The 71,034-nt window shown below is 41.1% G+C and overlaps 3 protein-coding genes across 6 annotated transcripts; 1 reads left to right on the top strand and 2 right to left on the bottom strand.

Moving 5' to 3' along the window:
* Nucleotides 1–15,261: 15,261 nt before the first annotated feature.
* On the bottom strand, nt 15,262–27,074 carry IMPA1 (inositol monophosphatase 1). 2 transcript variants are annotated; one of them, XM_074897661.1, is made up of 9 exons: nt 26,046–26,100; nt 25,146–25,227; nt 23,844–23,977; nt 21,808–21,912; nt 20,493–20,538; nt 20,243–20,351; nt 19,422–19,530; nt 17,753–17,904; nt 15,262–17,330 (listed from the first exon to the last, which is right to left on the bottom strand). In XM_074897661.1, exons 2-9 carry the CDS (start codon nt 25,206–25,208, stop codon nt 17,212–17,214), a joined length of 837 nt encoding a protein of 278 aa, XP_074753762.1. In that variant the 5' UTR covers nt 25,209–25,227; nt 26,046–26,100; the 3' UTR covers nt 15,262–17,211. The 2 variants fall into 2 exon arrangements, with proteins under 2 accessions (XP_074753762.1, XP_074753761.1); XM_074897660.1 differs by lacking the exon at nt 26,046–26,100 and adding an exon at nt 26,991–27,074 and having other exon boundaries at nt 15,263–17,330.
* A 14,604-nt stretch (nt 27,075–41,678) lies between these two features.
* Nucleotides 41,679–50,639, bottom strand: ZFAND1 (zinc finger AN1-type containing 1). 2 transcript variants are annotated; one of them, XM_074897659.1, is made up of 8 exons: nt 50,534–50,639; nt 49,692–49,734; nt 47,670–47,709; nt 47,184–47,311; nt 47,006–47,097; nt 46,079–46,207; nt 42,105–42,238; nt 41,679–41,951 (listed from the first exon to the last, which is right to left on the bottom strand). In XM_074897659.1, the coding sequence occupies exons 1-8, from the start codon at nt 50,586–50,588 to the stop codon at nt 41,781–41,783; spliced, it is 792 nt and encodes a 263-aa protein (XP_074753760.1). In that variant the 5' UTR covers nt 50,589–50,639; the 3' UTR covers nt 41,679–41,780. The 2 variants fall into 2 exon arrangements, with proteins under 2 accessions (XP_074753760.1, XP_074753759.1); XM_074897658.1 differs by having other exon boundaries at nt 41,690–41,951; nt 42,105–42,260; nt 46,083–46,207; nt 50,534–50,631.
* An 852-nt stretch (nt 50,640–51,491) lies between these two features.
* Nucleotides 51,492–68,449, top strand: CHMP4C (charged multivesicular body protein 4C). Of its 2 annotated transcripts, none has more exons than XM_074897656.1 (5): nt 51,492–51,765; nt 58,432–58,609; nt 59,551–59,665; nt 62,942–63,050; nt 65,278–68,449. In XM_074897656.1, the coding sequence occupies exons 1-5, from the start codon at nt 51,570–51,572 to the stop codon at nt 65,340–65,342; spliced, it is 663 nt and encodes a 220-aa protein (XP_074753757.1). In that variant the 5' UTR covers nt 51,492–51,569; the 3' UTR covers nt 65,343–68,449. The 2 variants fall into 2 exon arrangements, with proteins under 2 accessions (XP_074753757.1, XP_074753758.1); XM_074897657.1 differs by having other exon boundaries at nt 62,942–63,057; nt 65,288–68,449.
* The last annotated feature ends 2,585 nt before the right edge of the window (nt 68,450–71,034 follow it).

The raw sequence follows: 71,034 nt of genomic DNA, 5'->3' as shown, positions 1-71,034 counted from the left end.
GATAATAAGCAGCCTACTATTACCTGTTACTGTAAATATTTATGTATCTTCCAGCTCTGCAGCAAGCCCAGAAGTAGTGAAAGCAGATTCTGTTTCCACCTTCTAAGTGTCTTTACACTTATCATTTAAGCAAAAGTTTTAGTTTCTGCTTCTATGTTCGTCTGCTTTTTATATTCATACACTGCCCCAGGGACCTTCCAGTCTCCTGAGGCAGAGCAACAAAGGAGAGCAACCTTCTAAAGTTTTAAATTAGTTGGATTTTCTTCCAGTTGCTAACATCTCCTATCATATTTGCATCTATTTTGTATCTTATCATAGAAGTGCAGACAGTATGGGTGGAAATGACCTTGAGAGGTCATGGTCCTTGAAGGGATGATCACTGACACCTCATTTCTGAGGGGTATCTGCATAACCTGTTCTTGACAACTTGCAAGTAGATATTTCCCAATCTCTCTGAGATATTATTCTGAAGAGAATTAATATTTCTTGCTGCAGTTTAGGTCTATTATTTCTTGTTCTGTCGCCACTGAATGTTTATTCCTTTACTTTTTTCAGCAGCTAGCTGTCTGAGCATTTTAGGTAATACTAAGCATCCCCTCAGTTTTCTTATCTCTGTTTAACAATCTTCCTTCTTCAACCACCAAGTCTTCCAGGTGCTTGAGCCTTCCTGTTGCCTTCTTCTGAACTCCCACTGACAAACACCATAAAATGGGCTTCTCTACCTTGCTGCTTCTTCATTACTGTAAATGCTTAGCATGCTATTCAGTAATGACCAGCAAAAAATTCAGTATGTCTTTGTGGCTGGTCCTTTTGCAGAAACCAGTTTAAAAATATACTTTTATTCAGAGATGTATGAAACGGGCTTATGAGGATAGTCACAGTCTTTGGCTTTGTTTTCTTAGTCATCCTTCTGGCAGAAATAGAACACTTGTGTGCATAAGCAGTTCCAAAAGTCTTCCATATACAGACCTGCAAGTAGGAGGAAAGGTAAATAACGACCCATTTATGTGTAGAAGGAGAATTGGGTTGTGAGGGGATTGAAGGATTTGGAGACGTGAGTTTGGAAATGAGTCATTAATGGTCCTAACCAGAGAGATTTGGTCCTAACCAGAGAGATTTGGGGGTTGCAGCACATAGGCATGCAAGCTGCTGCTTTGAAGCTGTATGAACAGACAAGTACTGGATGCTCAGTGTAACCTCAGCTGGTTAGAAATGCTGAAATACTACCTGGAACATTTTTTGTGACACTAGAATATTTCCTTTTGTCACCAGAAAAAGAAGCAGAGGCTTCTTCTGGCTCCGCGCCTGTGCTCCTGACACATGCAACACGCTTGGTGATGGTTGAGGCAGATTAAGCCCTTAACCAAGTCAATCACCTGGGAGAAATGTTAAGAGTATTCCCAGGTTTTGTGTCATGGTGTCTCTTCCCTATAAACATCTGCTTCTCACCTGCATTCCTCTGCCTATGCTGACAGCTTTTACTGCTGAGAACTCAGCAGATATGTGCACCTTTTGCTGTGTGCCTTATCTGCTGCCTGGACACAGGGCTGACATCCTTGAGTTGCAGAGGTTTTAAATGCTGTTTTCACTAAATAAACTTTTATGAAGTGTGAAGCTGCAAGTGACATAATAGGTTTGGATCTAGCACTGTTATCAAGATCAAGAGGCTATTATGCACACACAGTATGAAGCAATCTTTACAGTCAGAGGTGTCTGAATCATAGAAAATTATGGCTGGAAAGGGCTTCCATAGATCAGTCATTCTACCTCCCACCCAAGCACCACATAAACTCCACCTACAACCTCCCTGGCAGATATTTGTCTTATGTATCGTTAAAAGTCTCCCATGATGAAGCTTTTCACAGATTTCCTCAGGCAATTTATTCCAGTGCTTGACTATACTCACTCATTTTCCTAATGTATAATTTAGACAGAAATAATGTGTAACTTATTTTTAGACAAGAAAGCAGTATGATCAGAGAAAGGTAGTATTTCTATCTGTCTCTAGTACAACTGTAGTAAGAGGGTAACACACTTAAATATCTTGAAAGAGCTAACCCAGAGAGACTAGTGTAAATATATATGTGGATCTGAGCATGGCAGCAGCAAACTTGTCAGGGAGCTATGTAAATTAAGCGGCTGGAAGTGCTGAGGTCTGATATTTTTCTTAAGTTTCTCCCTCTCTGGGCTGTAGGTATCTTAGTCAGTGCTATGAAGTGGTGCTTCCCTCCACACAGGTTTCACACTCTGAGCCTTCACCCAGAGCCTATCCTTTGGCAGCAGAGATAGAGCTCCCCTCCTTTCTTCAACATAGATTGGCAGGAGGAACAAACTCTCTTTACAAATTACTCAGCTGTGGAGCACTCATGCGAGATGAGGAAAATTGTGTTCAATGTCCTCTTTTGCTTAATGAGTCCAGACTCATAACTTGCACAAAGATGCGTTGCCCACAGCTTGCTTGCAGTTTTCCTCTGTTACAATGCCCTGCTTGACATGAAAAAGTTTCATTGTGCTGGAAAGCAAGACTGTGATTTTTAACCTTGCAATTAGATGCTTGCATTGAAGCTTAAAACAGTGGGTTTGAGCCTGACCACAAGGATTGCATCAATATTTTATGCAATATTTGTCTCCGTGCAAAATGAATACACAAACTTTTGCTGAAAGAGCAGGCATCACTCTCCACCCTCAACGGCTTTTCTCAGGAATTGTGCTCACTTTCCGTGACTCACTGAACATTTCACTTTTCCACACAGTGGAACAAGTTCAACAGGTGAAGCAGAGCCTACCCTGCCCTCAGTTACACGCCCTTTGTAAGGTGAGCAATGGTGGCTTGAATCCTTTCCCACAAAGAGAATGAACCCTGTAGTCCACTTCTTGGTGGCTGCTGCAGAGCATTCAACATTTTCCATTCAGCTGGATTTTGAAAGAGAGCTGCAGCTTCTACTGGACTTCATGCAGATCAAAATTTGGGAGCTCAGAGTGACCTTGCCTGCCCACAAGGCAGGCAGGGGAGTGTCTGGATGTATTTAGACAAGTGAGGGCAGGGGCTGAGCTTCATGCTGCTGTCCCAAAGGGCCCAGAAATATAGCTGCTGCTGCAAGTGAGGAGGTCATGCCAGAAATCCCCCTCCCTTTATGGTAAAGTACAAACAAAGATCTTGAGGGCCATTCAAGATTGAATTTAAATTTAAATTGACTTCCCAAGAACTCACAAGAAAACTACAGATCTGAAAACTTCCCATGTCCTGGTACAGTGAGCTAGCTCCAGAATGAAACAGTCCTATTATACCAATAATGTGTTAAGGGATATTGACTGCTTTTAAAATTGTTATCCTGCATCTTAGAGAACAGGGCACCCATTAATTACCATAACCTTCTTGCTACTATTCATCAAAGAATTTTTATCTAATTATAGTAGTTTACTACAAACTTTTCCCCAGGGAGTTTCAGACTGTGGTATTACTAGGTGTGCTGAATAAATTAAGGATGTACATTTCTAATTCAGCCATTCAGGAGTATTTTAGTGCCTAATTCCCACAGAGTTTCTTATCTCTTTTGTTTTAATTTCAGATGTGGTTAAATTAATTCTGGAAAATTAATTGACAACTGGTAGGGACAATCTGAGTTTGAAAGCAGCTTGCATGAATGTGGCCAAAACAAAGAACATTCACAATTAAAATATGAAGAAAAAAGGAGACTAACAAAACAAAACAATGGTCCTCAAGAAGGTAGATTTGGCTAAATTCAGGTAGTGCATCACTAAAATTTGATGGGATGACAATGAGAGGGAAGGCTAAGCTAAGGAGAATGGCTGTCACTCAGAAAGGAACAATATGAAGGACAGGTACAGATAAATTCAGACAGGACATAGAGGAAGCTTGTCTTTTTTGTCAGTTCATCACTGTCTTCAAATGCAAGAGAAAAAAAAATGAAAAGGAGATCTTATTAATAGTTACAGGAAAAGAAGAATGAGCACGAGCAATTAATTAGGGACAGGATCCAAAAGACCAAGGCATAAGAGAAGATGTAACTTGTAAAAAGATGGTAAATAAAAAGAAATTCAGCTATAAGCAGCCTTAGTAAGGGAAGAGCCAGGCAAGAGGAAGGCCTCTGCTTCACTTGCTGAACAGCTCAATGTGGAGAAAGGTGAATCATTCAGTTCTTTCTTTCGTTCAGCTTTCCATAAAAAGTTCAACAATGAGCAAATCTGTAATTAATATCAGCTGAAAAAGTGTAAGATTTCAGTCTGGAATAGGTGAAGGCTGGGTAGGGAGATCTTGGAACGTAAAATTCTTAGATGTTTGATCTTTCAGCATGGCTGATAATTTGTCTGGTATGATATTTAAAGACAGGCTGGAGCAACCTCAGTGGAGAACCCTCTCTTACAAGGGTATTAAGGAGGCACAAGTAGGATGAAATCAGTAGAAAAGTACAAGCAAGACTATTTCTCTGTGATGTGTTGTCAAAATAGAAGGACTATGGTTTCTGTAAGGCCCTTACTTAGGTTCAACTCTATACTTGATATAAGAATAATTTTTGTTTTACATGTTCACACAGGATGGAACAAGAAATAATGAGCATAAGTTTTAGCAAGATCACTTTAGACATTAGTAAAAACATTTCTGACTGTATTGTGGCACAAGGAGAAGGAAACAACTGCAGTGTCCATCACTGGAGGTCTCTAAAAACAGCTTAAACAAACATCTGTCAGGGGTGGGCAATTGCAGTTGACCCTGACTCTTCTCTCCTGCCTTTTTGCTATGATTAAAGACATTCAAATAAAAAAAATGCAAAGAAAAAAAAATTTTCCTGACTTTAAAAAGCAAATAACCCTCCCATTGGTTTGTGGAGTCAGACACTTACATAGCTTTGAGTATCAAAGCCTCTATCACATCAAATGTTACTGATGTTTGTGAAGATCACTATTTATCTGTATCTTTTATCTTTGTTTCTAACAGCTGTAATCATAATTAAATTCCAACATTGCTGTTGTGGTTCATGTTAAAGCTTCTTGCTTTGCAGTCGCATAGCTGAGACACGGATCAGTCTCTGGAGCTGTTAATTAAAGGATGAACATTCATGGCAGAGAACTATAAAAAAAATGTGTTTGTTGTGGGAGACTAAGTGCTAAATGGCAATACAGGCATTTATCAAGAGAAGCAGTAGCAACACGAAGAAAATCCTTCCAATGAGTGAACATGACAAAAGAGAGCTTCAGCAAACGCAGTTATTAAAAAGAAGTGTCACTGTTGCCTCCTCAGGCTCTGCATGTGCACTGGTGCCTGTTGGGGGGACTCTGCTCAGCAAAACCCTGAAAACTTTGCATGTCCTGATGTGAACAGCCTTAAAGGTGGCCTGCTTGGAAGGGTGAAAATTACTGAGCAAAGGAAAATGTTCTGTTGAAAAATATTGACAGACTGCCAGCCTGGAACCACGAGCCAGAGGACAGGCCTGGGAACTAGAAACACCCTTGAGAAGTGCATCTGACATCTTTGAAGTACAGCTGGGTACTTAGAAACCAGAGACATCCTGAGATACTATCAGTAAGCCCCAAAACAAGAAACTATAACAACAGCTAATCATCTGAAAAAGTGGAAACAGTCTGGGGAAATAAAATGTTTCTCTGTTGGTTGTTACAGGTGAAAAATTGACATTAGCAGCATCAATTGGCTGCTCGAAGTGATGATGTTCCACACCCTCTTTTGCCTTTATGATCTAAGTGGAACTTAATTTTTATCCAAAATGAATCCTCTCTGAAAACTTCCCATATGTGCTTTTCCTTTTCGAAACAGCTTGAATTCTGCACAAACTTTGTACAAGCACTTGGCTGCTCACTGGTGACGCCTGGCTGACTCCAGGCTCAGTGATGCAGATCATCTCCAAAGTGAGACTATTTATCTTTTGGGGCTCCCTTTGGGCCCAGTTTTGGGGGTTTGTCCTCCTACCTCTGGGATGGTTGGGTCCCCCTCTGGGATCCGTTTGTCCTCTCCTCTGGGACGGTTTGGCCCCTTCTGAAATCTGTCTAATTCACTTGATACCGGCCAGTATTGTATACCTGTATATGTAATCGACCATAAGTGTGTCTGTTGCTATACTGTTAATTGCTTCGCTAATAATGTTTGTAATCTGTAATAGCATATACCTACTTGGCTGTTGCTATACAATTGGTTGCTGCTATAATTAACTGCTGCCATACTAATGTTTGATACTATATTATTGATTGCTGTTCGTCATTTGTAATAGTTTGATATGTGTATATAATCACTTTATTAATCATAGGTATACTTGATATTAGTGATCTTTGTGCTATTTGTGCTAATCTGTACTAAGGCAGAGAAATTTAGAGGATAAAAACCTCCATGTCCTTGTGTATTATGGAGTCCTACAAACTACGGTCACAATCTCTACCCACCCACAAGCCAGGTAGCCCTTTAGGTCGTGACATATTCCCAGGCATGTGCTTAGTTTCCCTATGTGTGCTCCATGATGCCACTGGGAATAAAAGTGAACATAAAGGTAAACATGTGACAAAATGTTTTACTGGATGTAGATGAAGCTGTAAAAACCAATAGCATCCCACCAACAGACAGGATCATGTAGGAGGTACAAGGAAGGGAAAATACATTTGCATTAATCAAATCACTTATCATCCACTAAAGAGCTTTGATAATAGACAGCTCTCTTTATTCAGAGCTGTGGCCTAGCGGGGTTGGGCTACTGAGCATGCAGCTACTCACAAGGCCAGCTGCAGCTGAAGAAGCAGCCGGTGTTCTGAACACTTGTCCCCCCAGAAGCTGGGGAAAAAGGGACTGTTCAGCAGTGCTGCCTGCTCCTCTCCAACATGGTGATGGTTTGTCATTGCAAAAAGTGCAGGCTCAGCGATGTAGAGGTGGTGTTGAGCAGAAAATATTTGGCACCAGGTCTCCTAGCCTAGTCAGGAAAAGAGCAAACTGGTGGATACAAGTTAAATTAGCATTTAACAAGTTAAAGTTTAAAAACTTAGATTTCATCATACATTAATTTATACATGAATTTTAGCTTCTCCAAACCAGTTTTCTTTTGATGCCTGTGGACACTGGCTAGGTAATAAATATGTATAATATAGATGTATATGGATTTTGGCAGAGCAACATAACATTTTCTCATGATGCTACCAGGAGTCATTTCTGTGGCTCATGAATACATGACTTACAGTTCCAGCATGAAATCAATGGAATTACACATAGAACTACCTTGCCCTTCTAGGTTTCCTTCCTTACTTTCAGTCACATAATTAGCTCAAATTGCATCAGCTACAGGCTGGTTTAATATGACGAAGTACCTGCTGTATGTCTCTTTAGGCCCACCTACGTACCTCCTGTGGATGTGTCTGCTTTAAAAAGGCAGTCAACTAAGAGCCAAAATGAAAACAAACCAAGCACACTCTGGTGCATGAAGCTTCAGTTTACTCAAACATCTTCCCTCTAGTGGAAAGCTATTGCAAAATGTCGTTTCTACCATTAGTTTGCAAGATCTCTGCCACCATAAGGCAGCCCTCCCTTACATGCCCTTTTCAAAAATAAACACATCCTGTCTTTAATGGTATTTCAGTCTGAGTTCATTAAGTTCATGTTGTCTCTGAAGCTGCTGACAGAAGACATTACAACAGGCAGGGTGGGAGTGGATCCACAGTTACTGTACTGCATTTGGAAATGCTAGGGACAAATTTTCACAGACTGTAATGTAAGAGTCACAGATCTGAGACACTGCCTCCGTGTGTCAGCTTGCATCTGTTGGAAGATATGAAGCAAGTGGAGGAAAAAAAAGCTTTCAAATGAAACAAATCTTTAAGGAGTATGCTCAGGTAAAGATGAATACAGCAGAAAATTTGATATGTGATCGATACAATAAAATTTCCTCTCCAAGACAACTTAGGCTGGAAGAAAGACTATTATTAATCTGACCACAGTATTAACTAGTCACTGAGTCTTGTTTCCATAATCCAAATAATGTTATTAATGCATTTGCAAATCTCACTTCTTTCATTTTATTTGGTGCTTAGATTATCTCAACAGCTGTAATTTGATTTGGGAGTTTTTTATTGTAACTGATGCCACTTTTAGAAAATCATAATCATAGAATCATTGAATCATAGAATGGTTTGGGTTGGAAGGCACCTTAAAGATCGTCTAGTTCCAATCATTATCATTAGTCTCTTTATAGGTTAAAACCATAACTGAGTCTTTCCTGCTTTCTTATCTTCTGTTCCATCTTCTGTGCAGATGGTGCCTTATTTTGTGAAGGTTAAGTAAATGTAATAGTTTTAAATATTTGCGGAAAAACTTACCAATTACTTTTTTCCTAGCTGTTCTGCTAAAATAAAACTATTCTTTGAATAGATGCAAATGTCTCTTTTCCAGAGAGCGCTCTCTACAAGCTTTGTTCTGGATTGTGTCAGAACCACAGGCGTCCACATAGGTGTAGACGCTTCTGGAGCAGTCTCATGTGTGGAGTGGGAGATAACTGGTTTTAGTGTTTTCCAGGTATTCACTCAGACTTGTTACCATGGAATACAAGCTAAGTAAGAAATATCTGAGAGATTTCATACATACATTCATACATCTTAAATGCATGTGTGCACAGCTCAAGCACTGTAATCAGGGTGTACATTCTTCAGTTAAATATGTGCAATGTCTTTGCCAGATGTGCTGCTGAAGGGAATACCAAATCTCCCATTAAGTAAGGATTATTCCAGAAATGGTTTCATTCTAGTTCTCAGCGAACAGTAACCACAGGAGAATGGAGAAATACAAGGAAAAACCCTCAAACATCTCCACACAACTGCCAAAGTTATACTGAACCCTCTATAACAAGTCTGTATCTTGCATTACTTGCATGCAAGTGACCTGGGAAATGTCAGCTTTTGTAATGTATGTTTGTCCCGTTCACTGTATTTTCTTTTCCCTGTAAGTGGAAGGAAAGAAGTCTATCACGGTTTCCCAGTTTTCAGGAACAATATAATTATTGAACTTTCCCATAGCATCTGTTTTCTAGGAGTGAAAATGACAGAGTGATACCAAAAAGGTACCAATGGAGTGCGGTTGGGCCATGTGTTGTTCAAATCCTGCTGTTATCAGACATGGGCAGGGACGGTTGTGGACAGAAAAGGTGCCGAAGCATCTGCAGCATGGCAAAATGTAGGCACAAAGGTCTCTACATTCATTACTCCACAAATCTAGTTCCCACTGGAGGCACCTAATCGTCTCTCTTATTACTGCATTATTTGTCTTGAGAATCCCCCAGGTGCCCAGGGGATGCAACTCACCAAATGCTGAGAATGGCCAGTGCTGAACATCTTGAACACCCCAATTTGGCAAATATTTTACCTATCTGAGATCAAAAATCAGACTAAGCCTTCTGAGGGACTCTGTCCAGAAGTTCTTCCAGCATACTTGCCTGGTGGGACCACGACCAGACTCTACAGAAAATTCATTTGTGGCCACCACCTTCTTTTGAAGTTTAAAGACTGGGATTTCTAGTCTTTTTTTTCCACTTCTTTAAGTTGTGTCACTGAAGGGGAAGAGAAGAGAGTATACTAGCCTAAAGAAATCAGCGCTCCAGTGAAGAGTGCACTACCTAAGAGAGGGAAGGAGGCTAAGATTTCTTTCTCTGCTTCCCATTGTTTGAACATTTTGTCTGTAATTATTTCATTTAAAATGCATAGCAGTTCTTGGACCAGGAACTGGAACCAAAGATTCCATTTCGTGTTCAGATGTGCAGCCTACTTGGAAAACTACACCCCTAAAGCCTTTCTTGCTTGCTCTCTAGTCCAATGAACCTCAAACTCTTCTTTGGTGGTTAGGAGACTCTCCAAGAATGGAGTTCTGAGTCTCCTCAAGCAGAGAAGGAACTACATGTGGACTCCTGTGAGCATGCTTGGCCTCCTGCACAAGGTAGGTGCCTCTGTCTCTGGTCATGCAAAAACACAGTTTCTGCTCCACTACCATGATAAGAACAGGAGACCCACAAAAAACCCCTCCTAACCTGTACACTCCTAGCTATCAGCCACTTTCAGCTGAAGAACTTCCTGAGACTGATGTGATTCCTACTTAACAACTCTCAGTGAATTTCACTTCAATGCCAGCTTCAGTCTCCACTACACCCTGTTTTGAGGTCTGGTTTAAAATTTCTGCTAGGAATAGGCTTCAAGACACTTTGCCATTCTTCAACTTTGACTACTGATTAATGTTAAGAACTTCCAGCTGAAGACTGCTATGTTTTGAGGAGTCCTTAGTTCTCTGTGTTTAACACATGGGAAAACTAGGCAATCAACTCTCTATTCTGGATTCCCAAGGAGACATAATCAACATGACTTCAGCTGAGGTGCATTCAAGACTGCAATGAAAACTTCAGGATGAGGAAGAAATAAATACTAGTAACAGAGCCTGCTGAACTGGAGGAACTAACTTGAGTATAGAATTGGGCAGGCATTTCCTAAAATATCAAGTATTAGGCTTAGTAGTTGGCAGGTACACAAGGGGCAGAAAGAAATACTTCTGATAGGTTCTACTAGTACATTAATTTCCTGTATTTAAATAAAAAATAGGAGAAATCAACCAAACAGGAGTGTGCACTAGTGGAAAACATATCTTCTCTCTTAATTGATTCAGTTGATGGAATAGCAGTGTCAGATACGCAAATGGCTGTTGATGGGAATCATTATGTATGGGTTTGCACTTCCTTTCAGTGGAAACTGCTATTAAGATCTAAGTGCCTACAGAAGTAAAGCTTTTAACCTCACTCCGCTATGACAGTTTGTCATTATGAATTCCATTTCAACAGAGTGAGCCAAACAAGGTGCACACGTGAAGTGGGAAACAATTTACTTTTACACAGCTAATACATTGCTAATCACACCTGAATAAATATTGAAACAGGAATTTCTAATAACATTAACCGTTACTCTCTTTTAAATGTGTTTTACTGGAGGACTGTTCAGAACTGTAATCACAATTTCAAGTATAATGAAGCAGAAGGGAGTTTTTATTATTTTTAGCTTTCAGTAGTGAGGTGAAAATAATTAGCATTTTTTAGCTGTTTGCCTACAAGAGTCCAATGCAAACATCCAGTAATGTGCAGTTTTCTGCCATTACTAATAACTAAAGTCATTCTGATGAACTCCTAGACCTGACTTAACTTTTTTGTATTCTGGAAAATCTGTAGAAAACTGAGAATCTCTGCAGAAGCTTTCTACATGGCTATACAGATGTCATCCTATCTGTTTAGCATGAGAGCTAGAAAAGAATGAGCTTTCTCAAACAAGAAAACATCATAAAGAAGTCACACTAGAAGAGAGTTATATCATGCTGACCCATGCTAAAGTAACTCATTCATTTTAAGCCACCTCGACTTGTACTGAAAGTGCATTGCAGGCACTCTGGGACGTATCTCTCCTTTTGCCACTATTAGGAAGCAGAGTACCTTGGGGCCTGCCCAACAGCCTGTGCAGATGTGCTTGGCAGCATGATAAAACGCTGGGCATGTTCTGGATGGCAAGCTCTAGCAGGGCATCTCCAGAGGTATGACAGGGAGGGCAGGAAAGTCTTCTCCTGAGAACACTGTTGAGGCAATCTTTAACCAGCCACACTGACATAAATAGCAAACATCTTGTCAGTAATACATTCCCACTTAATCTCTAGGCCACTACTTTCCTGGGCAAGGTCACAAATACGAAGAAACATTTTACAGGATGCAGCACACAGATCTGTGAAATAATGAAATAAGGGGACGAGTTACCTATACCTATCCATGCTTGAACAGGTTCTGAAAGATATAGTCTCAATACGCTGTGCAGTATAGGGACAATGCAGACACAGCTGGTAAAGTTCCTTTATGTCATCACAACACATTTGAAGGTAAAATACTGGGCTTGCGTTCTCTCTGAAAAATAAAACAGTTCCATCTTAAAGATCATAAAGAGATGCTCATTAGTGGCTGCGTTTGTGGTCCCAGGGCTGTTGGATCTGCATACAGATTAACGCATGCTTGCCAAGAAGATTATCTGGTAGGTTTAAAAAAAGGCTTCTAAGAACCATGTCCTAATTTATGACAGAAAAATCTAGGGGAGATGAGTACGCCTTAAATGCAGTATAATATGATCATCTGTACAGCTTTTATCTGATTTTAGAATTCAGATTCATGTTCTTGTCATAGATCCTACAATCTTCAATATACTTATACTGAAAAGAAGGGAATGTTAATGCTGCTGACACAAGTCCTGTTTCAAATTTCTTGTCGTCACAGAAACACAGAGCCCATGTCCTCAAAAAATTGTGGTATAATTCTTTTGATTAATTCTCAGATATGCTCTGAGTTGTATCCAGCAACAATTAAGAGAGCAGGAGGATGGAAGAGAGAAGTAGAAAAAGGAATCTGATCTACAAAAAAAGAACCTTGGGCCTTCTGGTGTTTTCCAGGCTCCGGCTGCCATCTAGTGTTTTGCCAGGCACAATGAGGAGCACAGCTTCCTCGGAGGCTGCCTCAACCTCCTCCGGGACTGCTCTATGCACAGCAGGAGAAATAGTACAGAACCACCTCTCCAAGGGAGAGCAGAGGACGAAGGTCTACAAAACTGTTTCTCGAGTATTTGAGGTAGCATCACTTTCTCTGAATTAACTGCTTTACATGGTTGTAAACGTGGTCTCTACTGAGCTAAGGACAGACATAACAAAATATAAACCTCAATCTTCCAGTACATAAAAAAGGAGTAGGCTTTTGTTCTTCCTTAGTGCTGTGGTACACTAGTTGCTGTTGTATTTGGGCTTCTTTTCCATTCACTTAAACAGGCCTACAGAAGGCCTGATTCCTAACTAAAGCAACACTGGTGTAGGGAGAATCATCTTAGTGTAAAAATCATTGCCGCAACTGTGCAAACCAAGAGTAAGTATGACACACAGTGTATAAACTCAAGCTAACGTAGCAGTCATCAACACAGTCTATAAGCTTCTGGAAAAGGATGTACATGCACCATTATTTTTAGCATCTTACTAGCTTGAATTGTGCTAGGAAATTATTTCTGCTCTACTGTGGGAGACCTAATCCATCCTCCACAAGCAGGCGAGTTTTTAGATCTTTAATAGAGTGGCATAACATGCTCTCAGCTGAGCACAGTCCTCGAGTTTGTTCCAGATGTTGCACGTGGCTTTGAAGTGTGTCAGATTTTGTTTGCCCTGTTGTTGTAGCAGGCAGACAGTGGACAGTGGGCACAGAGGATGTTTCAGAAGCTCCTGATGATCTTTGAGAAGCTGCAGATCTTTGTGTGAAGCTTGTACAAATCCAAGAGTGATCTGACAGACTACATTCACTGTCACTTTTGGTGCAGGACAAGCAGTAATCCAGAGATCAAACAGATTATGTTGTCCGGGAATCTGGCTGACTGGCTTTGGCAGAGACTCTTGAGATGCCACTTCACTGACAATATCCTTCTGATGCCTGGAGCTTGTGCAAACAAAGGAAGCCATGCCAACCACTGTAGATCCAAAAACAATGTGCTGTTGGAAAGTTGCCTGTCAGCAGTTTAGCAACAGGATGAGACTTGTGAAGCAATTACTTCACTCACAGGTAATAAATGAAGCTGAATTAGCAGCTGGCTTTGAGGATGGTAAGAAGCTCAGGAAAAGAAAAAAAAAAAAAAAGATCTCCCTTACTTACATTGTTTCATATAAAGGTCACAGGTTGACATTTTACATCTAGTCAGAATGTCTAGTTCATGCCTAGGCATTAGACTATGCAGAATTAAAACCATAGCTTTGGGTCACAGATACAAGAAACAGTCCACATGACATTAGGGTGTGGGTAGGGATCTTCCGCAGGACTGCTTAAAAAGGCTGGACAAGAGCCTCAAGTCTTTTGTAACTTTGTCTTTTGCAGTATTTCACACTGGAAAAAGTTCTGAAGGATTGAATCTATTGGAATACCCTGCTTTGAAGGAGAAAATCTTTGCAGACTGCCATAGAAACAATCACAAGCTATCAGCTAATCAATAAATGGAGAGGGCTAGTGAATAGGGATGATAGCAAGGATGGTAGACTAAGGTTATCTCCCATTTTTTCATACATATCAGTGCTAAAAAACGTTAACATTTTGTAGCACTGATTGTTTTAGTCTTGGGCTAGAAATCAGCACCCCTACCCTGAAGACCTTTGTTAAGAATAGCATTAGGCTCTATAGCCACTACAGTGATGATGTTGACCATTCCATCAAATTCTCAAAGTACAGGTGAAAGGGCTGGTTAAATTTGCCCATATGGTCCTTTATTTTCCAGTAGTATTTACTGGAAATTTTCATTTGCTCCAATTGCTGAATCTGCCCACCTGATCTCCTTTTTGCACTTTTGCGCTTTGAGTGTTCTTCACTCAGAGTTGGGAGATTCAAACCATAGTAAAATTTGCCATCTGAAGTCATGAGTTGTTCACTGAAAAACTATTAAAAAAGCTTCCTGTATACTGGACTGTTGATGTCTTCGTGAGGAATATTCATAAACTGAATCTGACAGTCTATCTGTTCAATCTGTGGTAACTGGTTTTCTTTTCCAACTGTCTGATTGCTCAGAAAAAGCTATCTTGTAAATATATAACTTTATCTTAAATTACTTAAAAAATAAGTCTAAAACGTTTATCACTGTCACTCCACCTTTCAAAGCAATAAAACCAGGTGTCACTGTTTTTAACAGTCAGGGACTACATCTCACACATGATCTCTTAAAAGTATTTTGATTACACAGCAATCATGACTTCTCTGTTTTACTACAAAAAATTATCAAAATTGCGGTCTAGCACAGAACCAAAAAGAAAATGCCATTAAACTTAATAATTACATTTTGGTGTCCTTTCACATGATGAAAGAAGTAGCCATATATTAGACAAAGTAGCAAACAACAGTGATTTCTGAGTCCCCTGAAAGGGAGACTGAAATTGAAAAGAAAGCAGACAATTGTTAAAAGCTGCCATTTACAGTAAAAAACAATTAGGCTGGTCTCCAATGCAAATAGTGAGAGGGGATTTCCCCAAGATGGGAAATTCATATAAATTTTTCCTCAAAGAGCATCAGTAGGAAAGCTAACAGTGAAAAAGCTACATGCTTCAACCATCTGATGGGCCTCCAAAACAAATCACAGGTAAGATAAACCGCAAAGTTTGAGCTCTTGAGGTTGGAGATGATTAACGCACCACAATCTCATTGGAAGGTGTTAAAATATTTACTCTAAAAACCTACTGCAGGTATATACATAATTTAACTTATCTAAAGGCACAGCAATTTATGATCTGTGTACATCAGAGGCCAAAAAGAGAAAGTGTTCAACTCACAAAGTCTGAAGCCCACAAATCCAGCTTGTTGGGACCCAGCATTGTACGCCAATGAACATTAAGAAAGGAAGTACATCTGAGGCCACAGCTGGTAAAGCATATTTATTTTGAATGTGTTTTCCCATCTCAAGTACTATTTAGACATGTCTCCACTTCACAAATAAATTGATTAAAAAAATTATGCAGAATTTGTTATATAAAAGCCACAGAAATGGTACAGTAGACATACTGCTTAAGAAATAATGATGATCCCACATAATTTACAGCAATAAAGTTAGTGAAATGCTCAAAAAATGTCCTTGTCAATGGGGATTTTAAAAGTAAAACTAATCTAAATCTGGCTTTTTTACAAGACCTTTAAATAGCAGGCTGATCTCATTACCATTAATCATCTGGCATTAGATACAATTTCAAATTAAGTACTTCTGCAAAATCTGCAAAAATCAACTGATATGAAAGACTGAAATTTATAGTAATAGATCTGCTGAAACTTCAAGACAGACAACATCATTTTTCAAAATAAAAAGTGGGACAGCAGTACAAAGTCAGGTTTTCCAAAGCATTGCTGTGTCTTGACTGGACCACCAATGAGACAACTTTCTTTAAGAAACTTTACACATGGAAAAATCAGGCTAAAAACTGCTGTAAGTTAAATCTTTTTTTTAAAAGTACGTTAATTGTTTGAACAGTACACTGATACTTCTAACAATCTTAAATACAAAAATTCAAAGAACCGGTATAGTGTTCAAAGTTTAGAACACATTGACACCAAGAATTAAATTACTAGTATTTTTTTATATTTATAAACCCTTTAGGTTTAGATAGGTATTATTTTGTGCCTGCATACTCTAAAACAATGGAAACCTGATCCAGGTTGGTCACTCCTTTCACAATTTACAGAGAATGATGTAAAAAATCTGTACTATGGGCTTACTTTTTTGCCAGCTGAGTTACTGAAAACTCTTCTTGGATTTTAATGATTCCTTAGACTCTGAAACACACTCATCCACAGAGAAGCAAAATTAACAGGAATTACCACTGTCAAGAATAAGATAGAGGACTTGATATCAGCTGATTCCAACAGTCAGACGCAAATCATACTTCATCTTAATTTAGAGTAAGTCCATTTGGTGACAGAAGGTGTGCTAAGAACTTCTTTCTGGGAGATGCATGTATTTTCTGGCACCAATAACTATTACTTCTGCAACTGTAATGAATTTGCAATCGTACTGGCCACATAACACCCTAAAGAGGATATTATGTTTATCTACCATAAGAAGGGTAGAACAATGACTACAAAGACAATGACAGCTAAGTGATAAAGGTTTTAAATTAGAGCCAAAACTACAAGCAACTTTTTAGAATCTGGAAATGTATGAACGACCTCTACAAAAACTGTAACAAGGTAAGGAAATGTATACATTGATGACACTGAAGAAAATAATAGATGAGACAGATAAAGATCGGACAAACAATGCCTTCACCTTTTTGGGTTCAGAATCAGATGCGATGATGTGGTGTTATGATGAATTTTGTTTTTTCATTTAAAGAACTAGAGATTCTTATTTATCTATATATCAAAAAGTCTCTACTATGCCTTCCAGTGCAGTATAAAGCTTGAAAATGTGAGTTGTTATATTTGCTTCTTTTTATAGATCTTTATGTAATCATGATGTTAAATAAAATACTAACAGTGAGAGCTTACTTAGAATGTTGGTCCAATCTCAAAACACTACTTAAGCAGTCACACCAGTACTGAAAGACTACCATTTATTTATCTATCTTTTTATCAGGTTTAAGGTGTAGAATAACCACCACATGGAAGTATGAGACATTATATAATTACATTTAACGTGTCGTTTTGGTATTCAGTTAGCTGCATCATCCCTCTTCAGAGGAATTATTTGAAGTGCTTTGGCTATTCTCTCTCCTATAGCTCGACTACTTGCAGCAATTATTCTTCGAGACATCAAATCAAATGGTCCACCTAGAAATCAAAGCAAGCAAAGTAACTAGCTTATATCTGGGGAAAATTAGAAGTTGGGAAGAAATGAGCATTGAAAAAAATCAAGCGTAAATGATACGTTACTATTTAGGACCAAGTTTTGCCCCTGGATAAAAATGCATTTAACACAACAGGTATCTCATATGAGCTACATTTAAATTCTCTTCAGTGTATGTCTACTGTCTTTTCCACTCTTCCAGATGCTCAGCCAAGAGAGTAAAGGTTGTCTTGTAGTTGAAGAACATACAGTTGATTCTCTCTTTGTCTATTAACTAGACAGGAACTCTTCAGTAGTAGTAACTTGGAAAAAGGATTGAAAAACCTCTTTGCCTTCTCCTTTCAGCTATGTTTTGCTCCCACTTAGCTATTTGGAAGGAGAGTATTATGCATGCCTGTGTATTTACCTGATACATCTAGCAGTACTCCGCCTGCTTCGGTAATAATAATTCCAGCCCCTGCCATATCCCAGCAGTGAATCCCCATTTCATAATAGGCATCAGCTCCACCCGTTGCCACAAGGCACATGTTCACAGCTGCTGTACCAACGGCTCTAATCCTAAAGGAGACAGTTGTTTTTTTAATTGAGAACAGTTTGTAAGAAAGTCACAGTGTGTGTACACTTCACAGAGAACACAGAAGCATCACATGCAAAGTGAACTGAGCGAGAGAAAATGTGACGGAATGCTGCAGTGAAAAAATTAAAAAATTGGGAATTAAGTCTTGCTTAAGTAGCTTGAAGAGGTCTCCAAATATAGCAAATTTCCAGAAATTACATTTACGAATTCTGTTACACAATTTTGTTTTGGAGTGAAAACACATCTTAAAACAACTTCTTAACCTAAAACATATTATAGAAGATATCTACCCACAAAACAATAACAGCACTTTGCTTTTTAAATACAAGAATTCTAGTAGAATGTACACTGTTCTCAGTGTTGAAAAAAGTTACTTTAGTTTCATTGGTGATGCTCAGTAAGCATCTCTGATTCGCAAAAAACCCTGACAGCAGTAATCACAAAAAATAAATTACACAGCATAAGTTTAGCCTGGATAACTTTATCAAACACTTGTGTTACTAATTCCAGTTTCTTTTGGAAATATCGATGCATTCAGTAAGTAAGCATGAATTGTACAAAAAAAATGCAGTTATTTCCATTATCAGTAGAATGCACATTAAATTGTAACGGATAGCAGCTAAGTTAGTGCAAGAAACAACTTAAATAAACTCAAATCTCATTTTATTGTTTACAAATAAAATACCAAAGTTGAACTGACAACATACTAAAACATATTCCCTACTTAAAATCTAGCATATAATCTTTAATGACATCAGAAGACTTTTTGAAAGTACAAAAAAAACCCCCTATATGTTAAGCGTCAAAACAAGAATCCTGAGAATCTCAGCATAAAACTACAACCCCTTTTAGATCAGAAACATGAGTAGGGTTGAGTAATAAAAAACTGTCCACTGAAACCACCTTTAGATGTAAAATGGTTTATGGAAATGTAGGCTTTGTCTTATCTGGTAGAGAGGAAGCAGGGAATGTAACCAAAATAAGAACAGTTTATGGACAATTTCAGCTACTTGGACAAATTTTTAAAAATTGTACCATATTGAAAGAGAAAAGGGAGACCTACTTTTGTCTTCTGATATATATAAAAAACCCCAACAATTTTCATTACTACAAGGAAAAGAAACTAAGAAATTATAGCTTTTGTTTATCCAGTTTTACTCCTTGTGTTTCTGGGAAAAAAAAAGCACACAGAACTGTACTTTTTTAAAAACTAGTAAATACAATACCTTTTAGTATTTAGCTTTAATATTAGTTCTACAAAACCAAACATGCTTCACTTCTCAATACTGATTGTTATGGTTCTCCTATATATGTCCCAGCTTGAAAAGTTAAACACACTTAAGAGTTTCTCTGCAGAAGCTACTAGACAAAAACATTTAAATCATATTTCACATTTAAGGTGTCAAATGTAATGCTAATGCAACCAATCCTTCCTAAACATGATCATATTTACAATGCTAACACTACCAGTAAATATAAAAAATAGGAAGTAACTTACCCATGAATAGGAATACTGAGAAGTCTTTCCATGTTAGAAAGAATTATTTTTATAGTCTCTGGATCACGATTTGATCCCAATTCTGTTACTAAAAGGGATTTTGTAATGTCTGGAAAAGAAACAAACCCTCACTTTTCCAACAGTACAACTTATATAATTAGCAGAATTTACTTCATTGCTTTCTTACAAGACTGAAAAAAGGGCATTTTAGTACATTACATATATTGAATATATAAAAATCTGTTCTTACATGGAAAATGGCAGGAAAAAATAAAATACAGCAAACAAAGCATGATCTGGTTCAACTGTGCATATACATTAATCGATGTCATTAGTAAATAATATTCTGTTGCTATAAAAATTAGAACAGTCCTCAGATCTTTAAAAGTTCCACTTTAAATGTGGATTTCACTTTACATAACGTAGTAAGTATACAAGAGAGATACTGATTTAAACCACTAGTTCACACCTGGAAGAAGTTGAGTTGTTCTGTAGATTTGTTACAGACTATAATAACAATCATAGACAGATTACAGAGGTACAGGGAATTAAAAACAAACAAAAAACCACAATACACAGAGAAACAGGGAATAAAATCGTCAATTTCCAAGACCTGATTTTGCAAAGATCACAAGCACGTCATATGCATTGAAGAGGACATAAAAGCTGTTTCTCAAAACTGAACAATGCATGGCGAAAAAAAGCCTGTCTCTGCAAAACAAAACCATGAGCTAAGAAACAGGAATATATTCAGGTCTAAAAACTGTCTCATTTGCAAAATAAATGTAATTACTAGAAATAAGATACTCAGTTCAGCTTACCTTCTTGGCCTGATACTTGAAGTTTCTGACCATTGCAAAATGCACCTTTTCCTTTTCTGGCAGTATACATCTTGTCTTCTATACAACTATACACAATTCCAAACTCTATCTGCAAGAAACAGTAAAGATACCTTTGAGGGCTTTTTCCCTTTCTTCCTATTTACTGTGAAAATACAGATCTTAGTTTTAACTAGCAAAAAGGAATTAATTTGGTTTTGATTGATTAGATATTAAGTAATAAAAAGTATACCTTTTTGTTTACAACAAAGCCAATTGAAACTGCCACAAATGGAAACCTACAAAACAAAACATTTCACTAATTTATAGTGAGATACTATGCTTCTTTTATTACCACGCTTAGTCTTAATAACAACAACATTCAGTTAAATGTAATGTGTATTTCAAAAAGAAACTTGGACTATATAGGAAGTATCAGTTTTCTGGAACCTGCAAAATTTACTATGAAAACAGACCCAACAACACCAATTACTATTTAAAATACAAACTTTTCCACCCACTGAAACTAAGCCCATTGCAGCTTAGGGACTGCCATTTCTGTTACAGCTGTTACTAGCTTAGGCACTGTCATTTTATAGCTAAAGAATATGAGCAAGCCCCTATGCTACTAACCTTTCTCAGAAGGAACAAGCTGGTACAAAATGGTCTCATGAGAAGCAGCAAGTCACCTCCCCTCCCACCTCCACTTTCTCCAACAAAGCACCAACAGATAGTCAAGAAAGAATGCCGGGGGAAGAGCGAAGGCAGTGGAAAAACATAGGACATGGTGGGCTGCATCTTAATCTAATTTTTTAACAATTAACCAATTTTTTTTTCTAATTATTTTTTTATTCCAAAACATTTGCTTTAATTGCTATCTGCAAAAATATACAGACTTTTAAGTAACCCAGCAGAATGGGTTTTGTTCTTATAGTTTTTTGAACATGTTATTTAGCAGGATTCAGCAGCTGTTTAAAGCTATGTCACACATAGCGGCTGTCATTTCAAAACTGGAATCAAATAGGCTCAGAAAAGTTCATCAGGGTCAAAATCCATCATATTTCAAAGACAGAAGGAACAAGCAGTCAGCATTACACTGAAAGTCCCCTCCTCATCCCGGTGCAAAATACCACTAGACAATTCCTGCTGATATTCTGCTTTCTTTAGTGGTAGCAGCTCCTAGATCATAATGAATTTGAAATTTCTTAGAAATCAGCACCTAGAGATGTTATTACCTTTCTGAAAATGCTGCAACTCCTTACTCTGAGTCCTGATGCTTTACTGCTAAAATCTGCCCACCTGTCCTTGGCACTGATGCCAAAGGCTGCTGACCCCCACACTGCTTAGTACAGGTATCTCATGGAACAAACACCTGCTGTTGGTTACAGAGTTATAAAAACTTCCCAGTAATGCTCAATAAATGCAAATAGTGATTTGTAACTATTAACAAATTCATAGTATCTCCTTTAAAGCCATTTAAAAGTGAAAAAACCCTTACTTTCATGGAACTGGAGAAAGAAAAAAGGTAATCATCTGAAGTTGCTAACATAAAAAAATGAAATGTGGACCTGTGTACGAAGTTGGTAGTTCCATCAATAGGGTCTATAATCCATGTGGGATTATCTGTCAAAATGCTGCCCTCTCCAGCTGCAACAGATTCTTCTCCGATGAAGCTACAGTAGCAAACACATTTAAAAGATACAAAGAAATTGTTTTAAATGTCTGAACTGCAACACTGTCCTTGACATGAAAATTCTTAAAGTGTGATGCAGGTTTTTGTACCACCAGTGGTCATACGTCATCACTGAGATCATATGTGAAAAGCTGCAAAACACACAATTTATCTGGAAAGCACCACCACATCTGACCAAACTTGCATCAATATTTATGATGCTAGAGATAAGCACAGTATGTTGGGAAAAGAACTTTACATTTTAATATCTCATTGAAGCTTTCATCATTTTTTTCAGTAACAGCATCACCAAACTTTGGTCAGAATAGCTGTAGCTGTTTACACCTTTCAGTTTATTTGTGCTACAAACCACCGCTTTTTAGCTTGTATTTTAACTAAAGAAAGCCTTTGTGGTCATAGGCATCTGGTTAGTGCACTGCAGTAACTGTTAAATTTGTAGTCTGATTTCAACCCAAATATGAGAGAAAGTTGTTAATTTCAAACCTGTTTAGTTTTACAAGCATTATAAAATGGTAAAGGGATGGAATCCAAACCAGAGCTCCTCCTGAGGACAGCAGAGCACATGCTCAACCGTAATACTAAATCCAAGGGATACACAAGGCACAGTGCCATAGGAAAACGATTTTCACAGTTTTTGCTGCTCATAAAAGTATTTGTTTTGAACTGCAAAATTGTTGGGATGACTCTACGTGGGTGGGATTCTCTTCTATGCCTTTTGCATATTACATTTATCACATATTACTCAACCTACAAAAAGCAGGCATCAAACACATGCTTTCCTCCACAAACATGTAAAATGAGAACTGCTGAGAGCAAACAAATAAGGTCCTTTAATATTGATTAGAAGTTTTATGATTAACTATGGAAGTGAAGATTTTTGCTCAGAATTAAACGGCATGCTTCCAGAAAGCAGCAGATCTTCACAAAAAGAGAGACTGAATAGTTCTTTAGGTAGATGAGTAATTCATTAGAAAGAGAAATTCAATACCAGTATGTCTCATGTGGCATCAATTATCTAATATAAAAAGAAGCTAAAAGATTCTAAAATGCTTATCAATGTCACAGAAACTGTTATTTCAAGGTCATTCCACAAGTCTGTATGCTTACACTAATTTAAGATACTGACATTTTGCATCACCTCAGTTGTTCCAGTTCCATGCATATTTATTACATCTCACATATACAGCTACAATAAGAAAATCTCCAAGAAAGTACAAGAAAAATTAGCAAACCCACTTTAAGGAAACTATTAAACTTGAATCCTTGTGTTAAAATGAAGAAGAAAGTCTCATGTAAGTAACACACATATAATTCACCCTTCAAGAATAGATTTATTTTAGGGGGGAAGAGGGGCAGGGGGAGGAAGAAAAAAGTGTAGAGCAATTAAAAAATCAGTATTTTGTATGATAGACTTTCAGTTATGCAGAATCTGAAAATGCTGTCTTTTAAGGATGTTTGATGTTCTTAAACTGTATGAGACTTGGCAAAGGCACACTCAGTACCACAGGACCCCACCAGAAGACAGTGAAGGCATGCTAGTTTAAACAGCCCATAGCAGACAAGAAATTTGGGTTCTGTGTATCTTGGGGCCACCTCTGATTCTCCAACACAAATAATCAAGAAGTTATTTACAGCTGGTTCAACTGGAAGTGACTTTCAGAAGTCTTGAGCAAGGCTAAACTCATGTCAGCAGACCCTGGGGACACCTTGTTTTGTTACTACAGCTCTGAGCAAAACTTCACCCCACCAGTACTCTGAAATACTTAATATATTGAGGGTAAGGGAGAATTCTGTAACTTTCCAGCATACCAATTGTAATGAAATTTCACCAAGTAAATCCATAAACTTCCCATTTTCTTCCAGTCATCTCTCTCCTCCTTCTATCAAAAGTGTATTGACAAGTAGCCGTACCTGTGAGAAGGATACTTTTCTCTTATCAAAGAAATAATGAAGTTTTCTACTTTTTGATCAGTTTCTGTCACTAGATCTACTGGTGAACTTTTAGTCATAACAGATATTTCTTCTTTGAGTGCTCCACAGATAATCTGTTAACAAAAGAAAAAAAAAATCTTTCTCCATTAACAGTATGGAAAATATTCATTTCCCCCCAAATTTGAGCATCCTTTATACTGTAATTTTCTATACTGCACATACAAAACACAAGTAGTGACAAAACCTGGATTTAACTGCAGGAGCTGGGGCTTACCCTTGCATCCATCTCATCCCTACTTAGCACAAATTTTTACATGACCTTAGATCCAAGTACTACAACAAGATCCACTGGTACACGAAACTGAGCTCTATTTTGTTAGGACAAGTTACAGATTTATAAATTTAAATACCAGAGTTGAATGAAACACTTAAGACTGAGTTTAGGTCAGCTATTTTTAGTCAGACCCTGCATTTATGATCTTAAAACTATAGAAATCAGCTTAAGAAAGAATACATGCCTCACAGCCCACAAAATTATTTTACTCTAACTTAGAAAGATTTTCCAAGGGAAGACTTTAATGATGTCACTGCAGGGACAATGTTCTGCAGATTCTGTAGCTCCAAGGGACAGAATCAGTACGTGTGCCATCTTGTTTGGCTGCAATAACATTCAAATGTACCAAGCAGAACTACCAGGAACTGAACATTTGGTAACCACGCTTACATGAAGTTCTGCCAAAATGTGCAAACTCTTTCCTGTTCTAAGCCATCTTAGATGACAAACGGGGAAAGTACTACCACTGCAAGGGACGCTTCTTATTTACAGAATTAAAGCAGTCTATGAAGAGATCACAATATAGTAATTTGTGCCAACAACAAGTCACTGTATAAAGTTGATTGAGGTGTTTGCAAGAAAGACTGTCAACAGCTTTCACGTGGTAAAATAATAAGGTAGACAGGTGAAGCTTAAGGGGAAAAACAGAGATACTTTGTTAGAACTTTTTTTTTTTTTAAATCAAATTTAAGGAACAAAAGCTACTCCTTAGTCTTTAATCAAACTCTGGTCCAAAGAGAAGTACAAAGCTGTTTTCTTAAGTTAACCAAGCTGTAAATATGAAAGACACTCCATTCTTCAACTTGACCATCATTGAATGATTCTGCTAATTTACGTTTTTGACAAAATACTCCTCAGAAGAATATCCAATACCAAACTCCTTCAAAAGCTATATACATACTCGACTCAACAGACAATACTATTACTTATCAATAGTTTATATTTACCGTCCCAGCTTTCCTTGCTAAAGCAACTGCATAATCCATACATTCTTGCCAAGGATCTGCCATCTTCTCTTAGATATACAGTCTACCAAAAGGAGAGATTAACACAAAAATTATTATGGCTGGTTTTTTACAAATTCTAATTTTCTGCTCCCCCTGTTCTGGACTGCATGGTTTTCCCCTTGCTGGAATATGGAAGTTTGTCCTATACTTTAGTCTGGAAAAAAAGAGGTAATTTAAAAAGTATTAAAAACGTAGATTAAGTTACCCATTTATTTACCCACATTTTGTGATTATCAAAAAGGCATAACATAAAAAACATTAACAAGTACAGAGCCTCAGTCTTGAAAGATACATGCATATATGAGACTCCACATTTAGACACTGACCTCATTGTACATAAAGGCTCAGAAAAGCAATGGTGTGGTTACACACAAGCACACTCTCAAATAGGGTGTACAGCTCAGGGTCTTTTTACTTAAAAATACTAGAATCTTCACTGTAATTTACTGCAGAAGACTACTGACATATAGCTTAGTTTATTTTTAAGTATGGTTTAAATGACTCTGAATGTCTTAAATTAGATTAGAATGTTAAACCCAGAATCAATCCTTTCTGTATCTTCGTCCTCCATATTTTGTTCTAGGGGTTTATTCCCAACACAAATGTGAAATGGTTTTGATTCTACATAAGCAAGTGACAAGATCCCACAGTCATTTAAAAGTGTCTTCTGTATTTTTAAGTATTATGAAGCAATACATGTTATCTTTTACTCTACTTTCATAAGCAACGTGAAATACAAATCAGCATATCATACATTATTTCTGATACACCCCCAATAAGCCACAAATTCATTCAATGGTGTTCTGAGTTTTGGGAGTCTGTTTCATTTTTGAGCCCTACCCCTTTTAGAGCCTTCTGGGTATTTCCTACTTAAGTGCTTCAGTCCTTAAGTGATGGCCTGCGTAACAGTTTTGTAACACCTGCAGATTCAGAAAGATTAGAGAAAGGACAGTTTTGTAACAACTGCAGATTCAAAATGATTAGATAAACGATCATAAAAAAAACCAGCACTGAAACAGCATAAAAAAATCCTGAGCAATTAACATGATCCATGAGTCCCCAGTCCAATCATCCTGTTCTAATGGTCCTTGCCTCTTCCAGCCTTGGTCCTAAATAGGCAGAGACAGCCAGAAAAGCTCAGTAAAATGCAAAGGGTACGATGCTTCAATTATTTTGATAATGTTCTTTATTTATTATAGCCTTTAAAGCATGAGTTCTGTTATATAAACACAGAAATAAATTGTCAGGACACAGAAGTGGGTACGACAGCACTACATAAAGTTACTCTGTTACCCATAAAGGGCTGGTAATACTTGGGGAACCTTAAATACACTGACATCCAGTAAAACGGCACAGACTCATGTAGTAGAGGAAAAAAAAAAAATCTAAATGTAAAACGTTACCAAACCCCTAACTCCAGAACGGGTATTGTAGTTAAATACCAGCGCCTACACTGACTGGAAGCACTGTCTTTCTTCCCCCAGCCTAGTTTTGTGGCGAGTTTGTCCCACAAACTGAGGGCGCGCATCCAGAGCGGAGGCTCGCATCCCGAAACAGAGGTTTAGATCCCGGGCTGGAAGGGCTGACGGGCGGCCCACACTGCCCGGCCGCGGTGAGGGCACCTCCCGGTCCCGGCCGGGGGCTGCGCGGCCCTGACACCGCTCGGCCCGGGCGCAGCCTGTGTGGCAGGGCCGCGCAGCGCCCGGGGCGGCAACGCATCCCCCTCACGGCATCCCGAAATGGCGGCCGAGGAAAGGAGAGGGGAGGAGAGGGGAGGAAGCTCACCGGTGCCGCCGCCGCCGTCCCCGCTCGGGCTGAGGCGCGCAGCCGAGCCCGCGCGCAGGCGCCGGGGGAGAGCCGTTAGCCCCGCCCCCCGGCGGCCGGGGGTGCCGCTGCGCCTGCGCGGGGCGGGGCGGCGCGCCACGGCGGGGAGGTAACGGGAGCGGGGCACGGCGGCGACCGTGCCTGCGCGTCAAAATTACAGTCAGGGTGTTGAAATTCGCCTTCAACGTCGACTTATTTGCAATAACTAGACGTGGCAGGGTGAAGATACCGTAAATGCTCCGCTATGGGACATGCGGTTGGCGTTTACCTGGGCTCCCAGCTGCTGGAGGTGCTGCCTGCAAGCACCCGGTGCCCGTTGTTGTAAGGGGCCTCAGACAAGAGCGCGCCCAGGGGCATAATTTTTGCAACTGTGATGTGTACATATCGAGGAGGGCAGATAAACCAGCAGATATCTGTGGAAACCAAGAGAAGGAACCTGAGAAACTTCACAGACAGAGCAATGAGCCAAGACAAGACCTTGTATGAAAGAAAGACTCAGAGTTGATGGAAAAGCCACTTAAGACACCTCTTCAACAACCACTAGGGACCACCACAGACCCCCATGGAAGCTCCTCAGAGACCCTTCCCCAAATTTTAGTACACTTGCACAATGTATTAACATATGCATTAGATTCCCTGGAAGCAGACAGGTACCTCTCAGATGATTATTTATTTCTTTTATTCTATATAATGAGTGTTCCTTTGTCTTTCGACATGCACGTTAGGTGGAGTGATCCTCTGAGCACCCAGTGCTGCAATAAAAAGAATACCCACTTCGTAATGCTACATTGGTGTTAGAGGTTTATTCCCAATTTCGGTGGCAAAGGCGCCGCTGTTGAAAACAAGACTGTGTTAATAAACGTGGAAAAAAAGTACACAGGCCCGTGAAAAAGAACGTGAATGTATGTGTAACAGTCCCCTCAAAACAGAACAGTATTTTATCAATTCAGGTTACAGTGCTGAAAAACAGTAAAACGAGCATGTTTCTTACAGAGACAACTGATATTTATAAAATATACAATAAAACATTTTCCAGAAAAGCCCCGAGCTTTCAAAGAAAGGTTTTTGAAAACAACTTACAGTTGGAATGATGCATTTTCAAGATTAATGTAATTAAAGTTATACAGAGGAAAACAAGCTTTCCAAGACTGACTGATACCAGTTTTGTTGTTTTTCTGTGGTCTTTTGACCCTATTATCTTTCATCAAGCAGAGGTAAAACACTGAGGTGGTGTCTTGTGTTCACAAATTGCAACTGACATAATTTACAGTCATATGTAAAGTGGTGATTAAACAGGACAAGGGGTGTAGTTTGCTCTGTGACTTAAAATGATCATAAAATGTCTGCATCACCAAAAGAAACAGCCTGACCCCATTTCCCCAATGTCAGTCCAACCCACAACTAAGCTCTTGTTCAAGGCCACATGGAGGGAGTTTTGTCTTTTCCACATCAGTGAAGATAAAGTTTCCATTCCCAGCAATGCCGTCGTGTGGGACAAGTCACTGTGTCTTTTCATGTTTCCTCCTTCTCATTTGGTAAACAAGAATAGTCATATAAGCCTGTTTTTTAAAGTACAGTCATTAAAGAACTGCAGTGTGTTTTTATTAATTATTTTGCAAGTCATTCTTTACAAGTCATTCTTTACAAGGTTATACTAAAAGCATACAGCTAATTGAAAGAGGCACTTTGGCTCTGATTCAGTTTTTGTTGAGGCAAGCTGCCAAACATGCCTCAGTACAAGCTATATTGGACTGTGCCAGCATTACGGAAAATAGCTTCTTTGACGTCGTTAATAGTATACTTAACATTACAGCAAGCATTTTACAGGCTCTGCAAGGGGATTTCAAATTCTGCATTGATCCTAAAACAAACAGAAATGCCTGAAATTTTCTCCTCCTAAGTGTAAGAAAATTTGCTAATCTGTACTGCAATTTGTCTCCTGCATTAGCCAGTGCATGACCTTATAAGCAGAAAGAGTGGAGCTGGCGAGCCACTTCATCCACCAGCAGTGCCTCTTTGTATTTCCAGGCCAGTCAGTACTGCCAATGAGTTGGTATATGGTGATGGTGCGCGCCGTACAAATTTCTGCCACATGGGTTGTGTTGCATTGGATTTCATCTAGATCTGCAGGTAACTGCACGTTGTCTGGGTCATAATAAATCATCTCTAGCATGGCTAATTCCCTCAGGTACTGGATACCTCTCTTCATGGTGGTCTATTTGCCTGGGTGACACATAATAACTTCCTTAAAGGGATACCTTTCCTTCACACTTGACAGGAGTAATCTCCAGAAGCTGAGGAGTTGTAGACCTTTCCAATTGCCTTGTCAATGCCCCCTTCCCTAGAAAGTGAGCTCAGCTGCCTGACTTCCCTACCCTCTAATTCCAGGCTGCTGGCCCTGTTATCCCAGCATCAGAGCAGCCAGGTGGATAATGTGTTCATCTGGACAACGGCTGAAATCTTTTTGCATATTCCACAGCTCATGCAGGGATAGAGATCAAGTGATTATCTCTTGTTCTGCCTCTTCCTCTTGTTCTCGTGGTGGCCCTGCTTTGCCCTCCTTTACTAGACAAGCTGACTTTCACATCCATTTCTTCTTGTGTATAGGGATGACTGACTGATGACTGGCACTGGTTGATTGTCTGGTTCAGCGGCATCACTCACTGCTGGGGTTTGAGTATCCACAGTGCTTGTCACCAAAATCTGAGTAGCCACACTGCCTGTCACTGGGGTTTGAACAGCTGCAGTGCTTGTCACAGGGGTTGAAGTAACTGCAGTGCCTGTTGCTGGGATCTGAGTAGCCACAGTGCCTGTCAGGGGAGTTTGAGTAGCCACAGTGCTTGTCGCCAGGGTTTGAGTAGTCGCAGTACCTGTTGTGGAGGTTGGAGTAGCTGCAGTGCCTGTCACTAAGGTCAATCTCTGAGTGGTATTCTTGTTTTTTTAACACTAAACAAGACCTGTTGCACATTCAGGAGACATAGCAATAAGATCATGCTGGCTTGAACATCCCAAGAATATTAAAAATTTTCAAAATTCTCAAACGCTATTTAATTAGCCTGACATAGAAAGGGAAGATATGGGAAGATGTCTCCTCCATAGGTTGGCTCCCTGAAAAGGTAAAAAGTGTAATTATTAATAATCTCCAGGAGATGGCACCCGAGGTACAGAGATGATGGTAAAACTGACTACAAATACCAGACTGGTTTCACGGTTAGTATTACACAGTACAGCAGGCTGATACCCTTGATCCAGAGTGCAGAGCTGATAACCAGCACAGCAGTGAGCAAGTAGAGTGTTACACCACACAGATCTAATAACAACTCTGAGAACAAATCAATCAATATTGTGACCAGTGACTATTAAACCAATACAACGAATACTCGGATTTGTTTTAACACACTCTGACCATATCTGTTGTTATCTCAACCCTTTGGGTCCCATGTTGGGTGCCAAAAAGGACTGTTGTGGTTTAGGCCCAGCTGGAAACCACACACCAGGTGGCCACTTGCTCACTGCCCCCCCACTGGTTAGATGAGGAGGAGAATTGGGGAGAAGAAAAACTCATGGGTTGAGATAAGAACAGTTTAATAATTGATGTATAATAGTAATAATAATAATAATAATAATAGTAGCAATGAAGGGAAGGTAACAAAAGAGAGAGAAATAAACCCCAAGAAGGACAAGTGGTGCACAATGCAATTGCTCACCACCCACTGACTGCCCGAGCAGTGATCCGCCCCCCAGCCAACTCCCCCCAGTTTATATATGAGCATGATGTCCTAAGCTATGGAACATCCCTTTGGCTAGCTCAGGTCAGCTGTCCTGGCCACGCTCCCTGCCAGCGTCTTGTGCATCTCCTCGCTGGCAGAGCATCTGAAACTGAGAAGTGCTTGACTTGGGATAAGCACTACCTAACAACAACTAAAACTTCAGTGTGTTATCAACATTATTCTTACACTAAATCTAAAACACAGCACTGCACCAGCTACTAGGAAGAAAATTAATTCTATCCCAGTCAAAACCAGGTCACAGATGGAAGGAATTTTTATATTTCATGTAAGAGGCTACTATGAGGAGAATTGAGCTGTAAGGAAGTGTATTTTTAGGTGACACCTGATAAGCAAGATGAACAGAGGTGATCTATTGATAAAACTCTTCAAACCAGACTGATCATACTCCAGGGCACATACTTTTCTAAAACAGACACACAAAAGGAAATGAATGAAAATTGAAGTATAAGAGATTACTGCCTGCTTTCTTAGGGTGATGTATTATTTCCTGTTTGCTACAGCATTGCCCAGCTATCTAACAAGTCACATATCCAAGCAAAATTGAGCTCTTGATGTTAATATAACCATTCCCAAACTGTGTTACCTATATCACAAATACATGCCAGGCAATTTTGTAGCACTATTTGAACCAGAACAAGGCCAGAAGCTGCTACCGAGAGCATTCTCAGTACTAAAATATTTGCAAAGTCTTGACCTTGTGCATTCTCTAAATTTACTATCCAGATATAACAACCAAAAAGCTTGATATTCATCTATTTTAATAGTTTGGCTGAAATTACTATTTATTATAAAATAATTAAGTGTTCCTTTTGACAAATTCCTCTTCTCACTTAAGTAACTTTGCATGTATTTTCTTTGCATCTACTAGAAGTGATTGTACTGGGTCTGTCTGAGCTGGAATTGGTTTTCCCCTATATCAGCCCTCACGGTGCTGTGTTTTATGTTGGGAGCTGGCAGGGTGTTGATAGCACACTAGGGTTGTGGCTACTGCTGAGCAGTGCTCACACAGCACCGAGGCTCTTTCCAACATTTCACACCCTCCCAGTGCGACGGGGTGGGCAAGATCTTGGGAGGGGACACAGCCAGGACAGCTGACCCGAACTGACCAAAGGGATATTCCAGACCATATGGCATCTGCTCAGTATAAAGCTGGGAGAAAGGAGGAAGGGTGTGGGGGCACCCTTGGTCCTCCGAGGCAACTGCTACGCGTATTGGAGCCCTGCTCCTGAGAAGGCCCGACATCGCCTCTTCATGGGGAGTAGAGAATAAATCTGTTTTCTGGTTTTTGGTTCCGCACGCAGATCTTTACTTTGCTTTGCTTATATTAAAACTGCTTTTGTTTTACCCACAAGGGTTGGGGTTTTTTTTCCTATCTTATTTTCTTTCCACTCTTTGCCCTGCTGAGAAAAAAAGGGGAAGCGGAGGAAAGTGATAGAGCAACTTGGTGGGTGCCTGGCATTTAGCCAAGGTCAAACCACCACAGTCTATTCTGGCGCCCAACGTGGGGCACAACAACGGCAGTTTTATATTAAGTGTGCTGTAGCTATAGTAGTTATTAAGCAACAAGCTCTTATGCTGGTCATGGGTTTGTTGATTGCACTGCTTATCTTTATTTTGATAAGCTTGGGAACATGCTGCAAGAAATTGGAAACATCATGAGTGGCTTTATTCTGCAGGCTCCCAAGCTACTTATTCATCCTTATGTTAGCTTGCTGATAGTGTTCATTAATGCTGTTCACCTATTGTGGGTTGTGTGGAGCATGCTATGTTTTTGGTGTAAGGGAAGGCAAATTTTGGGTGAGTCAATACAAAAATGTATCCTGAGGCAGCCTGTCTCTGGGTGGCAGGGAGAGTGGAAGGATTTGGGCAGATTCCTAGGATGGTTATCACCTCCTGTAGCCTGGGATCTCACCCCTGAACAGGCAAGCAACCCCACAAAATTGGCACACCACCTGATAGAAGGGTGCCTTGCCTATCCCAGTGAAAACCAGCAACTTTTAGTGCTATACTGGGGCCTGGCCTGTGCTTATCGAGCTGCAGTTCAGCACTCTCAAAGGACTGTGGTTGAGATGGAAACTCAATAACAACAAGAGCAGAGATTGCCCCAGTAGTAAAAAGAAACAGTGGACAAGAGGAACAACAGGCCCATACCCTCGATTAATAAGGGAGGAGAAAGAAGAGGAAGAAGCTGGTCCTTCAGCAAAGGAATTGGAAAAGGGAATAACAGAACTGAAACAGGATGCGGAAACTACCCAGTCCCTGATGTCATCAGAACTGTGAGATCTGCGGAAAGACTACTGCCACCAGCCGGGTGAGAGGATCGCTGCCTGGCTGCTGTGATGCTGGGATAATGGGGCTGATGCTCAACAACTGGAAGGTAAGGAAGCCCAACAGCTGGATTCCCTTGCTAGAAATTGAGGAATTGAAAGGGGAATTGGAAAAGAGACATCAATTTGCAGTCTGTGGAGACGGCTCCTTTCAAGTGTTAAAGCAAGGTATCCTTTCAAGGAAGATATTATGGACAACTCCCCAGGGAAGTGGACTACTGCAGATGAAGGTGTCCAGTACCTGAGAGAATTAGCAGTGCTGGAAGTCATCTATGGTGATCCAGATAATGATGAACTCCCTAACAATTAAGAGGAAGTCCTGTGCACAGGGGCCATGTGGAGGAAGGTGATTAAAGGTGCACCATCCTTGTATTCTGCCAGCTTGGCCGTGAAGTACTACCCAGAAATGGACACGAGAGAAGGACTAAGATGTACACCAACTGTGGAGAGAGGCAGTCTCTTCCTGGCTTCAGAACTTTGAAGAGAGTCTTGGTACCTCCTCATCTCTACGGGCGAGTGCCCTGGATGTTAGGAGCTCCCCAAGAAATCAGTTCTCTTCCGCCCCAGCCAGAGGGAAAGGGAAAACCAGGCGCATGACACGTGGCGAACTTTGGTTCTTCCTGCATGACCAGGGGAAGGACTTGAGGAAGTGGGATGGTCAACCCACCTTTAAGTTGGAAGCTTGTGTACATGAATTGTGAGAAAAGACCCCTGCCAAGAAGAAGACATCCAAGGAGGTTGTTAATGTAGCTGGTGTGAAACCACAAGAAAGTAATCAGCAATCTCCCAGGTTCGGGAAGACTGAGATCACCTCCCTTGACCCTGATGAAGGAATCTCCGGCCTGGCATGGCAGGGGTCAGACAGTGAATACTCTGACCAAGAATGGGAATAGAGGGCCCCTGCCTCCAGCCAGGAGGAGGAAAGGGATGGTCAGGTGTATTGGACAGTGTGGATTCGATGGCCTGGCACATCAAATGCACAGAAGTACCAGGCTTTAATCAACATTGGGGCACAGTGTACATTAATGCCATCAAGTTATAGAGGGGCAGAACCTATCTGGATCTCAGGAGTGACAAGGGGATGTCAAGAACAGTCAGTACTGGAGGCTGAGGTTAGCTTGACCAGGGACAAGTGGGAAAAACATCCCATTGTAACTGTCCCAGAAGCCCCTTGTATCTTGGGCATTGACTACCTCAAGAAGGGATACTTCAAAGACCCAGAAGGATACCGATGGGCTTTTGGTGTGGCCAGTGTGAACACAGAGAAGATCAAACAGTTGTCTAATCTGCCTGGCCCCTCAGAAGATCCTTTTGTTGTGGGACTGTTGCGAGTTGAAGAACAACAGGTGCCAATTGCTAGGACTGTGCACCGACGGCAGTATTGCACAAACCAAAACTCTCTGGCTCCCATTCAAGAACTGATTCGTCAACTGGAGAGCCAAGGTGCCATCAGTAAGACACATTTGCCTTTTAATAGCCCAATATGGCTGGTGCAAAAGTCTGACGGAGGGTGGAGGTTAACAGTAGACTATCGTGGCCTGAACGAAGTGATGCCATCACTGAGTGCAGCTGTACAAGATATGATAGAGCTCCAATATGAACTGGAGTCAAAGGCAGCCAAGTGGTACGCCACAATTGACATTGCCAATGCATTCTTTTCAATTCCTTTTGCAGAAGAGTGCCGGCCACAGTTTGCTTTCTCATGGAGGGGTGTCCAGTATACCTGGAATCGACTGCCCCAGGAGTGGAAGCACAGCCCCACTATTTGTCATGGACTAATTCAAACTGCACTGGAAAAGGGTGATGCCCCTGAAAATCTACAATACATCGATGACATCATTGTGTGGGGCAATGAGGCAGAAGAAGTGTTCAAAAAAAGACAAAGAGTGAGATTCTTCTGAGAGCTGGGTTTGCCATAAAGAAAAGCAAGGTCAAGGGACCGGCACAAGAGATTCAGTTCTTGGGAATAAAATGGCAAGATGGACGCCGTCATGTGCGTATGGATGTTGTCAACAAGATAGCAACTATGTCTCCACCGACCAACAGTAAGGAAACACAAGCTTTCCTAGGACCTGTGGGATTTTGGAGAATGCATATTCCAGGTTACAGTCAGCTTGTGAGCCCTCTCTATCAAGTGACCCAAAAGAAGAACAATTTTGAGTGGGGTCCTGAGCAACAACAAGCCTTTGAGCACATCAAACAGGAGATAGCTCGGGCGGTAGCTCTTGGGCCTGTTTGGACAGGACCAGCTGTGCAAAATGTACTTTATATATCAACTGGGGAGCGTGGCCTCACATGGAGCCTCTGGCAGGAGATACCAGGCGAAACTCGAGGCCAACCATTAGGATTTTGGAGCCGGGGATATCGAGGATCAGAAGCCCACTACACGCCGACTGAAAAGGAGATACTGGCAGCATATGAGGGGATTCGAGCTGCTTCAGAAGTTGTTGGTACAGAAGCACAGCTCCTCTTGGCACCACGGCTGCCTGTATTACATAGGATATTCAGAGGAAACATTCCTTCCATACACCATGCAACCAGTGCTACCTGGAGTAAATGGGTAACGTTAATCACACAACGAGCTTGACTGGGAAAACCCAACATCCAGGGATCCTGGAAGAGATCATGAACTGGTTAGAAGGTAGAGATTTTGGAGCATTGCCTGAGGAGGTGGCTTGTGCCCAAGAGGCACCGCCATATAATGAGTTACCAGATGAAAAGCATTATGCTCTGTTTACTGATGGATCCTATCATGTGGTAGGAAAGCATCGGAAGTGGAAATTACTGTGTGGAGTCCCACAAGACAAATCATTGAGGCCACTGAAGGAGAGGGCGAGTCAAGAGTCAGTTTGCAGAAGTAAAAGTGATCCAACTAGCCTTAAAGATTGCTGAACGAGAAAAATGGCCAGTACTATATCTCTACACTGACTCCTGGATGGTGGCTAACGCCCTATGAGGGTGGCTACAGGAGTGGAAGAAGACCAGTTGGCAGTGCAGAGGTAAACCCATCTGGGCTGCTGCACTGTGGCAGGACATCACTGATTGAGTGGAAAACGTGGCTCTAAAGGTACGTCATGTAGATTCTCATGTGCCCAAAAGGCGTGCCACTGAAAAACATCAAAACAATGAGCAAGCAGACAAAGCTGCCAAAATTGAAGTAGCTCAGCTGGACCTGGATTGGGAGCGCAAAGGTGAGTTGTTTGTAGCTCGACGGGCCCATGAAACATCAGGGCATCTTGGGAGAGATGCAATGTACAGATGGGCTTGTGATCAAGGGGTGGACCTGACCATGGAGGCCATCTCATGAATGTGAAACATGTGCTGCAATCAAGCGAGCCACACGAGTAAAGTCTCCCTGGAACAGAGGGTGATGGCTGAGTTTTCAATATGGTGAGGCCTGGCAGATTGACTATATTGGACCACTGCCACAAACACACCAAAGCAACCACTACATACTCACCATGGTGGAAGCAACTACTGGTTGACTCAAAACTTACCGTGTAAATCATGCCACTGCCTGAAATACCATTTTAGGTCTTGAAAGGCAAATTTTATGGTGACATGGTACTCCTGAAAGAATCGAATCAGACAACGGGACCCATTTTCAAAATAATCTTATAAACTCCTGGGCAAAGAAACATGGCATTGAGTGGGTGTATCACATCCCTTACTACCCACAAGTGTCTGGAAAGACTGAAAGATACAATGCACTGTTGAAGACTATGTTGAGAGCATTGGACAATGGGGGATGGAAGCACTGGGATATAAATTTAGCAGAAGCCAGTTGGCTAATTAACACCAGAGGATCTGTTAACCGTCCTGGTCCTGCCCAAACAAACCCCCTTCATACTGTGGGAGGAGATAAGGTCCCCGTAGTACACACAGGGAGGTGGCTGGGGAAGGCAGTGTGGATTGCTCCTCCCTTGGGAAAAGGCAAGCCCACTCGTGGGATTGTTTTTGCTCAGGGACCTGGATGTACTTGGTGGGTAATGCAGGAGGATGGGACTACTCAATGCGTGCCTCAAGGACATTTAACCTTGGAGGGAAAGTAATCTGTGGGGTGAGTTGTATATTGCAGGAAGCGATGGAGGAAGTAGAAACAACCAAGAGTGAACCAGATACGTGCAATGAAGACTCAAACCTAGCTGGTGCTGGAGTCCAACAGTCAAACACACTGCTCCTGTCCTGAACATCTATCTTGACAGATGGGAGCCAAGTCACTGAACATCTGGACGAGTGAAGAAAGGTTATGGAATGGATAAATGAGTGTTATGTGGGACCTGGGCATGACATAAATGGAATGGAATAAGGGGTGGACACTGTACTAGGTCTGGCTGAGCTGGAATTGGTTTTCCCCTATAGCAGCCCTCACGGTGCTGTGTTTTATGTTGGGAGCTGGCAGGGTGTTGATAGCACACTGGGGTTGTGGCTACTGCTGAGCAGTGCTCACACAGCACCAAGGCTCTTTCTGACATTTTCCCCCCTCAGTGGGATGGGGTGGGCAAGATCTTGGGAGGGGACACAGCCAGGACAGCTGACCCGACCTGACCAAAGGGATATTCCAGACCATATGGCATCTGCTCAGTATAAAGCTGGGAGAAAGGAGGAAGGGTGTGGGGGCACCCTTGGTCCTCCGAGGCAACCCCTACACGTATCAGAGCCCTGCTCCTGAGAAGGCCCGACATCGCCTGTTCATGGGAAGTAGAGAATAAATCTGGTTAGGTTTTTTTTTTTGCTTCCATGCACAGAGCTTTACTTTGCTTTGCTTATATTAAAACTGCTTTTGTTTTACCCACAAGGGTAAAGGATTTTGCTATCTCATTTTCTTTCCCCTCTTTGCCCTGTTGAGAAAAAAAGGGGAAGGGGGAGGAAGTGATAGAGCAACATGGTGGGTACCTGGCATTTAGCCAAGGTCAAACCACCACATGAGCTTAACATATTAATTTTGAAATTAAACAGTTCAGCAATAAGCCTGTAAAATTAAAAAATGTCTCCTCCAAAGTTTTTTTTTTTTTTCCAAATCCAGTTGTTTAACTTTCCCTATGAAAATGTGCTAAGAGAACAAGCTTTACAAAACCAAAACTTTTATATGCTAAGTCAAGATATGCTAAACACCTAAAATGTGAGCAATTCTAGCCCAGGCAAAATACTGAAGCTCTGGGAAAGTTTCTGCTTTTGTTCCTACAGTTGATGATTAGGACAGAGTTTTCACCTCTCCTCAATGATTTACCTGTCAGACTAACTTAATTTGCTTTTGCCTCTCAGTTTTGGAAAACTAAGTTGAATAAGCTTCTATATACAATCCCAGACACATTCCTGGAATAAGATGAAAGTGAGTGTGAAAACTTATTGGAGTCTTATCAACTGTGACTTGCCATATTTGTACTGTTTACAGGCTGCTAGCCCTCAGCAGTAAGTGGTGATTGATGAAAGCAACCTTCCTGGTAAAACCTTTGAGATCTTCCCAAAGACTTCCTGCATCCCAAGTCTATCTACTCTCTATCCACAACAAACGTTATATTAATTATTTTGCCTGCAACTGCTAGGGCAGAAAAATCAGGGACGGAAGGAAGTGTGTAAGTAGAGAATGAGGATTTTCTGGAAAAATTAAAAAAAGGACCCTATTCTGCAGCAGCGTTCTTGCTTCTGTAACAACAGTGGGGGGAGCAAGTTCAGCTTGGGGCTTTTCCCCGACTCACTTGTCCCACAATGATGGTGGCCTCTTACTGCATATTCCTTACCACAGCAGCCTAAAATGCAAAGAAAGGTGAATAGAGAATTGCAGTGGAAATGGAGGAAGATAAATAACAAGGGAAAAGGGAACTGTTCCTTTTGTGCTGGAAAGGGAGATGATGAACAGCTGGAGAGAGAGACAGGGGAAAGTGGAGAAATGCATGTATACTTCCCACTGCCAGGAAACAAAGATTTCCAAAATATTCTGCCACTGAAGATCCTTTCCTTCATGGAAACCAGAAGCACCCTCCTTTTTGTGACATCCATACCACATCCAGTAAAAAATAATTTATCCTTGGTCATGTTAAAACTACAGTAAAGAGTACTGTAAAGCAAAATAAGAACAACAGTCACACACTTACTGAGACGTTTTGAGGTTTTATGCAAGCCCAATCAATATATAATAATCCTATAGATATTCCTAAATTGCTATAAAGGTATGCTATTTTGTAGTACTAAACCCTACGATACTTTACAGCCACTTGAACAAGACATTACTGTTGTGCCAATGGAGAGTACCTTTGAAAAAGATGCAAGGCAGACTCCTCTTACATGGTGATTTTAAAAATTTTATTACCAGCTGTGCCTAGAGCGGGTATGTCATTCATGGCTATCCATCTGTCTTCAAACTGGTACAAATGAACCAGAATGTAGCATTATAGCCAGTGGACAATGGTTTCCTTTAAGCAAGCATGTACTAGAGGAAAACCTGGATGGTTTTTCTCAATGAACAGGCTGAGTGAGCTGAAGCACCAAATCCAGGTTTGTGAATGCCCAGGTGACTGTGGCGTGGTGTCCACCTCCACTTGAAGGTCTGAGTACACCTCTCTGCCTCATGTCAGCTCTCCAAGCTAAAACTCCATTTCTCACAGGACTAGCAATATTCCTTAGCCTTATGTACCCTGCCCTCCCCAGAGTTTCTCCCCACTTCTATGTATGTCCTTGAAATGCTGGGGTTTCAACCCCAAGCCCCAAATTAAGGTTGACATATGGGTGATTCCCACAGCCCTTCACCAAGGGGTGATGAGTTTGCCTTTAGGCTTCCCTCCAGGGTGGTGCCGGCCTTGCAGACAGAGCCATTGGGTAAATGAGCCCCAGGTGTCTGCATTAAGTAACCCAAGGTCAGGTGTCCCACTTAGGGATAAAAGCTGGGACCACTTGCAGGCAGGGGCAGTGTCTGTCTGTGACATGGATGCACTTTGCAGAGTTTCCTGTTGGGGAAGGACCTCCTGCTTCCCTGGGACTGGGCTCCAGTCAGGTCTGGCTTTTGTAAATGTGGGCTGTGTAGAGATTCAGTATGTGGCTTCCTTGGTCTTATGGTTTGTTCCTTGGTTTTCTTCCTTGGTTTGTTGACTCAGTTGTCTCCTGTCCCTTCTATGAGAGACTGCATTTCACCAGTTATTCCACCCATTGTTGGTCGTTCGGTGTCATTGTTGTGGTCAATGGGATTGATGTCAATTATGTATAATCTGACTTGTCTGTACCCCCAGCACTTACCCATGTACTGACCCTTTTGTATCAAATACAATTTAGTTATTGGTTCATCTTTATGCTGGCTGTGTCCTTTATGCTAGGCCTGATAATTGACAAAACAGTCCTGCTATGGCAGAACGGTGTCCCTGACATTTTTGAATAGCGTAGACATTCAGTCTCCCTGTGGCCCAGTTTCACTTCCAGGCATTACTGAGCATGTTAAGTCACAGTGTATGTACAAGCTGGAACATCCTTGTGAACCTGAGAACATTATGTGAAGATAATTGCCTGAAAGAAGGTGCCCCACGTCAAAAAAAGAAAGGTAGCTCTTTCCTTTTCAGACTTGTTGAAAGGTGAGTCACAGTGATCTAGCAGTGGGTCAGGCTGTGGGAGATGGAGATTTCTTCCCCTCTGTTGGAATACTGCACTCTGATCACAAGCCACTAGGTCCTTTCAGTAGCAACGGATCACACATTACATGCTGCAGCTGACTGCTGCTGAAACTCTTGCTAGCCTATTTAGGATTCTATTAATAGGTGTTCCTGAGTAGTTAGCTCACACTGTGCATGAGTGGTAGAAACACACCACAGCTTTGCAAATGGAAAGGCTTAGGCTTGTGCTTTCCACTGCTCTGTTTACACTCGTTCATACATTGTGCTTTCTGCCATTGTGGGACTGTCTTTCCAGCTCCTCCCCACTGGAGAACATTTGCTGAATAACTGTAAACAGACGAAAGCAAATTGGAGGGATTAGTCTTAAAAGGGTTCTACTCCTCTAGTTTAAACAGAGACAGGCTACTGCAGAACGAGTTTAGGTTATAATAGGCCTGTTCAAGAAGGATGAATCAAGGCTCATTGGTTAAACATAAGAACTTCTGGTTAGGAAAGTGCTGCCCCTAATATTAGCGTGCAACATTACATGCTTTTATGTTTCAGTAATGCAAAACAGCTATAACTGGCATAAAAATAATCTCATAGTTCCTTCTTGCTATGTTCACGTTAAAATTACAACCCAGCTTTGAAATCCACCAAAAGATACCCAAAAACTAGAGTATATAAACTACCGATATTCTAAACAATATTCTCAATGAGCACCAAATAATTTCAAGACACTGAAAATTGAGAAATCCATTAATTCCACAGGTCATACTTATGCACCCAGAGGTGTACCTTTATGTAGAATCACTGTAAACAACTGTGTTAAAACTTAGTAAATCCATCCTGCAGACTGCTGAAGAGGAAACAATAGAGATTTACCTAAGGTCAGAAATGTCAGAATGAAACAACAGGCTGCTGAATGCTGTTTCTAACTGAACTGTATTTCTTCATCTTACCATACTTATTCCTCTTTTACACAAGAAGTAGAAAAGAATAATTTCAAGTTCTCTTTATTGTCTTTAATATCTTTTTTGTGTGATAATTTACTGATTAACTGAAGTATGACTCTGTATCTTCTATAAATAGAACATCATTATCAAGATACTCCAAAATTATGTTTCCACCATTGTACAACGGATAGTCTTTATCAGATAGCCATGTTTCCAATGTGTGCTCAAATGGCAAGGCTTCTCCAGAGGCAGTATGGCATAATCTCAACTTCTGTAAAACAAACAGCACAGAAATTAACATCAAGATTTGCCTATCTGAGATGCAAGAGTGGGGTGGGGGAGGGACAAAAGAGAAAAAAAAAACCAAACAAACAAAATCAAAACCCAACAAGGTGGAAAATGTTTGCTATTATTACTGATTTACCTGGGATGTTGATTTGTTGTTGTCATTTTTAAGGCTTGCTAAGGAAGCTGCAAAATCTACTACTTTGCCAATACTCCACTTACTGCAGAAGAACATGGGCTTGCTTTTCTCTTTGTTCCCCTTTGGTAGAAGTACTTGAAAATAAATTCTTTCTGTCTAGAAAAACATAAAAAATAAAAATTATTCACAGAAACAGCACATAATGCTAGTCATACACATCTAATAGTTTTTTTAGTAAGACTTCAACTTCAACCCCAGAATTGCCAACTGAAACTTGTTCTATTCCATCAGGACCAAGGCCCCATTTTACTGCAGAATATAAATGACTGAGATTGAGTCACATCCCCTCCAGCTGCAGGCACATCGATGATGGAGAGTAAGTTCAGAAAGGTTTCACCAGAGTCCCACAGCTAGACTGTTATATATAGACAGACATGAAAAGGTGTCTGCCCTGAGTTTACTAGACAATAATGACTGCTCTGGGGAGAAAAAGGTGAGTTTAAATAAGCAGTGCTGGCTTTTGGCAGCAGTGTAATGTCTCAAATTGGAATGCAAAGGTGGTTAAAACAGAACAATTCACCATACTAGAAATGCCTGCTTCATTTCCAGTCATGGTCAGCTAATCCTTTATCCTGCTTTTCCTCCTATGTACTATATGCTCTTTCAGTATCTACTAAACTGAAACACCTGTTTAAGAAATTTCAAGAATGACCTATGAGGGAGAGATTTTGAACAGGATTGGGACAGTCCCTTTTTCAGGTTTATTTCTTTTTGATATTCAACAGAAGACACAGAGCAAGCATGACTGGTATATTCATCAGTTCAGATTGCCCTTGCTGAGTACAAGCCAGACACTATCAAGCAAGACAGACGTTTTCTTTTTAAAGGATTTATTTATGCCTTCCCTACAAAAATATGGAACTACTCTTCCCCCAGCTATGTTCATAAAATTGAGTCTGAATTTCAACCTGTGTATTCTCCTCAAAACTTTAGTGCTCTTCACACACACACAAAACTCTTGAACATCCAGGAATATTACAAAGGAGTGAGGGAAGCTGGACCTGAATCTTGCTAAAATGTAAATGCCCGCAACTTGTAAAACAACAAACACAACAGCCATCTTATTACGGACACATGCTAACATCACTCAACTGCAATCAGAGCCCTAGCAACTTCCTACAGTTGCTCCTCCAGTTCTAAGGATGATGAGAGAGCCTCCCCAGTTCATTGCAACTTAATTCACAAAGCAGTTAATTCTACTGTTGCATCCCTAACTATGGGATACGCCTCCTGGAATTTCTGTGCCATATCCAAAATAACCATCAGTCAGTGACACAGTAACTAACGCTACTCTACAGCATGGCTCTCCTGTTTTGAGCTCGTCAGTCTCCAGAGGGGTAACTCCTATCAAGGTCTGGCATCAAACGAAGAAATCATCTACCGAAAGCTAATCTCAACAAAGAGGACAGAGAAGAGATATTTCTAAGATAGCCTGTTTTTTCTGATCATAGAATAATAAAGGCCAGGAAGGACCTCTGGTGTCACATGGTCCAAAACCATGCTCAAAGCAGGGGGAACTTTAAAGCTGGACATAACTATAAAGATAGATCAGGTTGCTCCAAGTCACATTCAGTCAAGTTCTGAATATCCCAAAGATGTAGATTCCACAAAATTTTCAGAGCAGCTTGTTCCAAAGTCTGATCACCCTCACTATGTTTTTTCTTCCTATTATCTAATTGGAATTTTATATCTTGCAGCTTGTGCCCATTTCTCCCTGTCCTTTTGCTATGCACATCCAAGAAAAATGTGTCAATCTTCTCTATATAGTGATGACAGTACTAAAGTGCCAAAGATGCATCCCAGAATCTTCATATTCAAAAAAATCTGTCATCAAACTGGAACAAGCTGGGCAGAAGAAGGCTAGAAGGAGTCCAGGAAGCAATTTAAATAGAGGTGCTGAAAGTTAACAGGCTTAATTCATCATGTTAGAATTATCACTCTTCTAGATGACTTAACAATTAATATCCAAATGAGAAAACGAATAGTAAGAGAAATTAGCATACAGTAATTTCAGAGATTACTGGCTTTGGAATTAGGAAGCAACTTTTAAAATTTTCTTATATATATCTCAAGGGTGGATTTTTTTAAGTTCCACAATATTTGAAATTAATCACTTTTCCTCCAGCACATATTTATTAACATGGTACTATCTGTGAAGAATGCTACAAGCAGGTCTTTGTATTATGACTTCTGCCTAAGCAGAGTTATCTAATTTCTAAGCATGACACAGTATAGAAAAAGAAATTCATAGGAAGACTGAGTAATGGAATAGCTGTAGTTTTTTAAAAACAATAATCAAATGTACTTTACTAAGATAAGGCCTAACAATAGCACTATCACATAGAATGTTCTCAGTATTATCAATATAACAGGCCTAAACTTGGTGTACCCTGACATAACAATGTGGTAAAAAGTAATTTAAATACAGTTCTTTTAGGAGGATGCTTAAGTACAGATCTAAAGCAAATCCCTGGTTGAAAGAATCAAGTTGTTTCCAAACCCAACATAATCCTAATATATGAAAAAGGCTTGAACACCAAGTTTGACTTGCCATGGTAGTGAAAAACAATTAGAAATCTGTGAAATACTTCAAGAACCAAAGAAAGGATGAAAGAAACATAAAGCAACTATCAAAACCCCTTTCCAACCCAAAAGCAGGAACTGACCTGAAGCCCTTCATACCTCATGCAGAAATGTAATAAATGTCTATTAAATCTCAGTAGTAGAAATAAGAATGGAGTTTTGCAGAGCACAAAGCTCAGTATCATGAGAGACAGGTTCAATCTGACTGGTACAGAGTTGTGCGGTGTCCTGCCTGTGTCAGAAGCCTCTCAGTACTGAGCATGAAAAGCATCCCTTTGAGATGAGTTTCCCATGTTTGACCAGTACAACCTGCTCCTGACTCCTGGTAATAGAGTTAGCAGAACTAATGACATTTTATAAGGCAAACAGACATTCTCTGCGACTCAGCTGGTCACAGATCAATCCCCTCTCCCCTCCTCCTGATGGCCCTGAAGGTCCTGCACACCAGGCAGACTTCTCCCCCTCCCTATCAGCCCCAAGGTCCCTGGCTGCCAGGCCAGCTACTCCCCTCCTTACCGGCCTTGAGGGTCCCAGGCACCCGGCCAACCCGGTGGTGATGGCGCTGTCACAGAGCAGGGAAGCACAGCAGCAGCACACAGAGCCCTGACCATAAAATCAAGCACTTACAAGCCCTAAGCGGGACTTTGACCAGAACTGCTGCTGGACTGCAAAACCCGTGATCCCCCAGTGGCCAGGGACACCTCCACTGACAACTGCTTCCTCCGAGGACTGAGTGACTCACATTCTTTTACGTGTTTCGAGTACAGATGATGACTGTGATCTTGATACTGCAAGCCAAGTATGAAGACTTGACCTGATCTGCAGGGGGTTCAGGTAATTCGAAGCCATAACCTAAGCTGTTCTCTAAAATTCTCTGCTACATTAGAAAATTGTGCTACGCCGATCCTAATTATAAAAATCCAGTTCTACTCTGATCATAAATGTCTATGCTATGCTGATCATCAAAGTCTGTTAAAATAATAGATCTTTAATTGTAACTACAACTTAATGCCGTCATCATTCTGCCAAGGATCCCCAGAAGAACCTGCTTGTCCCTGCAGTGCTCGGTGACAGCCATATGGCAGGCAAATCCCTTTCTGCTATAAAATAAAGGAATTTGGCCTGACCTCTCCAAACTCTACACAAGACGCCTTATAACAGACATAAGACTAGTGAAGTTTTTTTGAGTACCAGGCTGAAACAGATGTATAAACACTTGTGGTCTTGAAGAATTAAATCCAAAACCAAACTGAGGGAATTAGATGGAGAACAAGAAATTTAGAAAACTTCCCATTTCCTTTGAGAATTGATTTACTGAGAACAAACATGACTGACCTGAGGTAAGGAGTTGTCACCACACGCGTGCATTTTCAGTTTCATTAATGCCACTTTTGCTGCTGTCTCACTGTTTTTCGCTCCTTTACGTTTTTTGCTTTTTGCTTCCTCATTTTTTTTAGAATCTGAGAACAATATTATTCCTGTTAGTGTGATGATTCAGACTGTCTCTTGAACATATCCTGGAATTAGCCTACTGGGCCTCATCGTATCTCCAAGGGTCCCATCCCTTTCATGTCCTTTTGAGGCCATGATATCAGATCCTCCAAGAATATCTGGAATTGTTACAATTCTAGCAGAACCTCTTCATACTGAAAAGCAGTTGAACACTATCATGAGGTAAACCCAGGTTGCACAAGACAAACAGATATGAATTCCTGAATTTCTACACCCATAGCTATCAGTCTTCATATTGCAACACTTTCAGGTCCTCCTTTCTACACATAACCACACTGTCCAGTTAGGCAGTGCTGTTTATACTCTTTCCTGTCATAGAGCTTGTTTAAAAGCTGCAAACATTACATTGTAGACTCACAATTTTTTGCCATCTTGGTTGTGTAGGTATAATCCCAGCAGCTTGGCATGCGTACCCAATACAACTGCATTATTTGCAAATGAATTAATATGCAAATAATAATGGCTAGGTACAATTAATTACATGACTTGTAGAATGAGAACAAGACAATAATTCTGAAAGAAATCTGAGCCCTGTTTAAACTTTAAAGATTCTTTTTATATGCTACTGTTGTCTTGTCTCAGTCTAGATGAACAGTATTATCTGCTGACTTGTGAGTTTAGGGCTATATAAACAAGGAAGCCTCATCCTTTCTTCTTACTTGGCCAAACCTGAACCCTCAGAGGAGGTCACAAGCTCAAACAGCCTTATGAAGAAGATTGTAGAATATATATCCCACTGTACTTGCCTATTATATTTTTAACTAGCTGCTGGGTGGCAGCCATTCGAGGTTTTGGTGTGTCCAGTTTCTCACATTCATGGTCTGATTGATGCCGGTGTCTGTAAACAACAGCGTAAAACTTTTCATTACCTTTTCCATACACGAATGAATGAGTATTGATGTTTAAACACTCTGTTCCACTCACCTTAGACAAAAGTGTTTTTCACAGTAGGGACATAAAACTGGCAAAAGCTCCTTTCCCTTGCAGTCCTTGTATGAGCATGAATAAGATCTGTGCTGATCTGGTTTCACAGAATTGTTTCTGGTATTCACCTAGACATTAGTACAAAATATTTTGTGTAAAGAAACAGATAACACAAATACAAGTCATCACCACAGCTTTCCAAAAGAACTGTGTGAACTCTCCCTTCTATGGGCAAAACTAGTCCAGTGATTCTCTCCTACTTTTGTCCTGGTTAAGTTTAGCTCAGAGTTAGAAAAAGAACCATCATCCTACTCAAACTCAATTTACTTGACAAGCAGAAGAAGAGTAGTTTCATTTCTTTAAGCTTGTAACATTCTCAGTTAAATAATTCATGCTTACATACTATGTCTATATATCTAATCTGAAAATAAACAGTTAAGTTGCATAGAATTTTAATTTTAAGGTAGTCATATATTATTAGATTACCTCAGAACATCCATGAGCATCCCGGCTCCTGTGCTGGAGGCTTTGTGACAAAAGAAGAAAACATCACACCGTTATCAACATTTCAGAAAAAGAAAACCACATGTGAAAACATTTAAGTGGTTAAAGAGTGATCTGACAAATTTTATCATGGGAACACTGCAATTAAATAATGAATCTCCAAAATTCATTCTGACCTATGCATTTCACATCTCGAATGGATTGATCATATTCTTCCCAAGTATGTAAAACATACTCTCTTGGAATTTATGCCCTAAGATAATAAACCATTTCAAGAGAATAAGAATATTAGCATGCTTAAGAATTCAGATCAAAACAACTGGAGGTTGTCTGTTTTGATGGATTTTGAATCACTTTCCACAAGAGCAGAAATCCCTTAAAAGCTTTTAACATGTTAAAGTGAAATCTGCGCTCAGTTTATCTGAGCTTATCTCAGTTGCCTCTGCTAATTTGAGATGTAAATCGAAGTGCATGCCCTGATTTGAACCCTGGAAGAAACTTCAATTTCTTTTCTACAAGAAATAATACTCCTCCCCTCCCCCCCCCCCCCCCCAAAAAAAAAACCCAACCAGTACAAAACAGGGTCTAAACTAGATGCCTTCCAAAACAATCTACCTGTATTCTAGAGATATTCCCACTGATTTCAAACCACAACAGCCACTCAGGAAAAATGTGGTAAATTCAATGAAACAATTGTTTTTTAACTAAATGTATCTGAACTGAATCACATGCTATATTCATTTAGGTCTACACAACTGTCACACAAGAGATCTTACAGGAAAACCAAGTTAATTTCCTTTAATGAAGGGTCACCCATCTAGCTGACATAGGGAAGCCAGTAGATGTGCTGGTTTTTGATTTTAGAAAATCTTTTTATACCATCTCTTACAGTATCCTTCTAGACAAAATGTCCAGCACACAGCTAGACAGGCCGGTAATACAATGGGTGAGCAACTGGCTGAGGGATTGGGCTCAAAGAGTTATAGTAAATGGTGTTACCTCAGGCTGGTGGCCAGTCACCAGTGGGGTTCCCTGGAGCTTAATTTTTGGGCCAGTGCTCTTTAATGTTTTTATAAATGATCCGGACACAGGAATCGAGTACATGAAGTAAGTTTGCCGACAATACTACACTAGGAGGAGCTGTGGACTCCCTCACAGGCAGGAAGGCCTTACAGAGAGATCTGGATAGATAGAGAGCTGGTCAGTCACCAATCATATGAAATTTAACAAGAGCAAATGCAGGATTCTCCACCTGGGATGGGCTAATCCTGGTTATACATACAAATTGGGAGACAAGAAGCTGGAGAGCAAACCCACAGAAAGAGATCTAGGGGTTTGGGTTGATGACAAGTTGAATATGAGTCAACAGTGTGCCCTGCCAGCCAAAAGGGTCAACCGTGTCCTGAGGGGCATCAGGCAGACCACAGCTAACCAGTCAAGAAAGGTGATTGTCCCACTCTGCACTGCACTGGTGTAGCCCCACCTTGAGTACTGTGTGCAGTTTTGGGTGTCTCAATGTAAGAACATCAAAGTATTACAGTGTGTCCCAGGGAGGGTGACCAAGATAGTGAAAGGCCTCAAGGGCAAGACTTAACAAGGAGGGGTTGAGGTCACTTGGTTTGTTCAGTTTGGAAAAGAGAAGGCTGAGGGGTAACCTCATCGCAGTCTAAAACTTCCTCATGGGGGAGAAGTGGAAGGGGAGGTGCTGATCTCCTCTCTCTGTTGACCAGCAACAGGACACAAGGAAATGGAATGAAGCTGTGTCAGGGCAGTTCAGACTGGGCATTAGAAAAATATTCTTCACCAAGAGGGTGGTCAGTCACTGGCACACGCTCCTCAGGGAAGCAGTCATGGTGTCAAGCCTGCCAGAGTTCAAGGAGCGTCTAGATGACTCTCTTAGTCATATAGTTGGTTTAGGTAGTCCTGCGAGGAGCAGGGAGTTGGACTTGATGTTCCTTATGGGTCCCTTCCAAATTGAACTACTCCATGATCTTAGGAACTTACCAGAAGACACCTGAACAGCCATCACATACAAACGGGAGAAAATCTGTAAGAAAGAGATTTGGTTTCAGTTAAACATGGTCTTTGTATTGCTAACAGTTTCTAGCTTAATTTTTACATTAGTAACTTTTGCTTAACTATATCATGGTGTAGGTATCTTTAAAAGGACATTTACTAACTGCATCTACCAAAAATCATCCAGAAAGCCAGCACCTCCTCCATTTGACAGTCTTGATGATCCTGCTCCTTCCTCTCTACCCTTCATACCTTACATACCATCCTTGTGTAATTTAAATTGCACATACTTCTTAAGTCTCTGCACACATCCCCCTCCTACTGCAACAACTCTTGCAGATAAAATCACTGTCAGCTGAACTCAGCCACATCACCAGTGGCAGCAAATGCCCAACCTCTAGGCTATTACTCCATTTTTTCATCCTTCAGATTCGGTCTTAATGGACCACCACGTGGTGGACTGGACTACAAAGCTCAGGTCATGAAGATCTGGGTCGCTTCACCTGTAAGACTGAGCGGCGGCGGCGTCTGAAAGCTTTCAGTACAAACGTTTCTGCTGCCTTTCTGAAAGGTCACATTTTTATGGTCACATCACTTCCTGAGATCCGTGAAGGCAAGCAAGGGTGAAGAGTGGAAAAACAGTTGTTAAAGCGGGGGACAGACCACCCGGTGACACAACGGAAACGACGGGCCCTGGCGATGGGTCCTGCAGCCCCGCAGCAGCACGGAGGGCGCCCCGGCGGGGAGGAACCACCTCGCAGCGCCCAGCACCACCGCTACCGGCCCCGCCCCCGGCCCAGCGGCCCAGCCCCCGCCACCCCGTCCCTCACCGAGCTGGCGGCAATCCGCCACGCCGCAGTGCTGCCCCAGCTCCAGCTCCGCCATCTCCGCGCGTCGCAGAACGCCAGGGGCAGGGGGCGGAGAAGCTGCAGGAACAGGGCGCGCAGGGGCTGTCGGGACACCGGAGGGCGCGGCACAGCGCCGCGCGGGGCCGGGGCGGGCGGGAGATGCGCCGCCGATCCCCGGGCGGGGCCTGGGCCGGGCTGTGGGGCGCCGCCGGCCGGCGGGGGCTGTGCGGCCCCGGCAGCGCTGGGCACCGCGCCGGGCAGACCCTGCGGGCGTGAGCGGCGCCCCAGAGTCCAGGCAGCCTGCAGCCCGGAGCTGGTGCTCTTCGTGCCTCGGGCTGCCGTTACCGGGGCAAAAAGTATTTTTTGTGTCTTGCGGTTAGTTGGGTCAGCGCCCGAACGGCGCCTGCTCGGCGGGGGGAAGCGGAACACAGCTTTCCCACATGCTTCTCGCACTCTTGTAAAATATATTAGTGCCGCTGCAGTTTCCTTCGCGACGCACCTGTACTTTTAAAAGCCGCGTTTACGAACTCTTTCTTTTCTCAGCCCTCGCCCACGGGCACGCCTGTGCCTGGCCGTCACAGCCCGCGGCCAGCGGCGGGCCCCCGCCGTCGCCCCCTCTCCGCCCGCCTCCCTGCGTGTGCCCCGCGGGGCGCGCTGCCCTGCCCAGCGCGGTTACACCCGCGGCCCCTCGCACACGCCTCCGGCGGCCCGACACTGACAGCCACTGGGGCGTCGGGGGAACACAAACCCGTTACCTGCCCCCGCGGCCGCCCTCCGCCCCGCCGGGGCTCTGCTCTCCTCCTCCCGGGGACCCCTACGGGCCGCCCCGCGGGGCTCGCGGACCTGCCCGTGCCGGCGGAGGGCGGGCAGCGGCACTGCGGCCGCCCCTGGGCGGGCAGCCCGGGCCCGGCCCGCCCCGCCGCCAGGTGTGGTGCCGCCGGGTGCCGGGCGGGGAGGCTCCTGCGAGCCAGGCTGGGCAGACCCTTCCGTCGGCGGGTGCCGAGCCGGGGCCGCCGCCATGAGCAAGATTTCCAAGTTCTTTAAGGGGGGCGGCTCGGCCGCCTCCAAGGGCCGCGGGGGTCCCTCGCCGCAGGAGGCGCTGGCCCGGCTGCGGGAGACGGAGGAGATGCTCAGCAAGAAGCAGGAGTACCTGGAGATGAGGATCGAGCGGGAGCTGGCGGCAGCCCGGCAGCACGGCACCAAGAACAAGCGAGGTGAGTCCTCGCCGCCGGGGCTGGGCCGGTCCCGCTGGCCTCCGCCCGCCGGCGGAGAAGGCCGGGTGCGCCCTGCCGGCACCCACTGCGAGGGCTGGAGAGCGTCCGGCTGGCAACCGAGCAGCAGGGTGACTTGAGAGAAATTCAGTGATTCGCCGCAAATCGCGTGGAAAGGACGTGATATCGCTAAAAAATAAATGATAGTTCGGAGTATTAGTGACTATTGGTTTGGGCTGCTGTTAGGTGCAGACGAGGGCATACTAAGGGAAAATAAGACGTGGATCCCGCTTATACTGAAGTTATCTTTCTGGGAAGCAAATGATAGTAGCCAGTGTCTTGGGCATCTACAGGCCTTTGAGCAACAAGTTAATTACTTTCTAAAGTCACCCGGAGTCCTCTGTTTGTCTACTCTGAGCTTTATTTTTCTTTAATACTTCAAAACAATAAAACCGTTTTGAATTAACAACTTGTGATGTAATGATAAAGTAGTCCTTTCCTCTGCTCTTTTTGTTGCTTAGTTGTTTAAAAAATTAACACCATGCAACTTAGAGCTTGTGAGGGGATGCATGTTAAAGGTCTTTTGGTTAGTCCTTTAATGTATGTATAATACTTCAGCATTTAATAATTATTAATTACTTTAGCAATTAATTATTAGCAAAATTCATATTAACTAACTTTTAATCAGGATTTAAAAACATGGGTCAAGATGGGACAGATTTGAAGGCACAAACAGAAGGAGTAAAGCCAGTTCAGCAGAACAACTGAGCCTGCTGCTCTGCAGCATGGGACCTGTCAGGGTTGTCCCAGTCCCACGCTTTCTACTCCCCTGACTTCAACTGGAGCATCTCCCTTGTCCCCTTATGCAGGTGGTGGCACCTGTGTGCTGATGCAGTGAGCTAGTTCAGAAAGGTGATGCAACTGAAAACTAATTTGCTGTGGGACAAAGTGACCAGATAGCTCCTGGGACCGGGTTTGTCATGCAGATGCCTGGGCAGCAGGGCTGATGCAAGAAAACAGACCTGCTCCTGCGACTGTAGCAATTCCTGTTTAGTTCCAGACATGCTGCTGTTGAACTTCATCCCAAGCCTGGACTTTAAACTGGCATGGTTGTAGGAAGAAGCAATGCTTCCTGTCTCGCTCCTGCCCCTGCGCTCCTCCCTTCCCTTCCTTGGCAGAGCTCCCTGAAGGGTGTGTTTCAGAAAGCTGGATGCAGCTGTAAGATGTTGTGGGGTTTTTGGCTGGATTATTTTTTTTACCCAGGGTAGGTTAAGCTCCACTTACCCAGTTGAGTCCACAGCTGCACAAATGCTCTGGCACCTGTGAAGGAGAGGATGGTGCACAGGCAGGAATGAGGACTACTTGTTGAGAGAAGGTGGATCTGCTTCTCCTTTAACTCTGCTTGCTGGTTGATGTTGGTTCCAGGTGTTTGTCAAACTATGGCCTTGTGCTTCAGGCGTGCAGGATTTGACATATAAGGCTTTTCTGCCAGATGTTTGTTTCCGCTGTGGTGCTTGGTATGCAATTCCCCAAGTTTTATCTGTGCCATTGTTTGTGGAGTCATGCTGCAAACTGGATTATTGAGCTGTTGAGCTGATAAAAACCTCCTTTTTATCTTCTTGTTTGCTCAGGAACCTACAGTTAAGAATAGTAAAGAAACTGGAGTAGGGCAAGAAGTACAGAGTGGGAATTTTTCATGCCAAAGATGGCTCTGAAGCCAAAGCAGGATAGTGTCTCTACAGTCAGAGGAGAAACAGGAGAAGCTAACCTTGCTGTGGCAAAGTGCTTGAATTTAGCAGGCTAGTGAGTTAGATTACATCCGAAGAATACCCCTTCATTTGATGTGTCAATTGCTTTACAGTTTAATTGCTATTTTCATATTATTAGCGTATTATTAGTATATTTTATGTATTATATATTTTTTACATATTGTTATTTTTATATTTACATATTATTAGTGTATTATTACCAGTGTATTAGCTGGTATACTGTACTATATAGTTCAGAAGAAATTTGTGCTAACCAGCATCTATTGTAGCATTATGTGAATATACACACAAATGAGAGAGTAAAACTTAATCTACATTGCCTTGTTAAAGTGAATGTTTCAAAGGGACCTCGTAGGTAAACTTTAATGTTGTTTTTTCTTAATTGCATCTGTGGAGAAGCCTGTGGAAATGAAAATAGGAGTGTCCGAGACCGGAGCAAGATCTATCTAGGTATAGAAAATGCAACCAATTAGCATGATCTCATTTGATGTTGAGGCACGTGAGTCTGACTCAGTTATAGTGACGCAAGAGAGAGTAGATTCAAGCACCAGCAATTTTTCATGAGTTCAGATGATTCTTGAATCAGTTCATGTGACAACAGAAGGCTTAGCTTGATTTCAAGGCCATAACACGTGAGCTATGCAAATAGATCTGAAATATCCCTTAAATATTTTTGGCAATATCTCTGCAGTTCCTGTACCTGATCTGAAATTAGCTACACTCCTAGGATGATACACTTCTAGCATTCCCTATTAATATCTCGCTGTAGCTAGACTACTTGAGGGTTTTCAGAACAGTGGCATGTGTTGGAATACCTCCTGCAGAGGTTATGTCATGATAAGCAGTATTTCTTTTCACAGTTAGAAGTGTCTTTGTTCCAGATAACAAACTCAAGATTTTTTTTTTTTTTTATATATCTCTTGCTGTATATTTTTTGGTATCTCAGTTTCACTAAGTGCACTGCTGCGAACTCCATCTGGAAACTGGCCTTTCATCTTCAATATTCTGAAGGTCATACAGGAAAATTTAAAGGACAGAATGTGATACTGAGTATTTGAGAACTCTAAAGGAAATGTCTTTTCTGAAGTGCACCTGTGACAATAGCATACATGTCAATGAGTGTTGTTGCAGCCTGGAATCTTTCACAGATCCTGAGAAATGGCTAAATGAAAAGACATAAATTAAAGGAAGCTGTAGCTGCTTTTTTTTGTTTGTTTGTTTTGTTTAAAAAAAATCCATAATAGGATTAAATTTTAACCATAAAGAAGCACACAGTACTACTGAGTAAAACCCTAGATAGAAAGTTGGAATAACAGCTAGTCTTTTACAAGTAGATGCTGCTAAATATGCTGTGTGGTACATTTGGGCAGGGCTTATGTAGCTGTGTAGCATTCCTTTTCAATGACTTAGTTGTAACCAGGATGCTGTTGAAACCAAACAACAATGTAGTAGTTGCTTGTTAACACGGACAGGGCCGTCAGTACCTGTGGCAGGGTGTATGACAGGTTGGGACTGAGGGTTTCTGGCAGGGAGATACGAGGAGGCCTTTGTTGTCTTTGTTCTGTGAGTTTACAGCTATTGTTCTCTGATCTTCATGATCACGTGTCAGGTGTCTTGCCATGAACTGCAGTGGTTATAACAAACCAGGTACATTATTGTTCTTGAATTAGCCTCTCAGTTGTAACTGTATCTGGCTTCCCTCAGAAGGTTTTAAGGATTGTGAATGCTGATAATGAGTTTACTCAGGGTGGTATGATTTTCATGGTCTCAGCAGCATTTCTCTTGGCTGTTGACAAGTTTTGATCCATCGGTCCCTTGCAGGACTGAAGTGGAAGTTTGTGAACTGTATCCAAGAATGAGATCCAGTATTTTTACGGTGGTGCTTTATCTTCTGAAGAAACATTCTTTTCCTTTTTTGCCCTTTTCCCATGGGAATTTTAAGGATTACTAGATAATACTTTTATTTCTCCTTTAGAAGATGAGATCATCGGTAATTCCTGTACTGATGGGTGTTGGTGGTGGGCTTGACAAGTAAAGGTGTTGTTATCACTGTATTATCTCTTTCCATTCTGATCTGTCATGAAACCATGAGGAAGGTGCCACAACTCTTTCTATGTCACTACTTTTGTTCTTTCCTTTAGTAACTGGACATTCAGTGTGGCTGGGATTACTGTTGCCGAGCTGGCCATTTCTGCTTCCTTAATAAAGTATCAACGTAGTAGTGATATGGGAAAAGTGTCCTTCTGTATGTTAATAACAGTAGTTCTTTAATATGCATACTTAAACTGATAATAGTCTCCTGTTGTTTCAGCCACTTACCTTGAAAATAAAATAAAAACTCAGATTAAAAGCAGTGGTTCCTAATCTGTGAGCTGTATCCCGCTGCTGGACTCAGAGCACATGAAATGTGCTAAAGCCCAGCCAGCTGCTAACCACTTTGTTATGAAATGCAGGAGTTGAATCGGCTTCTCTGGAGCCCAACGAACACTGTGTATGAGATTGCTTTTTTTCCTGGAGAAGACTTCCACCTTTTTCTGGTTGAATTGCTTCCTCAGACTCTGCCTCTTGGGCTGTCTTCGTTTTTTCAAGTCTTTGGAATGGGCAGTACCCCTTTTCAGTGCCATTCTTAGAAAAAGCTTGCACGTGCAGTAAAAAAACACTTCCAAATTCATGATAATCTAAACCACAAAAAAATACACTTCAAATAACAAGGAAATTCTCATATCTTAGCTATAGAAGCTACTATTGCAAAACACTGCAATGAAGGGCATTCATTAAATATAAATGAGAAAAATCATATAGTGTGATGTGGGAATTATGCCTTGGTTGATACAGAAGGAGCATGAATTGATTTCCCATGAAGTGCTTTGTTCTGTGAGTCACTGGTAAAACTAAAGAGAATTAATAAAGCTGATATGTTGCACTATAATAATTAGGAAAAGCTGTTTATGAAGAGGTGAAGTCACACAGAGTTTAGCTTCTGTGGTTTCTATTTGGGTGTGGTTTAATTAAATGTTAATACAAGAACCTTCAGGATTTTGAAAACAACTGCTTTATGTGTAACTGAGGAAATCCATTTTCTCTCTGAGCAGCCAATAATAACAGCACCATTACAGAGCCACATTTCTGCAAAACACCTACTGGTAGTATTACCCTGTGGTAGATACTGACTCCAATTGAAGCCTTTCTGCATTAGTGTTCCACAGTCCGCAGGGATTTGGAGTTCTCCCTGGCGCAGCCGGTGTTAATGCACAGTTTCAGACAATTAAGTTTACCTAGAATCTCTGGCTTCCTAACCAAAGAATCCAGGATCAAATTTTGATTCAACTGAAGCTAAGAAAGGAGGTGGCCGGTGTCCTAACACTACCAATGATAGGCCTGAATAAGTAGGGAAATAAGAAGCAGGTAAAAAGATTATTTGGGATTAAGTCAAACTGATGTATTTTGGAATTGCCAATGAGAATTTTACAGTTCTCACCTTTGCCATTTGCATGACATCATCTGGTGTTCACTCATCTTTTTTGGAATATGCATGATCTTTGCACCATGCTTGAAAACCTGGAAGATCTTGAATTTGAATACTATGATTAATCTCTTGTGATTGTGGTTTGCTGTCCTGAACCATTTTACTGCAGGTGCTGGAAGGCACTGTGTATCTTCACCTGTGTGAATGCTTGTCCTTGTCCAGCTAATGATGAGCAATTTTGACCATGTCGATTAAAGCGTTTGTCAACAAAGCACAGAATTTTTTTAGTGTGTTGTTACACACCATAAAAGTGTCCCCTCCTTGGTGGGTTCCTAAGTGTACCCCAATGTCAAGGTTCAGTGTTATTGCACATGGGCAATTATTCAAATAAAACAGAAACAGTAATAGCTGCTGTCGGTTGAGTTTATGGGGGCTGCAGTTCTGCTGTTGCTTGCTGGCTCTGAAGCTGATTTAAAAACTAAATGTAAGAGACAAGGGAAAGGACACGAGTGTTAATAGCATTGAAAAAGCGATGGGTTAACTCAGTCTCTTGGGTTTCTTTGGTGTTTTTCTTGCCTGGCACATGTGTAGTTTGAAAAGGACAGTGGTCAGGAAATGCTGTGGCAGGATTGTGTGTGTTCCACACCCAGAGGCTAAGAGAAAGCCCTTTTCTCCTCCTGCTTATCACTTGCATTTATTCTGGTAATGATTTACTCTGGGCAAAGTATGCTGCTCATATCTTAGCAAATATAAAAGCTTAATCTCAACGATTTACAAAGATAAAGAGGGAGTAGCTAGATTTGGCTGTGACCGTGTCTACAAAGTTCTGTATGTTTTCCAGTTCTAAGGTTTAAATGCCATGCTTCTAAGTGATTGTAAGAAATAATGTAGCTGAAAGTCAGAGAAATGTGAGTCCTCCTGTGATGTAACCCACCTGCTTGCTTGGGCCATTTGGGCTTTCCATTGGGCTTGACAGTTCCAGCTGCTGAGACAAAGTTTAGGAAGCAACATTAGTAAAGATGTGGTTATCATGACAGCTCTTCATACTCTGTCTTCCTTCATTTTTACTTATGTATTGCAACCTCTTCTTTTCTTTCTTTCCTGTTTCTTCCTTTCTGACTCTCTCTGATGTTTTTCCTCCCCATCTTCCCTGCTTTGCCTGTGTGCACAGGATGGAGTTCAAGCTCTCCCACAGTGGAGGAAGAAGGCGCTCTTCCCTTTGGTGCTAAAAGGAGTTAATCTAAAAGAGGCTTCCCATCATGTTCATGCAACAGCATGTTGGTGATAAACAGGCTGCTGGTCAAAGTTTGTCTCCCTACTAGTAAGGTAGGAGAGTGAGAATTATTAATTCGGCAGATCAGCTTGGTGCTGAACTACTTGTCCTTGCGTTTTGCTATATAAATATACAACGCACTTCGCCTCTTTGCTTTCCAGCTGCCTTACAAGCACTGAAGAGAAAAAAGAGATATGAGAAACAGTTGAGTCAAATCGATGGGACACTTTCAACCATTGAGTTCCAGAGAGAGGCACTGGAAAATTCCCACACCAACACAGAAGTGCTCAAGAATATGGGTTATGCTGCACAAGCTATGAAAAAAGTGCATGAAAATATGTAAGTGCTTTCTAATAGCTTACAGGTTGAGCTTACTAACCACTTTCAAACTATTTCATTGCTACAGTCTATTGTATCAAGTCAGGCAGTTTTGACTTCATTTTGAGTTTAGGCATTTAATGTCAGGAATGCTATTGGTGTTGTAATGTTATATTTGGCAGAAAAATATCTTTTCTTAACAGTAAGTCTAGAAGGAAGTCCAGCTAACTAGAGAGATCCATGTGGTACCTGTTTTTTTAAGTCTGCCTTGGTAGTAGAGACTGGCCTCTGCCCTTGTTTTTTCCAGAGGAAAACTTGGTTGAAGAACTAAGTGGACTCTTTTCCTCAAACTCCATAAGCTGGACTGTGTGATTCAAAGTACTAATGAGACCTGAATAAAAGAGAGGGTCATTTTTTTGTGCATGTAGTATTTTTATATGTCCTGTATTGTTTCATGAGGTGTTTTCCTGCCTGAATAAACAGAGTTAAATCAGAAAGGTTGTTTTGGGAGAAGTAAACAGGAACTGAAACAATAATGAAGTTAACAATAAGGGGAAGCTTTTAAATGGCATATAGTCCTGTTAAGTTCCCCCAGTTCTGGTGAAAGCTTGAAAAAGATCCATCTATAAAGATGCTGACCTTAGGAAGGAGATGGGATCTGCCCAGGGAATGGAACTGTTGGATGGCAGAGGTCTGAGTAGCACAGAGGGAGAGAGACACAGACTGCTGCAGTTTGACTTTTGTTACAATCCCAAAGTGGAAGAAATTGGACAGGCTAAAACATGCACAAGCTTGCCAGGAAACATTAAGGTGTAGGTGAGGGAAGTTATTCACTGTGTGTTCTGCTGTTTACACAGTCATGGGTATAAAAAGAAAATAGGGTCTGTTCAAGTTGCTTTGAGTCTTTTCTGTAGTATTTGAATGATGTATCTTTAAAAAATGTGTCCATGTTACCTTGCCAGGGACTTGAACAAAATTGATGATCTGATGCAAGATATCACTGAACAGCAAGATGTTGCCCAGGAAATTTCAGACGCCATCTCAAACCGAGCTGCCTTTGGTGATGAGTTTGATGAGGTTAGTACTTCAGTAAAGCCTCTGAGTTTTAGCTGTTAAATGACTCCATAGTTACTTTGTTGTGTGGTGGCTTGTTCCAGTGGTTTGTTTTTTGGAAGGTGTGGATGTGAAATTCCTTGGTTCTAGCTTACCCCATCTAGGACACTTTTATTTATTTATTTTTTACATATTAAATTATATTAGTATTACATATTAAATAAGTAAAATAATATAGAAAATAAATAAAACTATATGTGTAAAATATTTTTTTATATATAAATTTTAAAAAGGTGATTTTAACTGCATTCCTGTAGTTGTTGTTCTCATTTGTACCATGGAATCAGGAGGTCACTAAAACATGTAATTTGTACTGCTCTAAGTGGACACTGAAACATATAATTTTTTTCTGCTCCAAATAGACATCCGTTTGACTAAGTGCATGTTCCTATGCCATGAACAGGTTGCTGTTCACAATTCTGAATATTTGGACCAGTTTTTTAAGGACTTTTTTGGTGCTTGGAGGTGCAGGCATTTTCCCTGTTTACCAGATTTTCAACAGAAGTAAATTCATTACAGGAGAGGTAATTCTGGTTGCAGGCAATAAGGTTTATTCCTTGAGCTCTTTTCTTCTGAAACCCTCACAAGGCACTTAAGACCTTCTGAAAATTTGTTGCAGTAGCTTTTATCAAGTATCCCTGGACCTGACTTTGTATATCTAAGCAGGACATTACTTCTGATCCAACCATGGCTGAGGACTCAAGGGTCAGGTATACTCAAAATTCCTGCAGTCTGTGGAATGCAGAGCTGAGGATCAGGCTCAGTGTCACAACCAGTTTGGTTTTGGTTTGTAACTATGTTTTAAAATGACCAAGCGCTAGGGACTGTTTGAAGAATGTCCAAATGGACAACAAAGAAAAATACATATGCTATATCGTGTTTGCATATGGGGGGTGGGTGGGTGTGTGTTCCTTCAGCAGTTATAATTTGTTGAAAATAGTAGTGATTTGTTGTATTTTGTTCTCATTACCTGCTTTCCTATTTTTCCACTTTGAATGTAAATAGACCTTTCAAGAAACTTTTGATCAATACTGGCATTAAGGAATAGGATTTGGCCTGTATAAACTGGGCTTCAAACACTTGAAAAACATACTTCCATCCCAAACAGATATACAGCGTCACTTACTTTTCATCAGTGCTTAACTTGTAGGAGTTTAGACTTAGTAAGCATGTTGTAGATTGACCTGGAAGTTCCTAAGAGATACTAGTCTAAGTTGATGGCCATGTTTTCTGTTCTGGTAAAATAAGCCTCTGTCACATGGGGCATCATTGTACCAGTACCTGCTTTTGCATAGGAGCCTAATACAGCACTTGTGCAGTAATTGGGAAACCTGGTTTGCAGGCCACTTCAGCTTGCGTGCTAGAATCAGTGACTTAATTGCTGGGTTATGAGGTGATTTGTGTTGGAGGATGATTTTATGTTTTTGAAGGATGTTTTGACCACACACTTGGATTTTCTCTTAACATGTGTGCTGTGGGTGTAAGGAGATCATGGAAGCATGTAATCTCTACTGCTCCAGACAGACACAAAACCAGAAGGTTCTCTCCCTGGCTTGACACAGTGTATGTCATGAAGAATGCAAAAAACCTCTGTCCTACCTGAGTAGGATGCTCACTGGGAGGGGTGACCCTTGCCTGAAGGCCTGTTTCTGATAGTCAAATGCAAGATACGTAGATTCCAGTGGACAAAGCCTGGAAGCTGAGAGTTCTCATGGTATCTTCCCTCTGCAATCTTTTTGGCCTAGGTTCAAGAAGAGTAAAGGGATTTGTTGTTGCTGTTGCAATACTCCACAGCCTAGTTGTAGAGCGGCGCCCGAGTTGTGGAAAACAGTTGAATCCATACTGAGGATTAGAAGAATTTAAAACTTGGGTCTCCCACTTTGAGAGCAAATGTTCTAGCCATTACACTATTATTTATGTTAAAAGTGTAGGTGTCATGATCACTCTTTTTTAAGAGCCTGTTGTGGCTGGCAACATCTCTTAATTGTTTACTTATTCAGTAGAGGTTGGCAAGGACTAATTTGATGTGGGAGAGTATTAGATGTCCATCTAGAGGTCTTCAGAAATACTTATTTCCATTGATTTTACACTTGGATACTAACTTTGTTAGAAGTTTGTATTCACCCCACTGAATGAGGCACTTAAAAGTGCAGATGCATTTGCGCCTCACTCAGCTAAATAACCTAAGTTAGACAGGGAGCCTCAACTTGCACATTTCTTTGAGAGATCGGCCATCAATTGAACATCATCAGGTGTAGACCTGATGCTGAAATTTTTAGATGTTATCCTAGTATTTGCATTGTGAACTAGGTCAGATAGGCAAACCATAGCCTCTTTTTGTCCTTGAAAATACAAAAACATGAGAAAATAGGTCTCAGAAGGCCTGGGGTGGCTATGTGTTTATCATTTTAATATCCACATTGGTGATAAGCAAGGTATAAATGGGTAGGTGAAGCCCATTGTAATACCTAGTAGATCACACTTCACTACAGCCACTTTTCCCCCAGCCACTTTTGCCCGTTGTTTCTTTTTAAACCATTTTATCAACATGGCAAAGCTCCACTTCTCTACGAACATGTAGTATCTAGCTTCCTTTCTTTGGGAAACTACAGCCAAGGAATGGTGTTTGGCTTTTTTAAAAAAGTGTGTAGCCTCTTTATTTTTAGTATTATGTAAGTGGATTAGATCATCTGTCCAAATCAGCTTCTGCAGCTAAAAACCCAAGAGTTACATGCTTTAAGAGTGAATAACAGGACCCAGGAGGACAGCTCTGATTCCAGTGCTGCTTTGAAATCATATAATCCTGGACTTGTGTGATAGGGCAGAAGTATGTTTAATGACTACCTTATAACTGGTGGAAGCTGTTTGCATTTTTAAATGGGAGAAATTGCACATTAAAATTGGAATCTTTTAAAGAGTACAGGCCCTAGATTAGGAACAAATCTGAGGAAGGCAGAGGGACCTTCCCCCCCCCATTTGCCTGTTTGACAAGTGCTACACTGCCGTCAGTTTTCTTCCTAATTTTATTCCTTGTCCTGTTCCTAACTTCCATTGTCCTTTCTTCAACTTTCAGTTAAGGTTTATTGTTATTGCTTACACTTAGTAGAAATCATGCTTGTGATATGCTGGGTTTCGATACTTGTTTTCAGTAGTTCTTTGCTTCATGGTTGTTAAATGTGCCCTTGCCTGAGATCACTGTCAGGACAATGAATTTGTAAATTATGTTTTCCTTGAATTTAGGATGAGTTGATGGCAGAATTAGAAGAACTGGAGCAAGAAGAATTGAACAAGGGAATGAAAGATGTCAGACTGCCAAGTGTTCCGTCCACATCACTGCCTTCTCGCCCTGGTAAACTGTTTGCTTTCAATTTTATGTTTCTCGTGATTGAGGCATGCTGCAAGTAGGAGGAGAGGAAGAGAGAGCTCCTGATATGTATTTAACTGTGTTTTAACCTTTAAAGTGTTAGAAGTTCCTTTTCCTATTTTTGTATTTGTTTATCAGCAAAAAGCAGAGTGGAATTCTGATTTGCTGTATGAAAGCATTTAAGATCAAATTCTGTGTAGATTTGGGGAGACAAACTCAGAGAATTTGACCTTGCATTTATAATCATTCATCTCCTACTAAAATGTCATGAATTCACTGAGGAATGGGAAGACCTTTCTTCTCTTTTTGGCAATTAAATCCTAGTCTTTTTTAATTAGAGTCTGACCTAGATTCAAAATGTTTGTGTCACAAAGATCCGGTTTTGTAGGGTAGTGGTTTGATATTCGCCAGTGTTATTTTAATTAGAAATGAAGGAGGCAGCAGGAAGTACACATTTGAAGAAATACTGTAATTCCTTTGCTTGCTTTCTACAGAACAGACGTTCTTGGCATTAAACAGTAGTCTTATTTTTTCTGTGGTGCTGCCCTTTTCAATTTGAATTAAACCACGGACAGTCAACTTTAACTATACCTTTTACAGTGTCCCTCTTGTCCTCTACCAGCTGAATGACTTGCTGTGTACTAATGCTAGTAAAAGAGTATGAATTTTTGGTGGCAAGGGCAGCACTCACGTGGCAGAGGTTGTTCATGGTGCATTCTGCTGCAGAACCAGTTACCTAGACCAGCTTAGCTCAGGGACTCTTACATGTCTTTTGGCAGACAGCACTTCAAACCATGAGAAGCAGTTTAAATGTTCAAGCTGTGATAGTTATCTCATCTACTTAAGTCAACAGCAGAACAGCTAGTAAAAAAATGGATTTAGGAAAACCCAGTGCAGTTGCAGTCTAGTCCTCTTCCAGATCCAGCAGTGCCAGCTGACATGTTTATTAAACCCAGGCCATCTCCACGTGCTTCTCACTATCTTAATTTGCTACTTCATCTGTCTGTATGAGTGCTTCAGGCAAAAGTTGATTTTGCCACCAATAGCTGGTTACATTTATACAGTTTAAGGCCTTAAAAATGGGCTTATCTTTTACAAAACTGGATGCTTACCGTTACCCAGCAAAGGCAAAATAAGAACAACAATTAATGGTTCTATAATGCTTCTAATTGGAGATCATGTTACCCTCCTGATTTTAGAGATGGGGAAGCTGAGGTGGAGCAAGGCATAGTGAGTGACCTTCCCCAGTCGCACAGTGAGCCAGTGGCACTACTCTAGAGTAGGGACTGGACCCCTGGTCTCCGATGTCCTCCTCCCACCTTCAGTCCCCCAGTGGTAGCTGCTACCCCTCTCAAGATGGTGGCTCCTGGCCGTACAGTTGCCACCGGTGGGAGCCAACTGGCTGCTCTAAGTGTACACACCAGCGTATTGCTCCCAGTAACAGCGTTCCACTCATGTTTGGAGGAATGCAAATCCTGACATGAACAGCCCACAGACAGAGACAGCTTGAGATTGAACCTGGGCTGTAGGGCATGCAGTTTATAGGTCAGCAAATGAAGACTATTTGGATGAGGTTTTAGTTCAGGGAATGCGAAAGATGTATGTGATAGGAGATTTTGGTAAAAAAAAAAAAAGAGAGAAAGTGTGTGTGGGATCTGGTACAGAGCTAGGAATTGTTGTTGCTGTGACTACCTGTTAACTGATGTCACCTGAGCAAAGATTAGTTCAGGAATTCTTGTCCTTTTTATTAAATGACACCTCTCATTAAAATGGGGTGAATCAGTTTGGAGACTGAACCTGCACATGCAGAACCCTTCAGCCCTATTTGGAAAGGTAGCAGGATGCACAAACAGCCAGGGGTGGGTCACTGGTGCCTGTCCAAGTGGCAGTGACAGAACTTGCAGCATTCTTGTGGGTGCTTGCTCTGTGTGACAGCTTTTAGGAATTAAATGTATTTTCTGTGGGAGTCTTTCAGTAGGATTTATATCAGACCTATACTGTTAACCTCATGGTTATATGTGAGTTAATGGTGGGGCAAAATAGTTGCATCTCTCATCAGCTTCCTTACTACCATTACCTGTGTTTATCTTGCTGCTGAGTAAATTGAGATCTTCAAACTGAAAAGCACTATGCAAGTCCCCATGCTAACAAATAAAATGGTTCTGACTGTTACACTAGTTGATGGTTATTGTTAATCTCTCTTTCTCTGCAGCATCGACCAGGAAGAGAGCAGAGGATGAAGATGAAATGAAGCAGCTGGCTGCCTGGGCTTCATAAGAGTATGGTCTTTTTATAACACTGAACACTACAGTGCAGATGTAAAGAGCTGTAATGCTGTTTTATAACCATACCGATTTAGTGTGGTTGCATTTCATGCAGGCTGGTTTTTTTATGGCCAATCTTGCTAAGAATAGTGTTACTGTCATATTACAAAACTAGTTTAAAACCAAACGAAAAATGCAATGGTTGCCAGAACCTCCAAGCATCAAATTTGGCCAGAGATTTGTTTTGTTACTGGTATCAGTTTTTATTAGGTAATGTCTTATTATAGCTGTCTGCTTTGTAAAACCTGTGTGCCTCACTTAATGCACGCAGCCGGATTCATTGTTGAAATGAAAAAGTTAAAGAAGTCATCGAGGCCCTATCCTGGAGGGTTATGGGTTCAGACTATTTGAATATTAGCAAAACAGCTTTATATATGTCCTGACTTGGAAGTTTCTTTGAGCCCAGGAGCTAATAGCAATTCATTTGGGCATGGAGATTTAAACAGTCTGCCTGGAGCAACTTATGGTGTCCTAGATACTAAGAGGAGACTCTAGGTTTTTTGAAGTGGGATAGGTTTTTTTTGTTTTAGCTTTGGCCAGAATATCCCATGCGCTTCTATAGGTCAACTTGAATCATGTTTTGAACTATTTCCAACTTAGTTAAAGAACAGTTTTACAGTGATTGGGGAAAATGAAATGTCCAGGTTCTTAATAGATCACTGCCAAACAAAACTGAATTCTGCTAAGTCAAAAATCCAGAAGAGGTTTGACCTTACTGTGTCCTTCTCGTCCACTGTGTCTTTCTAGGGTGAGTCTCTACTTCGTATGGTAATACTCATCCTCAAAAGAATTAGTAACACATTTTTTTTGTTTATACAATTTCAAAATAATTTTAATTTCCGAGCATTCAGTTATTTTACTCAGTTTCTGAACAGAAATAATACCAGTGTGTTGTATTTGAAATGCCTTTCTAATGCTTATTTAAAAGCTGATTCTGGATTGTAAAGTTGACATATTGTTGTCCAACTGACAGCTTTTTACCTTAAGGAACAAATGCCACTCTGAGTGCTAAACCACTGCATATATAGAGAAATCACTGTTCAAATACAAAACAAAAATTAAATGGGCTCCTTTGTACTAACAAACTATTAAATAAGACTTAAGCTCTATGCTAGTAGCCTGCGGTCAATCATAAGGAAATAGTAACACACTGGAGTTCCTAGGGATGTGGGAAGCAGAGTCACATTGATTTAGGTTTCTTATTTTCAAATTAATTTAAATTTACTGATGATCGAACCACTTGGGGAATAATGGGAGGCTTGGTTTCTGTAGATCTACAGCAATAGAAGACTGACCCTGTGGGCTTCAGCCTGTGATTTGCTGGGTATTTAGCTCTGACAGGCTACAACAGGGCTTCAGCTTACTGGATTTTAGGTTAAGCATAAGCTAATGTGTGTTTCTGGACATGGCATGCTGGCATGCTCAGAACCTTTCAAGTTGAGTTCCCTGTATGAAACCCAAAATTATAAACCCCGTGGAGAGATTCAGCTTTTCAGGACTTTTGCATTCTCTGTAGTCGAATTGCTTTTGGTTTGCATCCATGTGAAAGGAGAATCAAATGTTGCCACTTTACTTTGGATAAATTTCCCACTGGAAAAAACAAAGTGTGTTAATTCTGTCCCAGAGTTTGGAGGTACCAGGAAAATTGTCCCTTTCTGTTGAGAGTAAAGAAAACCTGGATCTATTCAATTTTTGTTTTAGAACAACAAAAATTAAATAACTGCCTTAAATTTAAAAATACATTTTGACCTCTCACTAGGAAACTAAATACAAAATGTTACTCGGTTTTAATGCTTGCTGAAATTTTATGATGAGATGCCAGCTGAAAGCAGGCATATTTAATAAAATAACAACTATTCTGAGTTACTTAGAATCCATTTGCTAATCCTTTTGGCTGGAATCCTGTTTTCAAGGTATGCAGTCTATGCAAGTTTCTAAATTGGGTACAGAAAGTATTACCATACACTGCATCACTGTGCAAGGCTGGCTGTGTACTTGTGGACACATCTGGTATTTCTAAATGCGAGGCCATGCCAACATAGTCCCGTGCTTAGCTTGGAAAAGCTGTCTTCTAGCATCTGTTCTTGGTCAAATTAGTAGTTTTCCAATACTTGGCACTTACATAGCACTTAACATATTTAAAGTGCTGTACGACTTAACCAGAATAGGTCTCTCAGCTTTCAGTTTGAGACTTAAGGTGATTTTCAGTCTACTTTGGAAAATGTGGACCTGCTGTTTTTGTGCAAGAACTTTTCATGTGAACACCCTGCAGGGGAGGAGAAATCCTAGGGAAGGTCTTCTCCCTTGCAAGCTAGCATGACTGCTGACCTCCAGCAGTGTTTTGACCAGGTGTTGATCCTGGGAAGCTTCATATGGCTTATTGATTTCAGACTAGGCACTTTAGGAACAAAATGTGTGAAGGGTGAAGAAAAGAAACTGGTCCTTCGAGTGAGTTTCTCTTAACAGCTTGTGTGTAGTAGCTGGTGATTCTGGAGGACAGAGTCACATACCAGTTCACAGACTAGGATGTGTGGTTGGCGAATCTATGCTCAGAGATATGTAGTCATGTTCACAAACCAAAATACAGTATGAACCTCCACAACTGGAGTGCTTGTTGCCATATTTCTTTGGGAGACAGTAGATGACTGGATTTCTTCAAAAGCACAGGGGTTTTACAGATTTAATTCAACTGAGGAGCTGGTTCTTTCCTGTGTAAATTCAGGTGACACTGGGACAAATGGCTCTTCCTTTTTTGAACATACGCGTCTCTTCATGCCAGTATGGTATTTGTTTAGTATATAAGCAGACAAGAGTGAATAGTGTCAACATGTTATTGTAAATATACTGCCTAGTAACTGGAATATATTTTACAAGAGGACTGTGGAAGCAGATGGTGTACTCTAGGTGACTTCCTTTCTTGTTTCTTATTTATTTTGAGAATGTATTCTTCTCTTAACAGACTTGGACATTTTTAATCTGGATAGCTTTAAAAGGGGGAAAAGATATTAATAAAAAGTGAAAAATAATATATATGCTATAAATAAATATTTTGGTGTCATATTTGTGCTGTATGATTGTATTAAATTTATTTTCCTGTCAGGAAGAACTGTAAATACTCTTCTTACACTGTCACTAGGATACAGTGCTCTTTGGAGGATGTTAGGCTATTTTGAAACATTTTTTGCTGTATTAGTCTTTCAACATCAGGTTAAAATTTAAGAATTATTTAAAGTTGATTTGGTTTTAAAAAGAAAAATAGCAATATATGCTATGTGTTTGGACTGCATTCCTTTACACTTAACAGTTGTGTTGTAAGAGATTTTTTTTGTTTTAATGTGTGCAAAGTACCTACTTTTTCTTTCCCACACTCCTACCCGCCAAAAGATTTCTTCATTATTTCAGAAATATGTGTATTTCACTTTACAGGCCTGAGCTGAAAGGAAGAATGGTCATGTCTTTTAAACATGAAAAAGAAAATGACTATAGGAAAGGATAAATAAAAAAAAAAAAAAAAAGCAATTTTTCATGCATGTGATTAGAATCTCCTTAAGGTAAGTGTGTGTGTATAGTATCTCACCTTTTGTGTACACACACATGTATATTTACATACAAGTATGAAGTGTTGGAGCAGTGATTTGAGACCATAATTCAATATCTGGTCTGGAAAGGATTCAGTTGCTTGGGCAGCTTGTCTGTGTATACAGATGCGGGGGGAGGGAGCAGGGGAAGAGACTGAGGTGGGTGGAAGAAAAGGATGGGCATATATGGGGAATATTTTCAATGAGAAAATCTCAGTTTCACATGACGTAGAGCCTAAATTATTTTAATGATTATTTTTATTGATCATTTTTTTAGAAATACAAGGAGGAAGCTTTACTCTCAAAAAATTACTTAACAGCAGGGACTAGCTTAAACATCTTAGGAAAGACCAGCTATCACCAGTCTGATCTTATGTAGCTGTAGTATGTTGTCACATCTGTCCCCATTGCAGGGACTGTTGCAAGACCCACCGATGCAGCACTGTTCAGTCAGATGTATATTGTAGAGAAAACCTGCCCCATTCACATGACTGATCACGGTTTAAGTGGTTGATTGTTTTGTTATCAACAAGTAATTAACTGGCCATTGCTGAACTATGCACTTGGGATCAATATTTGAAATGCAATAGATAACGCTAGTCAATATAGTTATGAAATGTTAATAGAGGCCTAGAAATTTCTGAACGTCTTGGTATAACTAGGATGGCTGCGTCTGGCAGCCCCTCTGCCGCCCTGCTCCCCGCTTCTCCTACACGCTACATATTCTCATATTTTCACATTTTGCTTGTAGGTCTCTTTAGCTGACCTTTGGATATTTCCCCCGCCCCCCCAACTAAAAGTCTTCTGGTAGTTCCCCAGTTGCTGTTTAATACAGTTGATTGTTGTGTTCTGCTTTACCAAGATGAGCTTTGGGCAAATGCCCTCGCAGGCAGTTTGGGCACCCTGCTCCCCCAAGCCTCTTATGCCCTCTGTGCTCTCTCCAGCTGGTGTTACCCAGGCTGTTTTTAAGACAGCAGGGCTGTGTAGTTACCCACTCAGCCCTCTTCCTCAAAGTAGGCATGTGATTCTGCTAGACTTGAATGGCAACATGTGTCTAAATTGAGGATCTGTGGTTTGCAAGTGAGCTAAAATTAATTAAAGTAGTGGGAGGCTAATTGGTCTGAGCTAGCCATCTTTTCCCGTGTAGGTGATAAGTCTCAATACCCCTCCATGGTATGGCACCAGCTTGCAAAGATGTACTGTCTTGCTGGGTGAGGAGTGTTTTGTGGGTTCAAACAGGATTTATGTGGACCCTCCCTCCACCCCGAGTTTAGCACCCTTTGCGCTTTGGGAAGAATATAAATCTTCAGATATATTTAATATGTAAATATATTCAGCTGTATTAGCTTTACTTTTGTAGTTGGATTCAGTTTACCAAAGGGACCTTGGTGCAGCTGCTGAGCTAACTGACGTCAGCTAGGACTGCCTATGCATAGACGTATGTCGGGTTACTATATTATCCTGTACCTACCTATTATATATATCCTATATGTATATAGGGTTGTTGAAGTGCCTGGTGGATTGCTGTTTGTGCCAAGCAGCAGTGATGAGCTCTGTCAGCAGCAGGGCTTGGACTCTGCAGACCTCCAGGAGGAGCTCTGGATTCAGCATACGGCAAGAAACTGGCTGGGAAGGCTGCAGTTTTCACACAGGACCCAATTTCAGTCTTTCTTATTGCTCATGCTGGAGGGAAAAGGGCCTGCTTGGAAGTGCTGCTCAAAAATCCTTCCCATCTTTCCCACTTCCACCCCAAATTCCCACTTTTTCAAAGCTAAAAGGCTCTTTTAAGTACTAACTCACCTTCTCAGCTGTTTTTATAGCTTCTGTCTCTTCTCTTACCTTCCCCTGTCAATGCGCACCTTGGCATCCAGCTTCATTCCCTGCTTGGACTTGCAAACATGCAGGACAGCAGGACCTCAGAGGCAGACCTTCAAGCAGAAGTTTACCAGCCCCCTCCTTACGTGATCATACCAGGGTAAACTGGAGCTAAGACAAAGACTAAATCAATTAAAAGTATCTATTTTCAAAGAAAAGTTTAGCCCAGCATGATGGACTTACTCCATTTAA

This window comes from Athene noctua, chromosome 2 (genome assembly GCF_965140245.1).
Source record: "Athene noctua chromosome 2, bAthNoc1.hap1.1, whole genome shotgun sequence".
Taxonomy (NCBI): domain Eukaryota; kingdom Metazoa; phylum Chordata; class Aves; order Strigiformes; family Strigidae; genus Athene; species Athene noctua.
Note: the sequence above shows the minus strand (reverse complement) of the source record. Positions and strands in the feature narration are given on the sequence as shown.

Bases quoted from the DNA above. Each gene is read 5' to 3' on its own strand.
- IMPA1 (XM_074897660.1), bottom strand. From the start codon at position 25,208: ATGGCAGATCCTTGGCAAGAATGTATGGATTATGCAGTTGCTTTAGCA. The intron at 20,539-21,807 runs GTCCACATTTCA...TTTGTTTTGTAG, and splicing joins ACTACCAACTTCGTACACAG to GTTTCCATTTGTGGCAGTTT. The intron at 20,352-20,492 runs GTATACTTTTTA...TGTTTCTTGCAG, and splicing joins GCTTTGTTGTAAACAAAAAG to ATAGAGTTTGGAATTGTGTA.
- ZFAND1 (XM_074897658.1), bottom strand. From the start codon at position 50,588: ATGGCGGAGCTGGAGCTGGGGCAGCACTGCGGCGTGGCGGATTGCCGC. The intron at 47,312-47,669 runs GTAATCTAATAA...ACTAATGTCTAG, and splicing joins ATGCTCATGGATGTTCTGAG to GTGAATACCAGAAACAATTC. The intron at 47,098-47,183 runs GTGAGTGGAACA...TGTTGTTTACAG, and splicing joins GAAAAACACTTTTGTCTAAG to ACACCGGCATCAATCAGACC.
- CHMP4C (XM_074897656.1), top strand. From the start codon at position 51,570: ATGAGCAAGATTTCCAAGTTCTTTAAGGGGGGCGGCTCGGCCGCCTCC. The intron at 58,610-59,550 runs GTAAGTGCTTTC...TTACCTTGCCAG, and splicing joins AAAAAAGTGCATGAAAATAT to GGACTTGAACAAAATTGATG. The intron at 59,666-62,941 runs GTTAGTACTTCA...CCTTGAATTTAG, and splicing joins TTGGTGATGAGTTTGATGAG to GATGAGTTGATGGCAGAATT.